This window comes from Schistocerca piceifrons, chromosome 7 (genome assembly GCF_021461385.2).
Source record: "Schistocerca piceifrons isolate TAMUIC-IGC-003096 chromosome 7, iqSchPice1.1, whole genome shotgun sequence".
In the NCBI taxonomy this organism is placed as follows: domain Eukaryota; kingdom Metazoa; phylum Arthropoda; class Insecta; order Orthoptera; family Acrididae; genus Schistocerca; species Schistocerca piceifrons.
Window position 1 is genome coordinate 85015114 of NC_060144.1, and position 72089 is coordinate 85087202.

The following is a 72089-nucleotide window of genomic DNA, read 5'->3' on the forward strand; positions in this document are numbered from 1 at the left end:
CATTCCGTTCAACTGTTCTTCCAAGTCCTTTGCTATCTCTGACAGAATTACAATATCATCGGCGAACCTCAAAGTTTTTATTTGTTCTCCATGTATTTTAATACCTACTCCGAATTTTTCTATTGTTTCCTTCACTGCTTGCTCAATATACAGATTGAATAACATCGGGGAGAGACTACAACCCTGTCTCACTCCCTTCCCAACCACTGCTTCCCTTTCATGTCTCTCGACTCTTATAACTGCTATCTGGTTTCTGTACAAATTGTAAATAGCCTTTCGCTCCCTGTATTTTACCCCTGCCGCCTTCAGAATTTGAAAGAGAGTATTCCAGTCAACATTATCAAAAGCTTTCTCTAAGTCTACAAATGCTAGAAACGTAGGTTTACCTTTCCTTAATCATTCTTATAAGATAAGTCGTAAGGTCAGTATTGCCTCACGTGTTCCAATAATTCTACAGAATCCAAACTGATCTTCCCCAAGGTTGGCTTCTACTAGTTTTTCCAGTCGTCTGTAAAGAATTCGCGTTAGTATTTTGCAGCTGTGACTTACTAAACTGATAGTTCGGTAATTTTCACATCTGTCGACACCTGCTTTCTTTGGGATTGGAATTATTATATTCTTCAAGTCTGAGGGAATTTCGCCTGTCTCACCAGATGGTAGAGTTTTGTCAGGACTGCCTCTCCCAAGGCTGACAGTAGTTCCAATGGAATGTTGTCTACTCCGGTGGCTTTGTTTCGACTCAGGTCTTTCAGTGCTCTGTCAAACTCTTCGCACATTATCGTATCTCCCATTTCATTTTTATCTACATCCTCTTCCATTTCCATAATATTGTCCTCAAGTACATCGCCCTTGTATAGACCCTCTATATACTCCTTCCACATTTCTGCTTTCCCTTCTTTGCTTAGAACTGGGTTTCCATCTGAGCTCTTTATGTTCATGCAAGTGGTTCTCTTATCTCCAAAGGTCTCTTTAATTCTCCTGTAGGCAGTATCTGTCATACCCCTAGTGAGATAAGCCTCTACATCCTTACATTTGTCCTCTAGCCATCCCTGCTTAGCCATTTTGCACTTCCTATCGATCTCATTTTTCAGACGTTTGTATTCCTTTTTGCCTACTTCATTTATTGCATTTTTATATTTACTCCGTTCACCAATTAAATTCAATATTTCTTCTGTTACCCAAGGATTTGTACTAGTCCTCGTCTTTTTACCTAGTTGATCCTCTGCTGCCTTCACTACTTCATCCCTCAAAGCTACCCATTCTTCTTCTACTGTATTTTTTCCCCCCATTCCTGTCAATTGTTCCCTTATGCTCTCCCTGAAACTCTGTACAACCTCTGGTTCTTTCAGTTTATCCAGGTCCCATCTCCTTAAATTCCCACCTTTTTGCAGTTTCTTCAGTTTTAATCTACAGGTCATAACCAATAGATTGTGGTCAGCGTCCACATCTGCCCCTGGAAATGTCTTACAATTTAATACCTGGTTCCTAAATCTCTGTCTTATCATTATGTAATCTATCTGATACCTTCTAGTATTTCCAGGATTCTTCCATGTGTACAACCTTCTCTTATGATTCTTGAATCAAGTGTTAGCTACGATTAAGTTATGCTCTGTGCAAAATTCTACCAGACGGCTTCCTCTTCCATTTCTTTCCCCCCAATCCATATTCACCTACTATGTTTCCTTCTCTCCCTTTTCCTACTCTTGAATTCCAGTCACTCATGACTACTAAATTTTCGTCACCCTTCACTATCTGAATAATTTCTTTTATTTCATCATACATTTGTTCAATTTCTTCGTCATCTGCAGAGCTAGTTGGCATATAAACTTGTACTACTGTAGTAGGTGTGGGCTTCGTATCTATCTTGGCCACAATAATGCGTTCACTATGCTGTTAGTAGTAGGTTACCCGCACTCCTATTTTTTTTATTCATTACTAAAACTACTCCTGCATTACCCCTATTTGATTTTGTGTTTATAACCCTGTAGTCACCTGACCAAAAGTCTTGTTCCTCCTGCCACCGAACTTCACTGATTCCCACTATATTTAACTTTAACCTATCCATTTCCCTTTTTAAATTTTCTAACTGACCTGCCCAATTAAGGGATCTGACATTCCACGCTCCGATCCGTAGAACGCCAGTTTTCTTTCTCCTGATAACGACATCCTCTTGAGTAGTCCCCGCCCGGAGATCCGAATGGGGGACTATTTTACCTCCGGAATATTTTACCCAAGAGGACGCCATCATCATCTAATCATACAGTAAAGCTGCATGCCCTCGGGAAAAATTACGGCCGTAGTTTCCCCTTGCTTTCAGCCGTTCGCAGTACCAGCACAGCAAGGCCGTTTTGGTTATTTTTACAAGGCCAGATCAGTCAATCATCCAGACTGTTGCCCTTGCAACTACTAAAAAGGCTGCTGCCCCTCTTCAGGAACCACACGTTTGTCTGGCCTCTCAACAGATACCCCTCTGTTGTGGTTGCACCTACGGTACGGCCATCTGTATCGCTGAGGCACGCAAGCCTCCCGACCAAGGCAAGGTCCATGGTTCATGGGGGGAAAGGTGATTTAAACCAGCAAACCGCCCACCAGAGCGTTGTTTCACCATGTATCAGCATTATCCTTATTTTATGAGCATGAGTGTGTAAGTAGGCTGTTTAGGTTTTTATGGTGATAACATCTCGTAGTGCTCTGTATGAAAATCACTGACTGTGCTGTGTGCAGTCTGTGGATGGTTTGCATTGTTGGAATATTCGCTATTGTAGTGTTGCGCAGCTGGATGTGAACAGCGCATAGCGTTGCGCAGTTGGAGGTGAGCCGCCAGCAGTGGTGGATGTGGGGAGAGAGATGGCAGAATTTTAAGAGCGGACAATCTGTACGTTTGTCCATCAGAGACAGTAAATTTGTAATACTGGATACCATGAAGTAATATATATATATATATATATATATATATATATATATATATATATATATATATAATGACTTTTGAACACTATTAAGGTAAATACATTGTTTGTTCTCTATCAAAATCTTTCATTTGCTAACTATGCCTATCAGTAGTTAGTGCCTCCAGTGGTTAGAATCTTTTATTTAGCTGGCAGTATTGGCGATCGCTGTATTGCAGTAGTTCGAGTAACGAAGATCTTTGTGAGGCAAGTGATTCATGAAATGTATAGATTGTTGTTAGTCAGGGCCATTTTTTTTGTAGGGATTTTTGAAAGTCAGATTGCGTTGCGCTAAAAATATTGTGTGTCAGTTTAGTGTTGATCAGGATAAGTAAAGAGCGAAATGTCTGAGTACGTTCAGTTCTGCTCAGCTGTTTGAAAATCAAATAATGTAGAGGTTTATCAGTACAGTAATTCATTAACTTTTCTAAGGGGACGTTTCATATCCTTAATTTATGAGCATGAGTGTAGAATAGCTACCGTCCGCCTGCCGAACAGAGTGGTAAGTTGCTTGCCACCCATACAGCGGGCTCAGGTTCGGTCCCCGAGTGGGTTAGAAATTTTCTCCGCCCGTGGACTGGGTGTTGTGTTGCCATCATCATCATAATCATCGACGCGCAAGTCGCCCATTGCTGCCTCACATGTAATAAGACTTGCAATAAGGCGGCCGAACTTCCCGGGGCCTCCCGCCCAACAATGCCATACGATCATTTTATTTCAGCTACTATTCACATAAAGAGAACAGCTAGCGCGATTAAAATAGAATGCCAACGAGATTTTATATATGTATTTTACATAAACATACACCGAGGCGACAGAAGTCATGGTATACGACCTAACATCATGTCGGACCACCTTTTGTCTGGCGTACTGCAGCGGCTCGACGTGGTATGGGCTCAAAAAGTCTCCTGCGGAAACATTGAACCATGCAGCCTTTATAGCCGCCTCTAATCGCGAAAATGTTGCCAGTGCAGGACTTCGTGCATGAACTGAGCTCTCGATTACATTCCATAAAAGTTCGATGGAATTCATGTCGCCCGATCTGGGTGGCCAAATCATTCGCTCGAACTGTCCAGAACTCTCTTCAGACAATTCGCAAACAATTGTGGCCCAGTGAGATGGTGCATTGTCATTCATAAAAATTCCATCATTGTTTGGGAACATGAAGTCAATGAATGATTGCAAATGGTCTCCAAGTAGCCGAACATCCAGGGAACCCACTCCATTCCATGTAAACACAGTCTACACCGTTATGGAGCCAGTACCAGCTTACACAGTGCCATGTTGACAACTTGGGTCCATGGCTTCGTGGGGTCTGCTTTACTCTCGAACCCTACCATCAGCTCTTACCAACGGAAATCGAGATTCATGTGACCAGGCCACGGTTTTACAGTCGTCTATGGTCCAACCGATGTGGTCACGAGCCCAGACTGGCACCGCAGACGATGTTGTACTGTTAGCTAAGGCACTCGCGTCCGTAGTCTGCCATGGCCCATTAACGCCAGATTTCGCCGCACTGTCCTAATGGCTACGTTCATAGTACGCTCCATATTGATTTCTGCGATTATTTCACGCTGTTTTGCTCATCTATTACCACTGACAACTCTACGCAATCGCCGCTGCTCTCGGTCGTTAAGTGAAGGACGTCGGCAGTTCCGTTGTCCATGGTGAGAGGTAATGCCTGAAATTTGGTATTCTCGGCGCACTTATGACATTTTGGATATCGGAATACTGGATTCGCTAACGATTTCCGCGTTCAAAGTCTGTTAATTCCCGTCTTGCTACCATAACCACGTCGGAAACCTATTCACCCGAATCACCTCGGTAGAAATGACGGCTTATTTATTTTTATTTATTTATTTATTGTTCCGTGGGACCAAATTAAGGAGAAGTCTCCATGGTCATGGAACGAGTCAATGCATGAAATTATACCACGATATTAGAAACAGATAAAATGAAATATAAAAAAAACATATTCAGGTGACAAGTCGTAAGTTTAAATGAAGAAAATCAACAATGCAACACTGGAATTTGCTTAATTTTTTAGCTCTTCCAGGACCTCCTCGACAGAATAGAAGGAGTGAGCCATGAGGAAACTCTTCAGTTTAGACTTAAAAGAGTTTGGGCTACTGCTAAGATTTTTGAGTTCTTGTGGTAGCTTATTGAAAATGGAGGCAGCAGGATACTGCACTCCTTTCTGCACAAGAGTCAAGGAAGTGCATTCTACATGCAGATTTGATTTCTGCCTAGTATTAACTGAGTGAAAGCTGCTAACTCTTGGAATAGGCTAATATTGCTAACAACAAACGACATTAAAGAAAATATATACTGCGAGGGCAATGTCAGAATTCCCAGACTTTTGAATAGGGGTCGACAAGAGGTTCTCCAACTTACACCACATATAGCTCGAACAACACGTTTTTGAGCCAAAAATACCCTTTTTGAATCAGAAGAACTACCCCAAAAAATAATACCATACGACATATGCGTATGAAAATATGCGAAGTAGACTACTTTTCGTGTTGAAGTGTCACTTATTTCAGATACTATTCTAATGGTAAATAAAGCAGCATTTAGCTTCTGAACATGATCCTGGACATGGGCTTTCCACAACAGCTTACTACTGGACATGGGCTTTCCACAACAGCTTACTATCTATCCGAACGCCTAGGAACTTGAACTGTTCCGTCTCGCTTATAATATGCCTATTCTGTCTGATCAAAATATCAGTTCTTGTTGAATTGCGAGTTAGAAACTGTAAAAACTGAGTCTTACTGTGATTTAGCATCAAATTGTTTTCCACAAGCTACGAACTTATTTCATGAACTACATTATTTGTTACTGTTTCAATATTACACACAAGATCCTTCACTATCAAGCTGGTGTCATCAGCAAACAGAAATATTTTATTCCTATAGGTGCTCCACCAATGCACTGCTCTTTTATCCCTTGTGTACGCTATACTACGGCCATCTGTGTTTGTGCATATAGCTATTGTGGTGTCACCGCCAGACACCACACTTGCTAGGTGGTAACCTTTAAATCGGCCGCGGTCCGTTAGTATACGTCGGACCTGCGTGTCGCCACTATCAGTGATTGCAGACCGAGCGCCACCACACGGCAGGTCTAGTCTAGAGAGACTGCCTAGCACTCGCCCCAGCCGACTTTGCTAGCGATGGTTCACTGTCTACATACGCTCTCATTTGCAGAGACGACAGTTTAGCGTAGCCTTCAGCTACGTCATTTGCTACGACCTAGCAAGGCGCCATATTCAATTCCTGTAATTACTTCAAGAATGTATTCTGAGCAGATAATATTGAGAATCATGTACTGTCAAGAGCGACGTTCATCATTAATGGATTAAAGTTAAGTATCAAACTAATTACGTCCGCTTTCTGAATTCTCATTCCTTGTCATGTTCCATATCTCACGTCAGTATAGTTCTTCTCTCCTCGCGCTAACCTGCGTGAGCTAAAACGCGTGCATTTCGGCCTCCACTAGTAACATGGTGTTGGCTATTCTGCCAACACAAAAGCTATCACATGATTTTTTTGTCACGTCAGTGTAGTCATGTTTGCAAGAAGTGTGAACACATAGGGTGGAACATATCGTGGGTTACAACGCTATACTCAGTATAGGACCTGAAAGCGGTACCGCCACGTTATTCAAGGGCAGAATTATACCTAGAACTGTTAAAAAATTGAAGAGTGGATGAGAAACTTCTGTCGAAACAGACAGCTCAGCACATCAATGTCTACGCTGCATCCGGTCAGCAAGCCAGACTGGATAGAACTACCTTCTTTCAGAAAAGTATAGCCGAGTCAGTCAATTCCGCGAAAGAGATCACCATCCTTGGTGGTGATTTCAAATTTGTTCTTTCCACCGCCAGTCTTAACATATGTCTGGACCTGGGATACTTAGTGAAAGAACTGCGCCTCGTCGACACCTGGAACAGCCACGCAAAGGGAATTCAGATTTCACTTACATTACTAGCCATTCCATGAGTAGGACAGACCAAATCTATGACTCTAATAGCCTGAAAAACTGCGTTCTCAGCGCCGAAACTTGTCCACTCAGTTTTTCTGACCATATGACCAGGTGTGGGTAACGTTAACACACCAAGGCAAAGGACATTTAGCTGTAGGGGTGTCTGGAAATTCAATATCTCACATCTGATGGAGATCGAGCAGATGTTACAGCGATGTTAAGAAATGTGCTTTAGGAACATACGGTGCTACAGACCTAAGCTGGAAGGGTGGGTCACACTCATAAAAACAAAAACACGATAGAATTATCGTTCTCCAGCTAGATGTCAGATGTCGTTGTGAAAACTCCACAATACTTCTTCGGCGTAAATGACAGACATCTTCAGGTGCGGCGAACACACTGCCTATGATCTTTGTTACAGGCCTACGCTTCTAAAAAGAAACAGTGGGAAAGACATACAATGGAATTCTACTTCCACTGTTCGAGAGAACAATACACAGATACCGCCAATGTGTCGCAGCATAAAAATAAAATGGATCAAGCCAAAAATAACTGCTCTGAAATACCAGTAAACAGAATGAGTTAAAATAAGATCGACAGACAACAGCGGCGTTGAGGATAAAGAGTACGCCGACTGCACATAGGTTCTCTCTGAAATGATGATGGTAGACAACTTATCCACTAACAGGACATCATGAGGTTTTCACATGATTATTTCACGCGACTATATGTTGAAGGGAGCACATGTGAGACATTTTTAAATTCCATTGAACCGACTGTGACAAACAGAAAATGCAGAACTTGAAACTCAAATCACTGACAAGGAACTGTTCGAAGAGTTGGAAGGAAGTCCGAAGAATAAATTGCTTGGATCTGATTGGTTGCCAGTAGAGTTTTACTTTAAGTGTTGGAATTTAAGGGGCTCCGGAAAGGCTCAAAATCATGAAAAGTTCAATTTTTACTTTTTTGCGTTTTCTGAATCTGCAGACTATTACCTTTTAATAGATATATAATTTATTCAATTCCGAAGACTATAACTATTTTTAAATTTTTTTGAAATGTGTTCTACATGGGCGTGACCCACTGTGGCGCTGTTAAACTGCTGTCAAATGGTGTTATTATTAAAGTCCGTGTTCATCAGGTACATTTTAGTGATGTGAGATAAGGTATGTGTTGTGGCTAACCTGTGATGGTTCAATATATATCGCTGGTGTGATTGTCGATTGTTTCATGTTTATTTACTCTGTCGTTATCTCGAAAATATTCGTAATTTATTCTGTTTCTTGGGTCTCTGTTTTGTTGAAGTATAATAATGAGTAAAAGTAAAGTTATTAGAAATCCTCTGAAGGCTTTTAAGAAAAGGAGAAATGTTGGAAAGCCAAAGGTATGTGTTATTACTGTAAACAATAAAGACGATAACCAAGTGAGTGAACCTAACCTCTCAAGTACACCTGCCCATAGCAGTCAAAGTGGGAAAGAAAATACTTCACAGAAGAAGCTTGGTTCAATGAGTGAAAACTATGAATGTTTTATGGGCGAATCGGATGTGAATGAAATATTTGATATGTCGGTTCTCAAAGGAATTTTTTCAAACTGTGTAAGATGTATTCATTGTAGTGAAGTTGGTCTGGAACTCTCCATAATAAAGCACGTAGGACTTGCTAGTGAAATACAACTGAAATGTGATAAGTGTTCATACATGACCACCTTATGGAACAGTGTTGCAGTAACTGCAACTGAAGAAAATGGTAGCAAAATCTACGAACACAACATTAGATTTGTTTATTCCTTGCGTTCAGTTGGTAAGGGTGCTACTGCAGGTGCAATTTTCTGTAGCATCATGAATCTTCCAAATCCCCCAACCAAGTTTACGACCTATAATAAATTAATAGGGTCTAAAGTAAAAAAATGGAAATGTCGTGTGGTTAGGGCCTCCCGTCGGGTAGACCGTTCGCCTGGTGCAGGTCTTTCGATTTGACGCCACTTCGGCGACCTGCGCGTCGATGGGGATGAAATGATGATGATTAGGACAACACAACACCCAGTCCCTGAGCGGAGAAAATTTCCGACCCAGCCGGGAATCGAACCCGGGCCCTTAGGATTGACAGTCTGTCACGCTGACCGCTCAGCTACCGGGGCGGGTCTAAAGTAGAAGATGTCTGTATAGAATCTATGAAGAACGCTGTGGAAGAGGCAGTAATGGAAAATAATGGTAACAGAGATTTGACTGCAGCGTTCGATGGTACCTGGCATAAACGGGGACACACATCTCTTCATGGTGTAGTATCTGCCACCAGTATGTATACAGGGAAAGTTTTAGATGTAGCAGTAATATCAAAGTATTGTAGATGTCCACAAAAATATAAAGGTACACATGAAAATAATTGCAAAGCTAACTATAGTGGCAGTAGTGGAGGAATGGAAGTGGCTGGTGTTGTCAGTATATTCCAGCGTTCTGAGGCGTGTGATAAAGTGCGATATGTTAATTACCTTGGTGACGGTGATTCTAAAAGTTTCAAACATGTTCGAGGACTGAAGCCCTATGGTGATGATGTTGTAGTGCAGAAATTTAAGTGTATTGGACACGTACAGAAGCGAATGGGAATGAGACTTCGGCGACTGAAAGCTTCGTACAAAAAACAAAAACTCAGACAACACAACACCCAGTCCCTGAGCGGAGAAAATTTCCGACCCAGCCGGGAATCGAACCCGGGCCCTTAGGATTGACAGTCTGTCACGCTGACCACTCAGCTACCGGGGCGGGTCTAAAGTAGAAGATGTCTGTATAGAATCTATGAAGAACGCTGTGGAAGAGGCAGTAATGGAAAATAATGGTAACAGAGATTTGACTGCAGCGTTCGATGGTACCTGGCATAAACGGGGACACACATCTCTTCATGGTGTAGTATCTGCCACCAGTATGTATACAGGGAAAGTTTTAGATGTAGCAGTAATATCAAAGTATTGTAGATGTCCACAAAAATATAAAGGTACACATGAAAATAATTGCAAAGCTAACTATAGTGGCAGTAGTGGAGGAATGGAAGTGGCTGGTGTTGTCAGTATATTCCAGCGTTCTGAGGCGTGTGATAAAGTGCGATATGTTAATTACCTTGGTGACGGTGATTCTAAAAGTTTCAAACATGTTCGAGGAATGAAGCCCTATGGTGATGATGTTGTAGTGCAGAAATTTAAGTGTATTGGACACGTACAGAAGCGAATGGGAATGAGACTTCGGCGACTGAAAGCTTCGTACAAAAAACAAAAACTCAGTGATGGTAAAGGGTTGGATGGGAAGGGAAGGTTAACTGACAGTGTAATTGACAAAATACAGCACTATTATGGAATGGCTATTAGGCAAAATACACAAAGTGTCGACGAAATGAAGAAGGCTGTTTGAGCTCTTTTTTTTTCATACTTCTTCAACCGATGAAAATCCCTAACATAGCTTGTGTCCCAAAGAAGAAGACAGTTGGTGTAAATATAACAAAGGATTGCTAACTGGTGAAGTGTACACTCATAAGCATAGTCTGCCTCATGCAATAATGGAGGTGATAAAACCTATTTTCAGAGACTTAGCAGCACCTGAACTGTTGAAAAAGTGTATTCACGGAAAAACTCAAAACCCCAATGAAAGTGTAAATAGTGTTATATGGTCGAAAATCCCCAAGACTGTATTTGTTGGAATAGAAACACTTCACTTTGGTGTGTATGATGCTGTTGCGACTTTCAATGATGGCAACATTGTAAGGTGCAAGGTATTTCGAAGTATGGGAATGAAGATAGGTTCTAACATGGTACGAGCAATGCTTGCTTTAGACAACGAACGCCTTCGGGCTGCAGACAGGGCTGTAAAGAGTCTAGAAATACAAGCAAGAGTAAACAGGAGGAGGAACAAGAGGAAGCTGGAGGAGGAGTTTGCAGAGGATGAAGATAATCCATCCTATGGACCTGGAATGCACTAAAAAGTTAATCCAATCTTTGTCGCTCGATTCCCAAAACTTTTATTTTCTCATACTAATTACATGTTTTCTAAGGATCTTCCAAACATATTTGTTTCAAACTTTCAGTAAATGTTACACAGTACCTTCTGCATGATTTAACACAGCCTTTTTCCAAAAAAACTGTATATTTTTGAATATATAAATAAAAAATTGCAAAAAAATGTTGTGAATTTTCATTACAATTGAAAAAAAATCATCTTTAATAACTGAACTAAAATTCTGTAAAATCCCTGTGTTAAGTTGTAGCCCATATACCAATAAATAATCTGCAAAAAGTTCAACTTCCTACCTCAAATACTTTGTGAGGAAAGATGTAATTTATAAGCGTTATTTTAACATTGCAAGTATAGGGCGTTCCGGAGCCCCTTAATAGGCAGTGCGTTGACCGCAGTGTTCGACGAAATACGTAAGTCTGCCAATACCACCTGTGAGTTTTTAGAAGAGCCCATAGAGTTGGTTCCTAAAAACGGCTGCAGTAATGATTTGCAAAACAAGCATCCTGTGTCGCTTTTCAACGTTTCTACAAGCTATTTGCTAGGGTATTGCTTCAACGGCTGAACACCATTGCTGATCGCCTCACCGGCCAAAATCAGACGTGTACCGCCCTAGGAGGACAATACAGCAAGCGCTGGAGGAATACCAGGATGTGACGGCTATCGCTTCGATATCCAATGCGGGGTGGTCATTATACCGTTAGACATGAATAAAGCATTTGACAGTGTCCGTTATAACTATCTGCTACGTCTTATGTCGAAAATGGGAATGAAGCCACTTTTTGTAAATATTATCGGGAGATTATACACTCATGTAACTTGAATAGTTCTTGCTATGGACAATGTACAGCGAGAATTCCAATCCTAGCGTCGATACGATAAGGTTACCCCTCTCGATGTGCTATTCTCGATACCAATCTAGCCTTTTCTAAGATCACTATTTGTCAAGCTCCCTGGAATTGAAATCGGAGGCAAAAAATACGTATGCAGATGTTACGCTGATGACCTGTCCGTGTACGTGACTGATCCAACCGATCTAAAATCAGTGTAAGTAAATTTAGCATTTTGCATTTGGGCGGAGGGATAGGATTTGTCGGTTCTAGGCGCGCAGTCCGGAATCGCGCGACTGCTACGGTCGCAGGTTCGAATCCTGCCTCGGGCATGGATGTGTGTGATGTCCTTAGGTTAGTTAGGTTTAACTAGTTCTAAGTTCTAGGGGACTGATGACCACAGTAGTTAAGTCCCATAGTGCTCAGAGCCATTTTTTTGATAGGATTTGTGGGAACTGGTCGAGTAGCGCCAGCAGACAACATCAAAATTCTGGCTATACGTTATAGCATACGCCCTACCAAGACAACAGCCTGGAACTGGAAAATGAAGCTAAACAGTCCCCGACCGGTAGTAAGAGAGATTTCCACTCGTTCTCTAGATGTAATACAAAAAGTCATTCTGATAGCTCTTGCTGTACTTCCTAACGTGCACTACATCGCAAGTATTTTCCTCTTGCCACCAACAATAGGGATGCGCACTGAATCTGCTTTTGTGTGGTTTGAGGCGTAATATGCGTTATTTGCGAGAATGACCTATGAAGAAGCATTGAGTACGCACACGCCGGCGAAAGATGGTCGTGTCGTTAGTAAACATTCTAACTAGTGGAAAAAAATCTACTCTGCACATTCCGATCTGTGTTGTGTGTAGATGTTGCGTATGCAGTGACGAACAGAGCAGGGGCAATTGCCAGCGTGGTGAGAGTGGTAGCACCTCTGGACGTGGGCGTTTGTGCCTTGGTGACGCCCCTTGAAGGTCTCATGAACACCTCAGAGAAAACGGAAATACTACAGTGTAAATGCTCAAGATTAATGAAGATTGTATATTTTAGACCTTAACGTCGAATTCAGCGTTGTCAGACGTATTGATCGACGTGTTTGAGTTTATGAGATACTGATATTTGGATCTGTCTCCACAAATGAAGGTTATGGTTGAAGACGTGTTCGTCATTCAGTAGTGTGTTAGACACTCTGTTACAGCGTCATCGCGCCTGTATACGAAGTGGAGTCGGAGCGCACACGGTCGTGGTACGGAGTAGACGGACCACGAGAACAAAACTAAAAGACGACCCTGTTGGAAGAAGAGCAATCAAAGGTTACTGAGACCGCGTCACACTGACAGATCTCCCACGCAGTGTTCCCTGCTCATGGTGTTACAGCCAAGCCGGTACGCGCACAAAGGAGGAAACACGACGTTTGGCGAACCTACTGAAGAAGGAGAAAAATGTGGTGCTGGACATGATTGTTTCGGTAAACGTTTTTGGAATCATTTCGATGAAATACTTGGTTGCCTGGGGCAACTCAAGAATCGATATCGGCACTCACAAGAGTGAGCAATCTAACGAAAACAAGTTCATAATATTCTACATGACAAAAATAGAAGAAGAAATTTTCTCAACTAGAAGACAAATGATCGCGGTTGTCTACCTGAGATAACTGTTGTGTGTGTTTTGAAAGCATTATTCATTACGTACCGACTACGGCACGGGAGAGTAACGACGGCATAGCAGCAGGCAGACCTGTGACAGCGATTCAGAACAACGCACCGACTACGGCGGAGCGAAGTCTTTGCGGTACGTGACTTCAGCGGTTCATCGGTAGAGCAGCAGCCGCCCGCCACAGACTCTCAACACGACTCAACAGCTTCGCATGTGCAGTCGACGGCAGCCTCATCAGTTAGCAGTTCTACGCATCGGGTGAGCTGTGATTCTGCGCGTTTAGCACGGTTCTTTTATTTTTGTATTGTTGTGTGTGCGGAAACTTCAGGGGTTAGTTATCGACGTTAGCGAGTGGAGAAACTCGTTGAACACTTAATTTAACTAATTAGTTGGGAATATAATTAGAAGTGCGTGCTTGTGCGGCCTAGAAAAATGTCAGCGGAAGCACCGGTATGGTCTTTGTGAAACAGTACAGTGAAGCTGTGCAGGAAAACAGTAAGGCATTTTACAAGAAATCAGAAGAAACGTTAAGAAACTGACAGGAAGCCCTTTTGAAAGTACTTGGTGATGATTTTAAATGTAGTAGTGTACAGCTCTGAAATTGAGATTTGCTATTTGGGGAGCAAAATAGCTGATGATGGTCGAAGTAGAGAGGATATAAAATGTAGACTGGCAATGGCAAGAAAAGCGTTTGTGAAGAAGAGAAATTTGTTAACATCGAGTATAGATTTAAGTGTCAGGAAGTCGTTTCTGAAAATATTTCTATGGAGTGTATCCATGTATAGAAGTGAAACGTGGACGATAAATAGTTTAGACAAGAACAGAGTAGAATGTTTCGAAATGTGGTGCTACAGGAGAATGCTGAAGATTAGATGGGTAGATCACATAACTAATGAGGAGGTATTGAACAGAATTGGAGAGAAGCGAAATTTGTGGCCCAACTTGGCTAGAAGCAGGGATCGTTGATAGGGCATATTCTGAGGCATCAAGGGATCACCAATTTGGTATTGGAGTACAGCGGGAGGGGGGAGGGGGGTAAAAATCGTAGAGGGAGACCAAGAGATGAATACACTAAACAGATTCAGAAGGATGTAGGTTGCAGTATGTACTGGGAGATGAAAAAGCTTGCACAGGATAGGGTAGCATGGAGAGCTGCATCAAACCAGTCTCTGGACTGAAGACCACAACAACAACAATAGGATAAGGTGCTACACAGTTAGCCGAATGCACATATTACACAAATATTTTGAGATGTTTTCAGTTATTCATAAATGCATTCATTCATTATTTCTACAGTCTCGGATTATGCACTACAATGTTATGGCCTCTTCTGTTAGGCCAGCTATGTTACAACAATGACCATACTTACGTTGTCCGCCTGTGTTTTCATCGTCGCTGTCTGAAGATTCGGAACACTAATCAGTTTCGGCATTCTCCATAACTGCTGCATGAGCACAGCTTCAGAATCAATATCATCACGAGAGTCACTTACGTCACTTTCACGGTAGAGTTGTTCTGCAAATGTTTCCCGTATACTATGTTCTGTTATTTTTGGATAAATGTGGTTCACCTTGAGCGACCGAACAGTTACACAGTGAGTACTCCAGGGTCAGAGTGACCCTTCAAAGAAACGTTTTCTGTCAAACTAATTAAACAACAAAGTCTCACAATTTTGAACGTCCATTCTCTACTAGGTCTCACTCAATGTTGAATTCGCATTGGTGTCAACGGGCTCTGTCACACTGACCCTGGTGTACCCTTGTAGGGTCAAAACAGGATCGGAAGCTATTATTAAGGTTCAAGGGCATGATACTTTTAAGAAGTTAGAAGAAAGTATCAACTTAAAATTAGAAGCTACCTCTTCCAAATTGGTAGCGATTAAATCACTGGTAGAAACGTTTGAAGAGAAGTAAGTTAATATCTATAATTAACGCATAGGGAAATATAATTACTGTTAAGGAGAAAGAATTAAATGACTTCTCTAGCAAAGTACAAACCGAAATTAATGCACTGTGTGGTTTAGTGCGGAATGAAGTATGTGGTCATTTGAAAGGTGTTCGTAACAAAGTACGTACAAATCTTACACAGCCAAATCTCAGGTACAAAGGAGCGGGTCGGAATGTTAGAACTGGGAAAATTATTAAATGAAATTTTGAGTCCCCTAGCAACCTTGGCTTGTTTGGAAGAGGTTCAGGAGTTGTACATCAAGAAGTATAGGATATGGTGTAATCTACTAGTTTTAAACCCAGATACTGCAGGCCACAGAATGGAAAAACAGAAATTGGGGAAGTTTTAAAAAATGGAAAACAGAATTTAGAATTAATAAGACTAATAATAATGTTCGTGTACCTCGTGAGAATATTTAAAAGAGAAAAGGAATAAAATTTTCTAAACAGTTTGCAAAGTTCAAACCGGATGGGGAGGTGCATCTAGTACATTTTTAAGGATGTTCTCGTGATTTAGGGTAGAAGAGTCAATACTAAAATTCTTTAGATGCCAGCAGTAATAGACAGTGGGATGAGAAGCAAGTTACAAAAGTTAGCCCGGAGCAGACCATGTAAGTTTGATAATAGGGCAGATGTACCTATATTAAGCGTAGATGGCTTTGTCTTAGTAAACGATGTCCATCATAGTTCTAACATAAAGAAAGAGACGAATAAGTTCGTTCCACGGTATTGTGAACTTTTTAAGGTGGCTGGAATATCACTGTCTAAGGCACTATTCCTGGATGACTCAGATACAGGCCATGAGTATGCAATGTAGATACGGTTAAGAAATAAGACTACCATGAGAATTTGCACACTTTGCAAATTCGACGGAACAGCGCCCTTTGGAAGTCCGAGTTAATGCCTCCGGTATTTCTTCTTTTATGTCTTCAAAGCCAATTCCTTCCCCTTACAATGTGCTGTATTTTGTACCTCTTACTATCGTACCTAATGTAATAACTAAATTTTATCTCTGTTTGTGAAAGCAAGAATGTAGCATTAAAATTTGCTTTGCGGTGAACTGGAATCATCAATTTTTTTAAAAGAATTAATAATATATAGTACGTTTCTTCTATGGAAAGATACATACGTATGTTATTTATGAATACTGCTATGTGCAGCCGGCCGTGGTGGCCGAGCGGTTCCAGGCGCTTCAGTCCGGAATCGCACGACTGCTACGGTCGCAGGTTCGAATTCTGCCTCGGGCATGGATGTGTGTGATGTCCTTAGGTTAGTTAGGTTTAAGTAGTTCTAAGTTATAGAGGACTGATGACCCCAGATGTTAAGTTCCATAGTGCTCAGAGCCATTTGAACCATTTGCTACGTGTAACTTAAACGGTGGGTTCTCTGTGGATAGTTGCTAGAGAGGACTATAGACAGAATGACTTGTGACGACATGACTTGGGCAAATGGACGTAATTTTCGCGCCATACACGTTTTGTGTATGACGTCAGAACGCTGTATGTTAGGAATGTCATACGTCGTGGGGGAAGATAACGGGGGAAGTTCGAGCGTGCAGCGGAGCAGTCTGAAATATGATGTGCTGACATGAGCGTAGTGAGTAGAAGATAGCAGTGTCATCTAGCGAGAAATCGATTAACTGATAGTGCAGATGAGCGAACAATAATGCAAGATTAATTTTATCAGATTTAAATAGAGAGAAGGTGCTGTACCAGCAACGGTAGCAGCTGACACGAAAATTACGTTATGTCTAAATGTTCAAATGTGTGTGAAATCTTATGGAGCTTAATTGCTAGGGTCATCAGTCCCTAAGCTTACACACTACTTAAACGTAAGTTATCCTAAGGACAAACACACACACCCATGCCCAAGGGAGGACTGGCAAAGTGAGGGGGATGAAGTGATAAGGGACGTAGACTGCACGACTTCCTCCCTGACATAAGGGAGCGGTTGAGAATGAGACATATCGATCTTAGCCGCGGTATGGTACATTTCCTAACCGGGCACGGACCTTATCCCACGCACTTAAACCGCGTGAGTCTGAGGCAGACACCTACATGCACATGCGGGGGAGAAGGTTCCCCAGAACACACTGTCTTTTTCTGCGGGCAATACACGAACAATAGACATACACTACACTTAGATTACACAGATACAGACATAGATATATACACAGCAATAAGAGACGAAGAACAATGGGCGCAATTAAACACACTGACAAACATACTGACAAACACACTGACAATCAGTATTTCAAAAACAACACATGAAGAGTATATGCGGACACGACATCACAGACATGCCTATGTGCAGCGTAACAGAAATCTCCAGAGGATGGACAGCGATACCCACAGTGACAACGAAAATAGTGACAATGAGGAGGAACAGGAGGAGGAAGCTGAGATGTGACAGTAAATAAGCAAATTGCTGGCAATCTAGCCAAGAAAACACCAAATGCTGTACATGGATGGGCACCTAAAGTAGTTAATACATAGGATTAGTAACAAATAGGATAAGCAACATTATTTCTCTACTAATAACTATTTGTGTGGGTGTGTTTGTGTGTGTGTGTGTGTGTGTGTGTGTGTGTGACTGGCGGTCAACGGCTCGAAGAAAGCATTCCGAGGTATTCACCGTGTCACACTCGGTGATGGTACTAACAAATCTCTCATCTATCCTATCTTCTTTTTATATTCTTCTTAAAAAACAACAAAATTTTATTTATATTTCAACCTTAAATTATTGTTATTTTGAAAAGTATCATTCTATGTAAATGTTGTAGATAAATCAAAAGGAAAGAAAACTGTAAAAAGATGAAAAACGAAAATTGTAAGACGTACGACCTGTTTTAAACATCAGGTAACAGGTCTATAATTTGGCAATAAATAAATAAACAAATAAATAAATAAATCTTCGAAAAGACAAACTTGAGCCCGTTACTAGGCTGCGACTGTTTCCATTCAGCGATGGTATTTTTTTGGTTGGAACAAAGTTGGTAAAGCACTTCCACGCGAGGCAAAGGACCCGAGTTCGAGTATCGGTCCGACACACGTTTTAATCTGCGAGGAACGTTTCATATCGGCGCACACTCCTTTGCAGGGTAAAAATTTCATTCTGCAAATATTCCCCATGCTGTGGCTAAGCCATGTCTCAGCAATACCCTTTCTTCCAGGACTGTTAGTTCCGCAAGTTTGACAGGAGAAATTCTGTGAAGTCTGGAAGGTAGGAGACGAGTTACTGGCGGAAGTAAAGCTGTGAGGACGGTTCGTGAGTCTATGCTCAACTTTGGCGTCGGTACTTAATCTCCTTTAGCTATAACGCAGTTGAACTCGCCTCCAAACAGTTAAGTTGTCCTGGTTTTCAGTGATCAGCCTACAGACGTCTTGTCTGTAAAACATGGCTCTTGCTGGTTTATTTTCGTTACTGAATGTTTACAAAACGCTGAATTATTCTAGATATTCTTCGTCCTTTTGCCAGTCTTTCCTCGTTTCCAAACTAATTTTGTCTTTAATTAAAATGGGTAGCCGCATTTAACTTCTAATTCGATGTTTAATATCACGTTATTTCCGGAAATTTCTTCTATACTTGTCGTTACGACTACTTGTAATAAAACTATGTCATCTTTGTTGTAACGAAGGAATTCCGCTAGTGAATTTATTTTTGTGACCGACGTAGTTTTATTGACATTAAGGCCAATTCACGCTGTCACGTCACGGCACCGTCGCGTTTAGGTGTGTTGAACCTGTCCATCGCGACAAGGCAAGTCAAGTCCGTCCAAATCATGTGATCTCAACTCGCATGGTTGTCCTCAGCTGTCTTTTTGCGGGAATCGCGATCTTTTTGCAAAATGATTTTCAACTGTTTTTACGCGTGCAGTGCTCACAGACAACGCGGTAGCTTCTATACGTGGATTCTGGGGTCCACAGTTGCACAAAAATGACATTTATTGGACTCAAATGCTTTGCAACTTGCAGGGAGAGCTTGTATATTAGAGACGGAAGACAAAACTGCAGATCAACACATCAGTGTGGGCCGAAAAATGTCATTACCTGTACAGAAGGGGAATTTAACACACTATACAAGGAGCTTGAGGACGAAGACACTGCATTTTATAAGTATTTTAGAAAATCGAAGCAACAGTTTTCTTCATTTGTTACATCAAATTGCTCCTAGAATTACTAGAAAGAACACGGTGTTACACGTCGCCGTCTCATCCCGTGAAAAACTGATGTGTGTAAGGTTAAGTTTAATTGTCCGCCCAGTGCAAATTTTTATGCAATAGTCATACCAGATTATGCTTATCCATTACGGATATTTTAGAACCGTGACTGTATATTGATTGTAAATAAGTTATGCACAACTGCAACCAGTCACTTTTTTTCTTTAATAATACTTTATTACATGAACCGGTTTTCGAACCTTTTCAGGTTCATCTTCATATGGTTTCTGGAGGATCCGGGAAGTTACATCATTACTGGCAGTAGCATAATGCTGGGTGCTGGTTCTATGGCAGAAAGGTGGGTCACACTTTAATGTATCGCCATGACTATAGCTTATTTACATCCATATCGACAGATAAGCTATAGTCACGGCGATACATTAAAGTGTGACCCATCTTTCTGCCATAGAACCAGCACCCAGCATTATGCTACTACCAGTAATGATGTAACTTCCCGGATCCTCCCGAAACCATATGATGATGAACCTGAAAAGGTTCGAAAACCGGTTCATGTAATAAAGCATTATTAAAGAAAAAAGTGACTGGTTGTAGTTGTGTATAACTTATTTACAAATAGTCATACCTCCCTCAAGATTCATATATTTTCTTTACATCTTGTATTTGGCTTTTAATAGTTCAGGAGCTTATGTGCACTGGGCTTAGTTAGTGAAACCACATGTTTGCAAAACTGTTTCATACACAATCCAGAGAGCTAATTAACAATAAATAAGCCTGCCATAAACACATATTTAAACAAACAACTCTAATACATTACTTGATCTATGCTTCACACAAAAATGCAGTGTCCATTTCTATATGAAACATTACAAATGCCTGAAAACATACAAATAAATTCCACTTACTAATCAATCTGATTCTACCCACAGTACTTTTTTCACTTCAAGTTCAGCAATACTGCAATCCATTGCATTGCACATTATTATATCTGGTACAGGTATGTATGAAAATCCACTTTATAAATGTTGCATGTGTGTGGTAAGCTCTTGTCATTCAGTTCAGATTGCTGCCTCACTGTTACAATTAAATTTTTCCTGAGTTATTACAAAGTTACAAATTTTAACAAAAGAATCAGCGAAACGAAACAGTTTGTAACAAATAACGAACAACAAACAACTGATATCAGCCACGAAAACCACGATCAAATGAAGCACGGAGATGTGCGCATGGCCGTTTATTGGTAGGAAATGAGATCGGGCGTCACGTGATCAACAACGGACGGATGACGTCAGCCGTCAAAACTTTCTTCCGAGTGAACTTAACACTGGCGTGATGTGGCGGAACGTGACGGAACTGGCAGTAGCTTGGTTAGTCATCGGAGCTGCGTCCACCGCCCATGGGATGACAACATGGCCCGTCAAGCAAGTTCTGTTTTTTCCGCTTCCGGTTGCTTGTTGTGAGAGGGGGGAGTCGTTTCTCCTCTTCTCACTCCTGTTTCTATTTCTGTTTGCGTCGTTCCTTCTGCGTCGTTTTGTGCCATCTTCTTTTCTGTGTGGGTCTGTTACGTTTTTGTTTGTTTCACGACTTCTCCTTCCAGGAGTTTTTCCGGCCACGTCATCTTCTTCAAATTCTTCATTATTGTGGCCATATTGTCCGTAGTTGCTTTACAAGCCCTGAGGGTACTTTTGTTCCGTCGTTACAACTACAACAAAATGCGTGTTTTTTCTCACCAGACATGTTTCACTTTACTAAAATAAAACATCGTTAGTGGTGGTTATTTGTGCTTTTTTGCCTACATCGGCAGATGGCGTCTAATAGCACGTCTTTGGTTTCTTTCTGCATTAGACACTCCTACTTGTGGTCTCATTTTTCGCTGCTTTGCAGAACTATCCATTTTTTTACGTTTTACACAGCATACTTTTCCGTATACCACTGTTTACTGTTTATTTATCTTGTTGTTTTTTCCCCCTTTATATTCTGCACGCAGGGCATCTCTGTTGTTTGAATTTTCCATGTCTGTTGTCTGACATTCCGTCTCGTCTTCGACTGGTCTAGTTCGTTGACTGCATCGGCACTCGTGCCGGTCTCAGGTGAAGGTCATTTTTCTGTCCTCTCTATTCCGCCTGTTGTCACTCGCAGGGGCGGCGACGGCTTTTGCCCACAAACGAAAGGCCAGTTAAAGAAAAGAGACCGAAATTTCGAACAACAGTAAAAGGTGCAGCAAAAGGTGCAAGCATCGGTGCGGGTGCGGCTGTGGTGCGCCCGTCCTCATACAACGGTCTTACCTGCGCAGATATCTGCGCAAATGTCCGTGCTTGCAATGGATCGCTGCCAACGTGGTATTTTCACACGGTACAAGTTCTAATCTACTGTTCGCCCGTCATATGTCGCAGCAGAAAAGAAATTTCAGTGGCAAGCGACTACACTGCTGTACAGTTAACCTCGAAATTTATTTCATTTATTCGGAAAATCGAGGAAACTATATTACAGTCTGTGTTCGCAACTTGTGTTGCTGACGAAATGCAAACAATGTGCGAGAAACAGAAAGACTCATCAAAATGTACTACACAGTGTCTGCTTAAACGAAGGCGTTTTCGCACGTGAATTTATTTCACGAGTTGCAGGGCGGACGCGACGACTGGCGTGATTATTTGAGGATTTTTTTTTTCTTTATTGAGTTTCGATTCCCCCCGAAGGGGGCGGACTGGAAGCAGCTTAGTATGCCGCTCTTCAGCCTACAGAATTTGTTTTCAAAAGATGAAGATAGTAACTAATAAAAACAACCGATAAAATCGGAGACTTAAATTGTAACATGGCGGATAATCGTGGAACTTAAAACATAGAGCAAAGGGTTGATGATGTTAATAAAATACATATGAAGCAGATAGGTAAAATAATAGACAGACAATTAAAAAACACGGCGACAGTCTGGTTTCTGTTCGCAAGAGACATAAAATTGACACCCAGCGACAGCAACACCTTGGAAAGACGAACAACACTGAACATTCACTTGAACACTGCACTAAAAAGTTGGCACAAATATGGCATACCACAGCCGAGGGCAGACGGGGGAAATTATTTGAGGATGGCTTCAGAAACTTTTAACTCCTAATATATAAAACTTATATTACGAGAACAATTTCGCCACGTGAGTGACGTTAAGATTCCTGGTGATAGGAGCTATAAGAGTTTACAATTTGCTACTGCAATTTCTAATACAAGCAATGAGCGAAAACATACCCACCATACGTAAAGCTATTTATACTGAGGTGAAAAAAGTTGTGAGATAGCGATATGCACATATGCAGATGGCGGTAGTATCGAGTACACAATAGTAAAACTGCGGTACGTAGCTGGGGCTGTCATTTGAACTCAGGTGATTCAAGTGAAAATGTTTCCGATGTGATTATGGCTGCACGACGGAAATTAACAAAACTTTCAGCGTGGAATGGTTGTTGGAATCATACACCTGAGACATTCCATTCGGGAAATCGTTAGTAAATTCAGTATTCCACAGTGTCAAGAGAATACCAAATTTCAGGCATCATCTCTCATGGGTGCAGCCCCGAATCCTCCCGCAGTCAGAAAAATGTTACCGAATCCTCCCAAGCCCGCAAGGGTCTGAGAAACGATGGGACCGAATCCTCCCGTTTGAAGCAGGTAGCACTTCTAAACGTAATGAATACTCAAAGCAGGCAAGGGAAAGCATATTAAGTCACAGCAGATGTAAATTTTTTTCGAGTGTATTGTGAATTCAATAAAGAGAAGACCAATGGAATGGAATGGCCATTAACTTGCGAGGTGCCGGGGCTAGCAGTGTATTTAACACTAAATTCTTCTAGAATCTTCATATATAAATGATGCCCTAAGCCCCCCCCCCTGTTCTAACTCCGACTTTTGCTGTTGCACATGGATGAAAAAGAAACGCAAACTGACTGTGATCGACCCTGCAAGCGGAGTAGAAAAGAGTTTGGCACCTGCAATAATTTAACTTGATAAATAAGTTAAGTAAAGGAAAGTCTCATTAACCTAGTGAGAAATGAAAGGGTTGCTCTACCGATTAACAGAATGAAAGTTCTGCCCAAAATAACAATATGATTCATTATGACTAAACTCAAAATAATAAACAAAACACATGAAACATTTACAATACATCAAATTGGCTCAAATTGGATACTCAAATAAATGCTGTGAAGGTGAAGTTGTCCCTAAAGTAGATTGTTACATTTATGGCGAAGTGGTATGTGGGACCAATTCCTTGAAACTCAAATCTTAAGAGAAACACACAGCCAACCCAACATTAATTGCTGCTACAGTAGTGAGAACTTAGACAATGAACACCCATGACAGAACAAAGTTAGAAAAAGACGAACAGGCGCACTCTGCTGAGCTCTGATTATCACCTAGGAAAATCCCTAATCTGCCGGTGCTGCGGACATACATTACCAAGCTGTCTTCTTAACTGCAAGAACACGATCTGGCGTACTGGAGGCGATGGCTGGATGCTTCGATGTCCCGTCGTGGTGATGATAATGTCGTGAGTATAACCCGAAACAAATTATCCTGGTCTGGTTGTTCCAGACTAAAGAATTCTAGCAATACAAATGCGCCTCTGACGGAGACGAAGAAGGCTCCCCACACAATCAATGACAGTACAGTGATTGATTTTAACAAGTTAAGTCACACAGTAACTCCGATACAGTCAACTTCAGCCAAAACTGCTTAAGACAGACAACATAGGCCGCTTGTATGCAGAACGCTCAATTGCCAACTGTACTCGGAAAGTTACATTGAAGTCGAAACTTCAGCAACTTCGCCAAACAGTTACAATTAAATAAAAGTATATTAAACACCCAACGGAAGGCAGGCTGTCCAGAGCAGTGAGAGCTCAGTCTTGTAACCTACTCCGACCGAAAGGCGAGAGCCGATCCTGAAGAGCACCCGTACAAACCGAACACAGAACATTCCCGCCCCCACGACAGTGGCCGTGGTTAAACGTTCCAATCAGCAACTCGAAAACCGGCGGAAAATTCCACTCTATTTCCGAAGCACTACCATTCCACCAACGGAGATTCTTGGCGCCAATTTCTGCGCCGATTTTGCTACGTCACGGAGCTATGCCCTGAGCAAGCCAATCACAGTTACGATTTTGCAGAAAACGCGGGAATTTGCCTGCCAAGACTGCCTGGGAACACAAGTCATTCCTACGCCTTGCTAATAGCCCGCCAGAAAGTGTTTTCGCTAAGTTTCTGCGAAGTAACGTAATCTCTAGCCCAGCTGCTCCTTCAGGTCCCTGCAGGCGTGTCGCCACCGCTCTTATGACAATGTCGGCGTCTGGAAAGCATCCACTAGACTCCCTCACACCTTTCGGCTTAACCCTTTCAAGCTCAGCAGAGCCCGCCTGTCACTGGACCACCTGGGTGACGAGAGACGCTGTGTGGGAAGTTCACGTGTGAAGGAATAGCAACTTTTCACCGGCTGTGGTTTCCACATTCCGTGTGTTGATAATGTCATGAACATATGCAGCATTCGTAGGCAGTTTTGGCAGAATTTTGCGCCTAGTTTTGTAAATAGATTTACGAAAATTGTTGACATCTCTCGTAGTTATGTCTTGTGAATATTCTCCTTTTAACTTCTGGTAAATTATTTTTGACAGTCTCTCACAAATATCTTCTATGGCTTTTCTGTTTAGGACAGAAATGATTTCTTGCCTCTGAATTTTGTTATGAGGTATTTCTTCATGATTGTGCTCTTTGTGACACTCCACGACATCCAGCTCCTCAATAGAAATAGTTTTAATAAAACTTCTGCAGCCATTAATGTTGCACGTCCATCGCGCTAGACCACCTATCAGCAGTTGTTGAAAACTGAAGGTGTTACCTTTCAAAACCAACATTTTCCTTCCCTTCCTACTTACTGAAACTGTAAGCTCGTCTGAGGAGACGTTCACTCTACAACAGCGAACTGCGAAGTGGCTGCAGGAGCTGTGGTCATTAGCGCGCACAATGCTCTGTCGCATTGGCAGTATTCGGTCCTGTTACCTGCTTACCTACCTGGTTTCGGGAGGATTTGGGGCTGCACCCTCTCTCACCACGGATAATGCAGAGGCCTCCACTTAACGACCGAGAGCAGCGGCGTTTATGTAGAGTTGTCTGTGCTAACAAACAAGCAACAGTCTATGAAATAACCGCAGAAACCAACTTGGGACGTGTGACGAATGTCTCCGTTATAACGGTGTGGCGAAATTTGTCGTTGCTATGGCAGCATATCCGCCGCCGAGTGCCTTTGCTAACAGCACGACATCGCCAGCAGTGCCTCTTCTGGGCTGGTGACCATATGTGTTGGACCCTACACGACTGGAAAAACCGTGGCCTGGTCAAAATGTTCAATTCCTAAGGGACCAAACTGCTGAGGTCATCGGTCCCTAGACTTCACACTACTTAAACTAGCTTATGTTAAGAACAACACACACCCATGCCCGAGGGAGGACTCGAACCTCCGGCGGGAGGGACTGCGCAATCGGTGATATGGTGCCTCTAACCGCGCGGCCACTCCGCGCGGCGTGTCCTGGTCCAGTGTGTCCCGATTTCATTTGGTAAGAGCTGATGCTAGGGTTTGTTTGTGACGCAGGCGGCGCGAAGCCGGGGACCCACGTTGTCAACAAGGCCCTGTGCAAGCTGGTGGTGGCTCCATAATGGTGTGGGCTGTGTTTACTCGGAATGGACTGGGTCCTCTGATCCAACGGCACCAATCATTCACTGGAAAAGGTTATGTTCGGCTACTTGGAGACCGTTTGCAGCCATTCATGGACTTCATGTTGCCAAACAACGACGGAATTTTTTGGATGACAGTGTCTCATGTCACTGGGCCACAACTATTCGCGACTGGTTTGAAGAACAGTCTGGACTATTCGAGCGAATAATTTGGCCATCCAGAGCGACTGATATGAATCCCATTGAACATTTATGGGTCGTCATCGAGAGGTCAGTTCGTTCACAAAATCCTGCACCGGCAACACTTTTGCAATTGTTATGAACGGCTATAGAGGCAACATGTCTCATTATCTTTGTAGGCGAGTTCCAACGACTTGTTGGGTCTATACCATGTCGAGCTGCCGTACTACATCAGGCAAAAGAAGGTCCAACAAGATATTAGGAGGTATCCCATCTGCCAAGTTACAGAGAATATTTTTTATAAATTAGACGTTTTTGAGACGCAGCATATTCTTAGAAGATATATACGTAGCCAATGAGTTATTGTTCAGTTTCAAAATTGTTAAGGCTTTCGTGGCCACTTGTTGACAAACTGCCTATTGGCTTCTGTCTCGGGTTCTTCGGCCGACGTTCATCTAATAATTTTACGTTTCGCCAACACGAGTGGCTGGCATTCTCAAAGCTTCACCCTACATTGCCGGTGGTGAAGGTGGAGCAGAGCTCGCGGCCGCAGACTATAATTATGTACCTGGCACGCCAACGTCCGAGGGCTTCTCTGCGGTCATTTCCGGTGCGGTTGTCCTCTTGCTACCTGCGACGGTCGTTCGCTGCAGTACGGGAAGCCAGGATCCGTTTACCTGAAAGCTTTCCTCTTTCTTGTTGAAACTGTTCGCATGTTTTTGTATTTCTGCAGCTTCTCTGAACAAGCGCGTGTGATCGTACTTCTCTACAGCCAGAACTTGTGTTGGCGAATTTTATTACATGGTCGGTCTCACTCAGCGCGTGCTCTGCCACGGCCGATTTCTCCACCTGCCCCAACCTGCAATGTGGCTTGTGTTGTTTGATACTGGTGTTGATCGATCGTCCAGTCATTCCGACATAAACTTTTCCTCATGTGCATGGTATACGGTATATTCCCGACATTGCAAGTGGGTCCCTTTTTTCCTTTGCCGATCTAAGACACTCTTTGATCTTCCTTGTCGGTTTGAAAATCGCCTTTACGCCATGTTTGCGCAATATACGGCCGATTCTGTCCGTCACTCTGGGAATGTATGGCAGAAAGGCCGTACCCGACATCTCTTTTTCCGATTCCTTACTTCGCCGAGTGTTTGGGTCTGATACACTTCTAATATAATTTGTGGAACACCCACTGCCTCTCAGAATACTTTCCAGGTGTTGCATTTAGCGTCTGAGGTGCTGCGGCTCATATATTCGTCCTGCTCGCGTTACGAGCGTATTAACCATGCCTGTTTTCTGGCTCGGATTGATGGTTTGATAGTTTGTGCAGGTATCGGTCCGTGTGTGTCGGTTTTCGATACACGCTGTGTCCCAGATTTTCGCCATCCCTTGTGACCAGAACATCTAGAAATGGCAGTTTTTTGTCCTTTTCTACTTCCATGGTAAATTTTATTTTGGCATGGAGGCTGTTCAAGTGTCTTACGAAGTCACCGAGCTGTTCTTCACCATGGCTCTATACAACGAAAGTGTCATCGACGTACCTGTACCACACCTTAGGTTTGCAAGTCGCCGAGTCCAGTGCCTGTGCTTCGAATTGTTCCATGAAGAAGTTGGCCACCACTGGACTAAGAGGACTACCCATGGTGACGCCTTCCAGCTGTTCGTAGAAATCGCCATTCCACGTGAAACAGCCCGTGGTGAGACATGCAAGGAAGAGCTTTTCGGTGTCTTGCGGGAAAATGGAACCGATGAGCTCCAGAGCGCCACTGAGTAGCACTTTCGTAAACAAAGAAACAAAATCGAAGCTGACCAGGATGTCGTTTCGTGCAAGTGTCAGTTTCTTCAGCTTCTCAATGAAATGTCCTGCGTCCTTTATGTATGTGTCGGTCTTCCCCATATGTGGCTGGAGCAGAGAGGCCAAGTGTTTTGCCAGTTTTTACGTCGGTGAGCCAAGAGCGCTAACAATCGGTCTTAGTGGAACGTTGTTCTTATGGATCTTGGGTAATCCATGCAGCCGAGGTGGTAGGGCTTCTGTGTTGTGCAGGTTTCTCTGTATGTCCACCGGCAGAGTAGACGCCTTGATTAATCGACTCGTATTCCGTGTGATCCGCGTCTTCTCTGCCGGCGGACATACAGAGAATTGTACAATTCATTCATAGTTTACAATACAAAGAGGAAGTAGGTGATCTGCTGCCTATGTCTACAAAATATACATTCACCTGGTTGTGGCCCTTGGAAACTGACAAACTAACACGAAAAACAGCGTTATTCAACCTCAGTTTTCTCCCTTTAACACTGACTATTCGTAAACTCAGGGAGCCAAAATTTTTCAATCTTTGTTCGATTTCCTTGTTTATTACAAGAAAAAATAGGTACAAAAAACCGAAAACTGACGGTTACTTTGAGTGGTTTTGACAGTCAGGTTGAAATAGCACTGAAAGAAATCGATATAACCAAAACCGGTTGTTTTAGCGAGAACCATCACCCCTATTGTACGCTTTTACATTCCTGATGCCGCATCGTGAATGCTGAATCGTCACGTTGCTGACTGACCCGTCTCTGTTTCGAAATTTCCCTGCACCATTATTCGGTTTTGCTGATCTCTCAATTTCATCGGCGGTGTCTACTTTTATGAACAGTGATTAAATCACGAAATCGAGTTGAAATCCGTTTATGTGCTCCAGAGAACTTTTATATCATCGACGAGTGCCCTTTCAGAAGACCTGTTGTTGCGCATGTGCGTCCGTTACGACGGCTTGATCAAGTTGAAATTCATGTCAGCTGTGAGAAAGACATCAGGCGTGGCGGTCATGTACGTCATTGCGTGGCTGTGTCGTGAGTAATTCAGTTTTAACATGGAAGCTGAAACCGACTCAGGTCGGCTTACACGTAGTGACCGTCGTTCCTACATTAAAATCGAATCCGTATGTAGAAAAAACACAATGGAAATTTACAATAATTTGAGAGAGTTTTGTTGCTATAGCGTAGTTGATAGTAGAACAATATCACGGTGGTCTGTTCGTTTTCCTGAAGGTCCAGTAAGTAGTGAGACCAGCCCAGACAATGGAAGATCGTCAAGTGCAACAAATTGCACCTCTCAGGTTATTGTTAATAACGTATTGAGGGAAGATCGACGAAACACATGTGAGCAAATCGCATATGAGGCCCGAATGTCTGACACTTTACTTTACAGAATCATAACTGAAAAGGTAAAGACGAGAAAAGTTTCAGCCAGATGGATTCTGCATGATCTCACTGAAGAGCTGAAAGCAAATCCCAAAAGAATCGCAAAAGAACAGCTTCGGCGTTATCGAACAGGTGGTGAACATTTCTGAAAAAGATTCTTGCACTTGATGAAACCTGGATACGAAATTTGTCGGAACTCACGTCTCAGCCGTCACAATGGAAAAGTTACAATTATCCACGCCAGGAAATGTTCCGCTGCCAGCAATCAAAGGTGAAACTAACGGTGATCTTCGCGTATGATACGATGATACGAATGGCGTCGTACTTACAAATAGCGTACCCCAGGAACGTCTGTAAAGCGCGCGTATTACAGGCTGTTGCTGCAAAATGTTTTGCGCCAGAAAATTAGTCAAGGATGGCTTGCAGCCGGTGTCCTCATTTTGCACAGTAATACAAGACCGCATATTGCCCTACCAATGAAAGAAACGCTCGACAGATATGGATGGAAACACTTTCCTGCCCACCATACAGTCCTGATATAAACCCACCAGACTTTGATTTGTTTTCCAAATTGAAGGAACAGCTCCGTGCAAAAGGTTTTGATCAGTTGATGAAGCGTCCACTGACGTGACCCTAGTAATCAGACAGATCAACAATAAAAGTGTCCTATACGGAATACAGAAGTTACCAAAAAGTTTGGAAGCTGTCATAAGCGGGCATGCAGATTATATCGGAGGCCTGTAAAAGCATTTCGTAAAAAAGATTATTCTCTTAAATTCTATCTTGCAGTATGTAGACCTTTTGAAGTCACCCTCTTATTATCCGCTTATCAGTTTCGAATGCGGCTGGTCTTTCGAGGTTCCGGTGAAACGTACATTCCACCATGTTAGATCGATTATGTGAAGCCATGAGATAAAAAAAAGGAAAAGAAAAAGCGGCAAGGAAACTGGTATAGACATAGTATCCAAATACAAAGATGTGTAAACAGGGAGAATATGGCGCTACGGTCGGCAACGTTTACATAAGACAAGTGTCTGGCGCACTTGTTCGATAGATTACTGCTGCTAAAGTGGCAGGTTATCAAGATGCAAGTGAGTTTCGACTTGGCGTTATAGTCGGTGCATGAGCGATGGGATACAGCATATTCGAGGTAGCGATAAAGTGGGGATTTTCCCGTACGACCGCTTCACGAGTGTACCGTGAATATCAGGAATCCAGTAAAACATCGAATGTCCGACATCGCTGCGTCCGGAAAAGGATCCTGCGGGAACGGAACCAACGACGACTGAAGATAATCGTTCAACGCAACGAAAGTGCAACGCTTCTGGAAATTGCTGCAGATATCAGTGCTGGGCTGTCAACAAGTGTCAGCGTGCGAACCATTCAACGGAACATCATCGATATGGACTTTCGGAACCGAAGGCCCACTCGTGTACCCTCGATGGCTGTACAACGTAAAGCTTTACGCCTCGCCTGGACCCGTCAACACCGACATTAGACATGTCGCCTGGTCGGACGAGTCTCGTTTCAAATTGCATCGACCGGTTGGACGTGTGCGGGTATAGAGACAACCTCATAAATCCATGGACCATGCATGTCAGTACGGGACTGTTCAAAATGGTGGAGGCTCTGTAATGGTATGGGGCGTGTGCAATCGGAAAGATATGGGAGACCTAATACGTCTAGATACGACTCTGGCAGGTGACACGTACGTAAGCATCCTATCTGCTCACCTGCATCAGTTCATGTCCATTTTGCATTCCGCGGACTTGGGCAATTCCAGTAGGACAATGCGACACCCCACACGTCAAAAATTGCTACAGAGTGGCTCCAGGGACACTCTTCTGAGTTTAAACACTTCCGCTGGCTAGCCAACTCCCCAGACATGAACATTATTGAGCGTATCTGGGATGCCTTGCAACATGCTGTTTAGAAGAGGTATCCACCTCCTCGAACTCCTACAGATTTATGGACAGATCTGCAGGATTCATAGCGTCAGTTCCCTCCAGCACCACTTCAGACATTAGTCTAGTCCTTGGCACGTTGTGTTTCGGCCCACTCGTGTGCTCGCGGGGGCCCTACACGATATTAGGCAGGTGCACCAGTTTCCTTGGCTCCTCAGTGTAGATTTTAGTACTCACCAGGCGACGTCAGCGGCAGCTCACATGCATAGCAGCATGGCCCACACAGCAGCTGACAGCGGCGTGAGGGTTGTCGGCCGGCGACAGCGGGATATGCTCTCTACCCGTGACACACACTGAGCAACGGCGCGCGCTCTTTGTTTTCAGGCGGCCGGCTACCCACTCGCCTCCTGCGCCGTTGCAACAGCTATTGCTCGAAACTGTCGAACCCTACGTGTGGACGACTGATTGCTTCGTAGGTCGCACGTGTGTAAGCAAATCGCAGCGATCGGTCGCTGACCGCTGATGGCATGAAAATCGCTATCGAACGGATGGATGGCATGCGATTCGTGCATGCAGTATGGTTGCATGGTTGGTTAGTAGCGGGGGTCGAGTAGACTTCACACTACTTTTTGCAGTCTTGATGTCACCAGTGGGCTTTCGCCTATCGACGTGTGCGAGCGAGTATGGACAACCGCTGCGTGAACTGTGTGCATTTAACTTGTTCAACTACCTAGTATTGTGGGTGCCGTACGTAGCATGCTGTTTCAAAGCAATAGTGCAATGAAATGATTAAGCATTAGTGTAATGGATAATGAAGTGGTTTACTGAGCAACAGCATGTAGATTTGCAACCCACTGCATGCTAATTTTGTTTTACCCCAAAGAAAGCACGTGCTGACAGATGTGAAAATTACCGAACTATCAGTTTAATAAGTCACAGCTGCAAAATACTAACGCGAATTCTTTACAGACGACTGGAAAAACTGGTAGAAGCCGATCTCGGGGAAGATCAGTTTGGATTCCGTAGAAATGTTGAAACACGTGAGGTAATACTGACCTTAGGACTTATCTTAGAAGAAACATTAAGAAAAGGCAAACCTACGTTTCTAGCATTTGTAGACTTAGAGAAAGATTTTGACAATGTTGACTTGAATACTCTCTTTCAAATTCTGAAGGTGGCACGGGTAAAATACAAGGAGCGAAAGGATATTTACAATTTGTACAGAAACCACATGGCAGTTATAAGAGTCGAGGGACATGAAAGGGAAGCAGTGGTTGGGAAGGGAGTGGGACTGGGTTGTAGCCTATCCCCGATGTTATTCAATCTGTATATTGAGCAAGCAGTAAAGGAAACAAAAGAAAAATTCGGAGTAGATATTAAAATCCATGGAGAAGAAATAAAAACTTTGAGGTTCGCCGATGACATTGTAATTCTGTCATAGACAACAAAGGACTTGGAAGAGCAGTTGAGCGGAATGGACAGTGTCTTGAAAGGAGGATATAAGATGAACATCAAGAAAAGCAAAACGAGGATAATGGAATGTAGTCGAATTAAGCCGGGTGATGTTGAGGGAATTAGATTAGGAAATGAGACACTTGAAGTAGTAAATGAGTTTTGCTATTTGGGGAGCAAAATAACTGATGATGGTCGAAGTAGAGAGGATATAAAATGTTGACTGGCAATGGCAAGGAAAGCGTTTCTGAACAAGAGAAGTTAGTTAACATCGAGTATAGATTTGTCAGGAAGTCGTTTCTGAAAGTATTTGTATGGAGTGTAGCCATGTATGGAAGTGAAACATGAACGATAAATAGTTTGGACAAGAAGAGAATAGAAGATTTCGAAGTGTGGTGCTACAGAAGAACGCTGAAGATTAGATGGGTAGATCACATAACTAATGAGGAGGTATTGACTAGAATTGGGAAGGAGTTTGTGGCACAACTTGACAAGAAGAAGGGACCGGTTGGTAGGACATGTTCTGAGGCATCAAGGGATCACAAATTTAGCATTGGAGGGCAGCGTGGAGGGTAAAAATCGTAGAGGGAGACCAAGAGATGAATACACTAAGCAGATTCAGAAGAATGTAGGTTGCAGTAAGTACTGGGAGATGAAGGAGCTTGTACAGGATAGAGTAGCATGGAGAGCTGCATCAAACCAGTCTCAGGACTGAAGACCACAACAACAACAACAACAACAACAGTATTAACACAATCTGGGACTTTGTTATGAATGTAATACAAATGTGTTCTTTTTTTTTTTAACAGTTCTGTCTGATTAGAGATCAAAGGATGAAATAAATTTTGGGATGTTTATTTCCGAAGTATGTAGCGAATTCAGAGAGTGCGGTTAGGCAGGAACCTAAGAGAGTAGCTTAAACTGCTGCGAGTGAAATGATGAGCAATAACATTCATATTCTTTGTTGTCACAAATATTTCACACGTTGCGCAATCACAAACAAATTGCTGTGAAGAGTTCTCGCGACAAAGGTGAGATTCTCGCACTGACACACCCAGAAACATATGGCGATCGACAAATCGATAGCTTCGTTTCTGGCCGCCTTCACAGCACCACTGCGTCACGGTAAGGCCAGCTCCTACAATAAGTAGTGTGAAACATATTCAGCTCTTATCAGCGGAGTGTGGCAATATTGCTGCGACCAGTTTCTTTCTTCATTACTCGTAATTGTGCAGTCTTGTTTCGTTGAGGAAGAAATTTACGTTCGTATTTATAGTTATCCAGGGACCACAAGGTACTATGGGAAGAGAAATGGAAACCAGAGTTACCATTTATCTTAAGAAGTAATACCAAATACGTTCTCCAATATTGCAGTGGTCAGCTTTATGAAGCTTTTGAAATAGAAGTACCATTAGTGGAGAGTTCATAGTAATACTCGCAATACAATGCGCTCTATTTTATGATTCAGAGTTATTTACGAAATAATTATACGCATTCGCGGTTTGAGGCGCCATGTCAAGGATTGCGCGGTCCCCCTCGCTGTAGGGTTGAGTCCTCCCTCGAGCATGTGTGTGTGTGTGTGTGTGTGTGTGTGTGTGTGTGTATGTGTGTGTGTGTGTGTGTGTTCTTAGCAAAAATTAGTTTAAGTTAGTTTAAGTAGTGTGTAGGTCTAGGGACCGCTGCGATTTCTAGAGAACGTTTCAGCTTTTCCTGTGGCCCACTTGGGCGAAATATTGTAGGAACTTAGAATCTCCTCGTATTTACATAGTTTGAGCCAAATCGGTGAACACCGTCCCTCGCCCCCCTCTTTTTAGATTTGTATGTCTGGTTGGTGTTTAATCATCGCGTGTTTCACAGTTCAGATTTTCGCCGGTGCTTTCGTCTGCAACAGTCAAATATATCAACAATAAATGTCCAGTTTCATTAAGTCTGGAACAATTGTTGACAAAATTGGATGATACTTAACAGTTCTGCCAAATAAAAGCTTGAAAATGAACATTCAAGTAGACATTGCGTACACTTTGTAAATGTAAGCTATCAAGCCAACAAAACAGTAATATTTGTGCTTTAAATAAAAAGCTCCTTTTCTTACTGCACTCTATTTTAGCACATGCTGGAGATCGCACTATGAGAGGAAACGCAGATGCCAACGAAAACCGTGAAAAACTGTAAGTAATCAGATATTCACATAAAAAACGAGACATGAACGGTTTTATAATCCACTAGTAACATATATGAAAACAAAACTACATCATTCTGCCGGCCGGAGTGGCCGTGCGGTTCTGGGCGCTACAGTCTGGAACCGAGCGACCGCTACGGTCGCAGGTTCGAATCCTGCCTCGGGCATCGATGTGTGTGATGTCCTTAGGTTAGTTAGGTTTAATTAGTTCTAAGTTCTAGGCGACTGATGAACTCAGAAGTTAAGTCGCATAGTACTCAGAGCCATTTAGAGAGCCAAACTGCATCATTCTAGGCCCCACTGATGATGTCTTAAAGAAAAAAGGTGAAACGCATCTGGGAGAAATAAAATATAGTGCAGCAAGAAAAGGCGGTTTTTGTTTACAAAATAAATATTTCTGAGCTTGTTGCGGAGAATGGCCACACATACAAACTTGTTCAACAAAACGGTGTTTGCGAACCAAAACGAACACAAAACAGAAATTTAAAAACGCTGACATTTCGATATGACAGTCATAATTTTCTATTGCAGAACCACTTGGGAACGAAAAAATTTTGTGGTAAGGTATTACAGGAAAATAAGCTTTCATAATAGATTGTCCCGTATAATCGCTTTTTTTACGACCATCTATAATCTTTTCCCTTATGAGGACAGTAATTGGAACTAAACTAAAATTAATTAATTTTACGTTTATAAATTGGTATTTTCAACTGTATTCAAATTTTATAATCGATTGTTTAACACTGTTAGCAACAAAATAAAATGAAAAAATTATGGTAGCAGTGGGGATCGAACCTGGGTCAACGAATTACCAGGTTTTTTAGCAGTTAATAATTTCATATAATAACATTTTAGAACAGAAAACAAACACATTTTAAAAATATTTATGCAGGGTGATTCACGAAGATACAAAAATATTTTAATATGTTATTCCTCATGTAAAACTAAAGAAAAAAGTTCATGTAAACACAGGTCCGCAAATGTTTAATTACAGAGTTAAGGCTAATAAAAGATTTTGCCTGAAATTTAGCAACATCGCTAATATGAAGCCATCGCAAAACTGTACGATGTGTGTAAGTTAAGCACGATTTCCATTTACAGAGATTGTATTTCGTACGCAAGAACCGACAAATCAAAGGAAGTAGCTATTTTATTAACAGGCTTTAAAAATGCTTTCGATAGGGTCAGTTACAAATATCTGGAAAGAGCCATGGTTAAAATGGCATATGGAACAAAGTTCACGAATGGTAGAAGTAAAGCTGTGAGTACCGGACGCGAGTCGTGCTTCGGTAGCTCAGCTGGGAAAGCATTTGCCCGCGAAAGGCAAAGGTCCCGAGTTCGAGTCTCGGTCGGGCACACAGTTTTAATCTGCCAGGAAGTTTCATATCAGCGAACACTCCGCTGCAGAGTGAAAATTTCATTCTGGAAACATCCCTCAGACTGTGGCTAAGCCATGTCTCGGCAATATCCTCTCTTTCAGGAGTGCTAGTTCTGCAAGGTTCGCAGGAGAGCTGTAAAGTTTGGAAGGTAGGAGACGAGATACTGGCAGAAGTAAAGCTGTGAGTACCGGACGTGAGTCGTGCTTGGGTAGCTCAGTTGGGAGAGCACTTGCCCGCGAAAGGCAAAGATCCCGAGTTCGAGTCTCGGTCGGGCACACAGTTTTAATCTGCCAGGAAGTTTCAAGAGAAAATTAGTCGTAGTCCTAAATATTGGATTCCGTACGCGAGTTTTCTCAAGGGTCCAATATCTACAGCTCATGATAATATTTTGACATAAAACCTTACGTACAAAAAAAAAAAAAAAAAAATACAAAAATGTAATGTCAATTCTACAAAAGTATTATCTAAGAAATTAACTCAATGGGCAATTTGTTGCAGATTTCCGTACCAAAGATTGAAATGTGGTTGCGTAGTACAGAGAGTGAGTCACGAAGATATGCAAATATTTTAATACATTATTCTACAAGTAAAACTAAAGAAAAAAGTTCATATAAACATAGGTCCGCGAATGTTTAGTTACGGAATTACGGCTAGTAAAAGATTTCGCTTGAAATTTAGCAACTTCGCTAATATGAAGCCCTTGCAAAACTGTACGAGGTTAAAGTAAAGCATGATTTGCATTTGTTTTGTTGTGATTGAGCTGGTGAATCTAATAAAACATGTCCCAGACGTGTATCTCTTAAATTCCAGAAACCGTATGAATGTGTCAGATAATCTACTTCTATTAATACCACAGACACGTGAATTCATGTTAAACCGGAAAAAACAAAGCTCAGTGTTAAGGCAGTTGCACAGTGTACATGCAATTTCACAATACCTTTACAATATTCGTTAACTATCACATTTGGCATAAATAAACACCATATCGGCGTATTCCTCTGTCGTAAATTTGAAAGGCATCCCTATTTCATAAACAATGTACAAACTACAACAGTTGCTATCCGGTTTCACTTAAATACACTGTTGTTATTATGTTCTTTCACTGAACGATACAGAAAACTAACTCGTTTCAAGGTTAGGAAACGACTGAAACAACTCACTGCTGACTGGGTGATGTCATTTTCTTTGAATAGGATTGTAAAGTGAGTGGTGATGTCGATTTTGATTTCATTCTCTTCGATGGTTTTCTGACCGTTATGTTTTTTTTCATTCTCTTAAAAAGCAGTTCCTGCCTCTTTTCTGTTCGCATTGCCACCTACCGGTTGACGCCTTATAAGGGAACATTCAGTTTTCTTTCGGAGGTCACATTGAGAGTTTTGCCTTGATTTGTCTCAACTTCGGTAGTAAGTTCGGTTGAAACTGTTATTTTACTATCGAGGTCTCGCAGGCAAACTGTGATAGAATTGTGAGATTGATCAAAGCCGGTGGGCTTTCTCGGAACTGTAGTTGACGAACGAATTTCTAACAGCAGGCTTAGCATGCATGCCCCATCATTTCAACATGCTTTTAGCATGGCACTGCTTTTTGAGTACCTCTTGCCATATGGCTAATAGATGACCATTCGATCCTCCAAATGACTAATATTAAGCTTCCAAATGCCTTTCTTACGGCGAAAATGTATTTTCGGAAATTTCATTTGGCAGATGTAATTGCAGTGATCCAAGAATATCACCGGTTTTGTTATAGTTTTAGCTGTTTGAGCTAAAATTGAGGATGAGACATATATCCTATCAAATCTGCTATGTCCATTAGTACAAAAATAAGTGTACTCTGTGTTGTCGGTGATTCAAAATTCACCAAGTGTCTTCAAAATGGTAACGGTCAACCAGTGCTTTAAGTTCACTACATTTCTTTGGAAGAGGTTTCTCATCATCATTACTAATTACACAACTAAAATTGGTACCGATAACAGGTTTATTATTATTTGTACGGAATCACTGGCAAAGTTCTTGAGCAAAGAAACGGCTTCTGCCAGCTTTGTTTTCACTACAGGCTGGAGCATAAACGTTAACAAGAGTTACATCTTAACAAGAGTTACATCATGAATGGAGCGAGGTATTCCACATCTACCTGGTAAATATTCTGCATTCACTATTTCACCGTCACGTTGTATTACGATGATGGTACCAGTTTGAGTCTCTGATTCGGTTCAGAAATCACTGTGAAGTCGATAATTTGATTAACCGCTTCACTTCATGCACTAAAGCTGTATCACATTTAACCTTGCTAAGAAGTTGTTAAGGGCAACTATCTTAGTAATACTGGATACCTTATTTATGTTAGAGGGAGAATTTTCCAGAGGGTATGACGTGCGCCATTCATTGTCTTTTGACATCTACATGATCTGTCCACTCCATTGGTTTTATACTGCCTTCCTCACTGTAAGCGTATGACTGAATAGCGTCGATATCAGATGCTTTGTAACGTGATCATGTCATTTTCATTTTTATGTGTTATCAATGTGCACGTCAGAGAGAGAGCAAGTTATGCTACTCTTAAACAAGCTTTACTCTTGTTGTGGCACAATCTTTGCCTCAGTGGAGTCTGATACAGTCTTAGTTGAAGTGTGGTATGTGATGGACGTATTCATGCTAGATGGAGAAAGATTTATTGTAAAGGACACCAAGGATGAATGTGATGTATATATTGAAAGGCGGACAATAATACAAACTTTGAGTAATTATTTAAAAAAGAAGTTTGAGGCAAGACTGCAGCATGGCCCAGCTAGTTTGTCGGACTGATTATTGTCAACTAGTTAACCTGTATATACACTCCTGGAAATGGAAAAAAGAACACATTGACACCGGTGTGTCAGACCCACCATACTTGCTCCGGACACTGCGAGAGGGCTGTACAAGCAATGATCACACGCACGGCACAGCGGACACACCAGGAACCGCGGTGTTGGCCGTCGAATGGCGCTAGCTGCGCAGCATTTGTGCACCGCCGCCGTCAGTGTCAGCCAGTTTGCCGTGGCATACGGAGCTCCATCGCAGTCTTTAACACTGGTAGCATGCCGCGACAGCGTGGACGTGAACCGTATGTGCAGTTGACGGACTTTGAGCGAGGGCGTATAGTGGGCATGCGGGAGGCCGGGTGGACGTACCGCCGAATTGCTCAACACGTGGGGCGTGAGGTCACCACAGTACATCGATGTTGTCGCCAGTGGTCGGCGGAAGGTGCACGTGCCCGTCGACCTGGGACCGGACCGCAGCGACGCACGGATGCACGCTAAGACCGTAGGATCCTACGCAGTGCCGTAGGGGACCGCACCGCCACTTCCCAGCAAATTAGGGACACTGTTGCTCCTGGGGTATCGGCGTGGACCATTCGCAACCGTCTCCATGAAGCTGGGCTACGGTCCCGCACATCGTTAGGCCGTCTTCCGCTCACGCCCCAACATCGTGCAGCCCGCCTCCAGTGGTGTCGCGACAGGCGTGAATGGAGGGACGAATGGAGACGTGTCGTCTTCAGCGATGAGAGTCGCTTCTGCCTTGGTGCCAATGATGGTCGTATGCGTGTTTGGCGCCGTGCAGGTGAGCGCCACAATCAGGACTGCATACGACCGAGGCACACAGGGCCAACACCCGGCATCATGGTGTGGGGAGCGATCTCCTACACTGGCCGTACACCACTGGTGATCGTCGAGGGGACACTGAATAGTGCACGGTACATCCAAACCGTCATCGAACCCATCGTTCTACCATTCCTAGACCGGCAAGGGAACTTGCTGTTCCAACAGGACAATGCACGTCCGCATGTATCCCGTGCCACCCAACGTGCTCTAGAAGGTGTAAGTCAACCACCCTGGCCAGCAAGATCTCCGGATCTGTCCCCCATTGAGCATGTTTGGGACTGGATGAAGCGTCGTCTCACGCGGTCTGCACGTCCAGCACGAACGCTGGTCCAACTGAGGCGCCAGGTGGAAATGGCATGGCAAGCCGTTCCACAGGACTACATCCAGCATCTCTACGATCGTCTCCATGGGAGAATAGCAGCTTGCATTGCTGCGAAAGGTGGATATACACTGTACTAGTGCTGACATTGTGCATGCTCTGTTGCCTGTGTCTATGTGCCTGTGGTTCTGTCAGTGTGATCATGTGATGTATCTGACCCCAGGAATGTGTCAATAAAGTTTCCCCTTCCTGGGACAATGAATTCACGGTGTTCTTATTTCAATTTCCAGGTGTGTATGTATGTATTGAACCAGGGACCTAGAAACGAAGAGAGGCTTCGTTCCACCGTAGCCCTCTGTGATTCACAACCCCACAACAGGCCACAGCAGTCCACCCACCCCACCGCCGCCCCACACCGAACCCAGGATTTTTGTGCGTTTCGGCCCCCAGAGGAAACCCGCCCCCCCCCCCCCCCCCTCCACCGTGGAACGTCTCATACCAGACGAGTGTAACCCCAAATGTTTGCCTGGTAGAATAATTATGGTGTATGCATACGTGGAAACGATGTTTGCTCAGCAATAGCTGACACAGTGTAACTGAGGCGGAATAAGGGTAACCAGCCCGCATTCGTCGAGGTAGATGGAAAACCGCCTTAGAAATCATCCACAGGCTGGCCGGCACGCCGGACCACGACACTAATCCGTCGGGTGGATTCGTGCCAGGGCCGGCACGCCATCCCGCTGCGGAAGCGAAGCGTTAGACCGCGCTGCTTAACTTTGTTCACTTGCTCAGAGCTGAGAGAAACACCACCCTACTCCTCTAAGTAATGCATTAACATATCAACTGATTAAGCCATTTGGTTTTTATAGAAATTCTCTGTTAACATTGTCCCCTTTTAAAATCATTGTTCACTTTATTAAGCAAGGTACTGTCCAGACCAATGTTATGTGTGAAGATCAAGTGAAATTTTACTCCGTCTTTTTGAATACCTACTTCATTCCAAAATCATTATCGTGAAATATCACTTCATATGAATAGTTACTCTCGTCATCCCACTCTTTAGAGAAGTTCTATCATTATGCATTAATACAATGCACCATGTGCTAAGCAGCGGTTTGAATATTGCTTGAAAATTTTATCTAAAAATAGAAATGTAGGTTAGCCGCTGCCTGCTTGCTGTCTTCTGTTGTGCTTTCGAGAAATCTGCAACAATGTTGTCAATATGCGAGGTGAATGGAAAATTAGGGACAGATAATTGTTTTACTCCAGTTGCACGTTTAATATAAAGACAAGCTGTATTCAGAACAGTTAAAATTCAGTTTAAATTAGTTTCTGTTTAGTCAAAGGCCAGCATACGAGTTTAAGTCGAATAACAGTTTATGGGTACTAGTTTTGGTATAACATAGACTTTTAATAGAGCAGGAGTTAAATTTGGGCTAAACTTCATGTAGAAACACATAGTGGGGAACTTACAGCTTGTGCAGGTTTTGTAGCATATCAGCCTTCAGATTTGTTTTTCCTTTAACCTGATGGAGATCTTGATTCTTTCGTTTGCCTGATCACGTGCTTTCTTTTGTTGATGTGCAAATAAATCTGCGAAAACATGTTTTGTAGTGCTTTCTCTGCGATAACTAGAAACCAGTCCTGAGTGCTGAAATGATTGTCAGCTGCACAACGGTCAACCGAGCGAAGGGAAGCAGCCATCTGTTTTTGACTGCACATGCTCTGGCGTGACGTCATCGCTTCCGGCACCGCCGGTCCTACGCTGCTCACAGCACCAGGGAGCAAATTTTTTTCTCGAAAATTGCTTGTAGCGTACAGTGCAAGCATAGAGTAAGAGGGGTTTCACAGCTACTGAAGGGTGGCAAATCACTCTCTCACTTTAACTACTCTTTTGGTCGGATTAATATTCATATTTCACGTTATGATATTCGTGTTGCCCAATACTACATTTGGTATGTCTGGTTTATGACTTTTTACTGCATGTGTAGCCTGTAGAGAACTTGTACCCGAGGGGCCTTAGTGGAGGTGATGGAGAACATGGAGAAAGATGGATTGTGAGTCATAAATGTTGTGTCCAGGCACCTGGCTGTGCGAATGATTCGGGGAAGCAGCACTCTGTGAACTGTGCCTGCAGAGAGACCTCGGGCTGTGGCAATCCACTCTTCCCACTTAGGGTCGGAGCACGAGCGCGCCGGCTCGCAAAACATTTTTCCGGACTAGGCGACAGTCCGTTGCGAAGGCAGCCAGATGACTGAAAGTGGGTGGATGGAGTCGTCTAAGAGAGACGACTGTAATCTGAGCTTTTGAGCAAATGATGGGGTGGTCATAAAATTATAAGGATTCTCATATTAGAAGTTGGCAGGATATGATCAGAGTGGCTGGTGCACGTGTTTAGTGGAGGCAAGACTGTAACTCCCCTGACGCCAGGAAGTCACCAGGTTCTTTTAGCGAGCGGAAAAAAAGGATATATTTCACAGGCACCTCTTTCTGGGAAGCTTAACAGCCTTATTTCAGAAACTGGAAATCGTTAGCCTGGAAAGATTAGATCTCTGTGTAAATGGACTGCGGTGCCATCTAGTTGAACGTTTTTGCCGAAAAAACCGCTCGGGGTTTTAACATCTGAGGTCATCAGTCCCCTAGAACTTACAACTACTTAAACCTAACTAACTTTAGGACATCACACACATCCATGCCCGAGGCAGGATTCGAACCTGCGACCTAGCGGTCGTGCGGTTCCGGACTGAGGCGCCTAGAACTGCTCGGCCACACCGGCCGGCACGTTTTTGCCGAAAGATGGCCATGCTTACCGTGAGAACGACGCCTAACTAGTCTAGACTCTTCTTTTTTTCAGACAAGAGCGATTTTGATTTGCTCATTGGCTCCCTTCAGGATATGCAAAGCAGAGGCTTGCTCCTCCAGCGTGGGAACCCCGGTGCTGTGTCAGTATTGGCTACCAGGCCAGCTGAACAGTCAAGAGGGGAGATTCAATGAATGGAGGATAATTCAATTAGTTTGTACAACGTGGAGGCGGGTTTTTGCTGCTAATTCGACTCCTGTACGTGGCTTGGTGGAAAGTGATAGTGATCCTTCGCGTCCTTCGTCTTCTGGTCCTCTCCTCGTGGAGAACTTCAGGTCTTTCCATAGTGAGTAAGACTTTTGGTATGCAACTTGCGGTGGACTGAGAGCCAACTGTACCGACTGAGTGACTGCTTATCACCTCGGACGTATCGTGAGTCACGAGGGTGAACTAATTCGTCCTGAGTCAGCTGCCTGACGCTTGAAAACTGGAGCACGCACCGTCGTGCTTGTGAGTCAGACTGGATGGCCAGACCAGAATGCAAATTATCTGACTTCAATCTTTGTGACCCTGTCTTTCTAACGTCAAAGCGCATTAAAACTTAGAATTTCTCGAAAACAATTTCTCCTTACTGCATCAAAGGAGACTGGTGGCCTCCACTTTTTAGACCACAGTTCAACAAGTGCAGTGCTTTTGGCTCCAAGAACACCACGAACGCACAGTTTTTCCAAATTGATCCACCAGCGGAAAGACACCGTCCACTCGTGCACTGTCGTCAGAAACATACCGCTTGGAATATGGTGTAGGCCCTGAATTCTCTTTAATAAGTTATGACAAGCCAAACTCTGCTACGGTTCACTCCTTGACGCTATCCGTACCTAGTAACATATTACTTGGTCCTGGGAGGCTTGTGATGATGTGGCGCCTCTGATATCTTGCTTTACGTATTACATTTTCTGGTGCTGTAATAGAACAATAGAAAACTTCTAATTATAAGCATACGTTCAGAATAACTGCAATCTAAATAAAGGAATTTTATACCATAGCTGAATGTTGACATGAAAATATCGTATATCACTATTATAACGAAAGTGGCTGAACACATCTGAACCATCAGTGTCATCTGAATTACTGCTTTCAGTATGGTCGTTTGGATAGCAGTAATCTTCGTCCGCAGCTTCTTCTTCTAGTTCCTCTACATCTAGGTCACATTCTGATCCAGACATATCATCTGGAACTTCATCCAACAGAGCGAACAATTCCACATCAGTAAGCGACGCTGATCTGTCAGCCGTGATTACTGCGCTGTGACAAGTTGACAAATGATAACACTATTGGAGACGCAGAGGAAAACAAAGGACGAAAATAAACTACAGGAGTTTTTTGTTGCGAATACTACTGCAGTTTAAAGAAAAACTGTAAAAGAAGCACGTGTTGTAACAAACGTTATTATAATAAACAATACAGCTTCGGCAGTTCTAGATGTACTGGTTAAATATACTGGTTAACAACGTCCTACCGAATTTAAAAAAAATTACATTTAGCATTTGTAGACTTAGAGAAAACTTTTGACAATGTTGACTGGAATACTCTCTTTCAAATTCTAAAGGTGGCAAGGGTAAAATACAGGGAGCGAAAGGCTATTTACAATTTGTACAGAAACCAGATGGCAGTTATAAGAGTCGAGGGACATGAAAGGGAAGCAGTGGTTGGGAAGGGAGTAAGACAGGGTTGTAGCCTCTCCCCGATGTTGTTCAATCTGTATATTGAGCAAGCAGTAAAGGAAACAAAAGAAAAATTCGGGGTAGGTATTAAAATTCATGGAGAAGAAATAAAAACTGAGGTTCGCCGATGACATTGTAATTCTGTCAGAGACAGCAAAGGACTTGGAAGAGCAGTTGAATGGAATGGACAGTGTCTTGAAAGGAGGATATAAGATGAACATCAACAAAAGCAAAACAAGGATAATGGAATGTAGTCTAATTAAGTCGGGTGATGCTGAGGGAATTAGATTAGGAAATGAGGCACTTAAAGTAGTAAAGGAGTTTTGCTATTTGGGGAGCAAAATAACTGATGATGGTCGAAGTAGAGAGGATATAAAATGTAGGCTGGCAATGGCAAGGAAAGCGTTTCTGAAGAAGAGAAATTTGTTAACATCCAGTATTGATTTAAGTGTCAGGAAGTCATTTCTGAAAGTATTCGTATGGAGTGTAGCCATGTATGGAAGTGAAACATGGACGATAAATAGTTTGGACAAGAAGAGAATAGAAGCTTTCGAAATGTGGTGCTACAGAAGAATGCTGAAGATTAGATGGGTAGATCACATAACTAATGAGGAAGTATTGAATAGGATTGGGGAGAAGAGAAGTTTGTGGCACAACTTGACCAGAAGAAGGGATCGGTTGGTAGGACATGTTCTGAGGCATCAAGGGATCACCAATTTAGTATTGGAGGGCAGCGTGGAGGGTAAAAATCGTAGAGGGAGACCAAGAGATGAATACACTAAGCAGATTCAGAAGGATGTAGGTTGCAGTAGGTACTGGGAGATGAAAAAGCTTGCACAGGATAGAGTGGCATGGAGAGCTGCATCAAACCAGTCTCAGGACTGAAGACCACAACAACAACAACGGAAGATTGTGACAGGTAATCTGGAAGAGTCACTGAAGCTCATAACAATACAACAAAAACTGTAGTCAATATAATGTTTTGAAAATGCCTAGCGGTCATTTTGAATTCACTGGCGGTTCTAATGTTAAACTTGATGAACACAGAATTCTGAATGAAATCCGCTTGAAAACCTAATATATCATATTCTACAACTCCGAGTTCTTCGGTGATTCACTTGTGAATTTCAAAAATACACTGTTCGGTATTTACTCTGTTGCTCATAGTTGTCTTCAAAAGTTTTAAAGAAACTGAAAGTGCGATCGGCTGCCTGCGGGGACCCGCATTGCTGCTGGTAGTAGGCCCCTACTTGCTTGCTGTGCAGGAACGTGTTTGATGCTGCAAATACATGGCCACACAATTTAGAGTGGAACTGATACTAAATTATCCATATTTTTCCGATGTGATCTGAACCTCACTTGTACTTCTGTTAGCACGTGTAAATTGCGTAGTGCCTCCTATCTCTTCAATTAAACGACTGTAAATTCGCGAATCTTTATAAGTTGCACATAAGCAACGGTAGGGAACTGAGAGATAGTGCTGGAAGGTGCATACCAATAATATCATCTACAGAAATTCTAACCTTCTCAACAACAAGTCTATGAAATTCAAGTGCACCACGCTTCGCGCGACCTCGATCAAAACTAAACTTCAAAGTGTCTCTTCCTGAAATCGATGACATCTACAAATAATATACCTTAATAAAATCAACTGTGCAGAAGCCAAATACTAAGCGACCAGTAGAACAAACTTGTCTTACCTTCTGCAGTGCACACTTAAGCGTCAACACGACCATTCGCGAGGAGGCTTCGCGCCAGACAACTACAGGACTCGATCCTTCTACACCGAAAGCTGAGAAGCTGACTGTTCGGTTACGGAAGCTGTCATCGATATCTGAAGTGTGGTATTTCAGTAAGGGTTTCTTTATTGCCCAGGTGAAATATTGCGCAGCGTTTGATTGCAGCGATAGATGCTTGAGAACAAGTAATATTTTGTTCCACAGGTGAAGTTGTTTCAAGAATATAAAAAAAAAAACCTGTTTTGGAAGTTCGAAATTTTGATGCTCGTTGGTCCTCAGATCTAAAACTCGATGAACCACAAAGGTTTTGAAATGACAGAGTATTAATATCTAACTCACCACAGTAGTTTTTAATATAATAAACCTTTTCAAATATACGTGTTATGCTTCTCATGTTGACATTGTTTTGGTATTTTTACCTGATTAATCACAAGTAAAAAATATAAAATCTTGCTTTTTGCAAGAACCAGACATTATGGACAGAATTGGATGTCATTTATTATAAAAGCTAATAAAATATTTCATGCTTATTGCTGAGGAATTGTCAGAAAACTAAATATCGTCAAATGCAAAAACGGTAACCATCTCATAACTATGAGAAATTTCGTAGAAACTGATTAATTGCACTACTCCTTGTGCAATACTCAGTGCCTGATTTGTAAAAAACAAGGATCCGATACAGTATTTTTGTAATTTAGATTTCTTAAGAGGTTATTTTATCACTTTTCTGAGCATTTAAAAAGTGTGAATGACGTCTACTGGTAAAAAATAGAACTCCCATGTGTACCGTCAGTTATAACATGTTTTATTAATTAAGTTAAATAGTATTTGTCAGTTTATGATTTGTTACAAAAGTGAAATTACACTACTGTGAACAGACGGAAATTTGATAAATAAAATACTGAAAAAGGGAAAAACCATACATGTTTCAGTTTATAAAACTATCCGAAGCCCTGAAAGGTTTTTGTTATACGTCCCTCGCTTCTCTCTTTCCTTGCTGCTGGTGTCTAAAGCGGTGTGCGGTCTACGAAGCAGCAAGATTCCATGTACTTTGAAGGGTCAAAACGAAACAGTAGTGGGTTGGTCAGCTACAGAAAAAGTAGTGAAGAGCAGATTTTATTAACGGAGACGCTCTACCTTCAGTAATGATCTTATTCATTGGGCAAAACTCTCTCTCACATACACTGTATGACGCTGGAAATGTCTCTATGGTAGTTGTCAACCGAAGCAAATTTGTGGGATTCTTTGTTTTACTTTCATAATTTCCACCAAAATTCTCACAATTGTCAAAACATACTCATGTTTGTTCAACCGAAACCGAATGGCATGTGATTTAACCTCCTTTTCCTCAAAGGTACTGTCTTTAATGTCTTTGGGCCACGTGCTTTTGTTAACTATAAGGGCTGAATTGGCCAAAACTGCATCTTCCCCATTAGCATTATCTCTTCAATCGCTTGTGAAAGGTCGTCATAAAAGTCAACATGATTAATGGGCAAGTCTTTAGTTTTTTCAAACAGATTGATTTCCATAAATCTTCTGTTGTTGACACATGTCACAGCGTGCTCATAAAAAGTCGCTGGACTACCTTTCCGAGTAATAAATGTGTTAACAAACATCTTAAGTTTATTAGCCCGAACTGAGTGTGCATCTCGGTGTTGCAGTTCTTCGCTAACTTCCGAGAGTTCTTGAAGTGCATCACACAGCAACGCCAATTCTAAAACAAAGCATGTCGGTGGTAGTTACCAGAGTAGGGCTTCACTCTTGTATCTGTCCGAAGCATCACGAGTTCGGTTCCTATAGCTGCTACAAAATGGTGTGCAAGAACCTCGTACTTCACCGAGACTGGACGAAACCTATTTTGTGTCTAACACCCTTCCAATTGTCAACAGCCGAACACCAAGTCTACAAACAAATGCAACTCTCGGCTGTTCTTTGGTGAGGCGTGGTATATAACAATGTTTTTAAATGATTACTTTCGTCTACTACTTATTATCTTCTTTCCTATGTCACTTAGAAAAGCTCAAGCCTATGATTACAGCAGTGCCAAATAGGAATAAACGGAAACTTGTCTTTAAAAAGAGCCCAACTCCAGATTTTCGCCCAGTCATCGCTACAGCTCCGTCACACGCCACAAAAATTAGTCTACCTCTTAAAATTTTTTTCATCTAATTTGTAGCCTTCAAGACACTGAAACACAGGATGAAAAATTCCAAGAGTGTCACACTTAGGAATTCAACTTGGTCCAAAAATAAATTTACGTAGGATTCCATATTCAATGTTGTTAGGCGAACTCTACTGTGCAAACTTGTCGTCCGTTTGTTCTAATTCCTCTACAATAAGTTTTTTATTTCTGTCTGATATCGTTAATGATATTCACACACGCCTTATTCTAATGTAGAATTGGCCCACATATAGTCCATTGAGCTCTTGAACATCTATTTCTGATTGAAAGTTGTTAAAAGTTTGGTTCTCTTTTGCGAACATAAAGGTAGTGTGAAAGATTCTTGCTGCAACTTCTTTCGGTTTTGGTGTGGTTTCCAAGCAAACGTTTTCTGGTGTTTCTTATTGGGGCTCTGCTAAAATTTTCACAGCTGTTCCGTGCGCAGCACTATCCTTATGATCAATTTTTTTTTCAACGCTGTTTGTTGCTAGGTTCGAGTTTTCTCAAGAGTAGTAATATGTTATCCAGTCCATTGCTCAGATATTTTCATACCAGTTTTTTTCGAACGCTTAGAGATCCAATTTTTTGGTGAACCTCAACCCATCATGTATTTAAAAAAAAAGCGCTTTTTTGTTCAACAGCACAACAAAGGGGTCTTTGTTTATCACCTTTGACGCCGTCAAAAGAAGAAGAAGAAGTGACGCTGGATGAAGCAGGCAATGGTGACACCGTTTGAATTGTTTCCATTGGCTGCGAGCATTTTTCAGCTTTTCGTCGAGTTTTTGTTTTTTTAGATTTTTTACCGAAATGTTTTTGTTGGTGTTGTCTTCAGTCCTGAGACTAGTTTGATGCAGCTCTTCATGCTACTCTATCCTGTGCAAGCTTCTTCATCTCCCAGTACCTACTGCAACCTACATCCTTCTGAATCTGTTTAGTGTATTCATCTCTTGGTCTCCCTCAACGGCTTTTACCCTCCACGCTGCCCTCCAATACTAAACTGGTGATCCCTTGATGTTTCAGAATATGTCCTACCAACCTATCCCTTCTTCTAGTCTAGTTGTGCCACAAATTTCTCTTCTCTCCAATTCTATTCAATACCTCCATCGTAGTTATGTGATCCACTCATCTAATCTTCAGCATTCTTCTGTAGCACCACATTTCGAAAGCTTCTATTCTCTTCTTGTCTAAACTATTTATCGTCCACGTTTCACTTCCATACATGGCTACACTCCAAACAAATACTTTCAGAAAAGACTTCCTGACATTTAAATCTATACTCGATGTTAACAAATTTCTCTTTTTCAGAAACGCTTTCCTTGCCATTGCCAGTCTACATTTTATATCCTCTCTACTTCGACCATCATGAATTATTTTACTCCCCAAATAGCAAAACTCATTTACTACTTTAAGCGTCTCATTTCCTAACCCAACTCCCGCAGCACCACCCGATTTCATTCGATTACATTCCATTATCCTCGTTTTGCTTTTGTTGATGTTCATCTTATATTCTCCTTTCAAGACATTATCCATTCCGTTCAGCTGCTCTTACAGATCCTTTCCTGTCTCTGACAGAATTACAATGTCATAGACGAACCTAAAAGTTTTTATTTCTTCTCCATGGATTTTAATACCTACTCCAAATTTTTCTTTTGTTTCCTTTACTGCTTGCTCAATATACAGACTGAATAACATCGGGGATAGGCTACAACCCTCACTTCCTTCCCAACCATTTTTTCCCTTTCATGTCCCTCGACTCTTATAACTGCCATCTGGTTTCTGTACAAACTGTATATAGCCTTTCGCTCCCTGTATTTTACCCCTGCCACCTTCAGAATTTGAAAGAGAGTATTCCAGTCAACATTGTCAAAAGCTTTCTCTAAGTCTACAAATGCTAGAAACGTAGGTTTACCTTTCCTTAATCTTTCTTCTAAGATAAGTCGTAAGGTCAGTATTGCCTCACGTGTTCCAGTGTTTCTACGGAATCCAAACTGATCTTCCCCGAGGTCGGCTTCTACCAGATTTTCCATTCGTCTGTGAAGAATTCGTGCTAGTATTTTGCAGCCGTGGCTTATTAAACTGAGAGTTCGGTAATTTTCACATCTGTCAACACCTGGTTTCTTTGGGATTGGAATTATTATATTCTTCTTGAAGTCTGAGGGTATTTCGCCTGTTTCATACATCTTGCTCACCAGATGGTAGAGTTTTGTCAGGACTGGCTCTCCCACGGCCGTCAGTAGTTCCAATGGAATATTGTCTACTCCGGGGGCCTTGTTTCGACTCAGGTCTTTCAGTGCTCTGTCAAACTCCAGGCTTCTTCCATGTATAGGACCTTCTTTTATGATTCTTGAACCAAGTGTTAGCTATAATTAAGTTATGCTCTGTGCAAAATTCTTCCTCTTTCATTCCTTAACCCCATTCTATATTCACCTACTACGTTTCCTTCTCTTCCTTTTCCTACTATCGAATTTCAGTCACCCATGAGTATTAAATTTTCGTCTCCCTTCACCATCTGAATAATTTCTTTTATCTCATCATACATTTTATCAATCTCTTCGTCATCTGCGGAGCTAGTTGGCATATAATGTTGTACTACTGTGGTAGGCATGGGCTTCGTATCTATCTTGGCCACAATAATGCGTTCACTATGCTGTTTGTAGTAGCTTACCCGCATTCCTATTTTCCTATTCATTATTAAACCTACTCCTGCATTACCCCTATTTGATTTTGTGTTTATAACCCTGTAGTTACCTGACCAGAAGTCTTGTTCCTCCTGCCACCGAACTTCACTAATTCCCACTATATCTAACTTCAACCTATCCATTTCCCTTTTTAAATTTTCTAACCTACCTGCCCGATTAAGGGATCTGACATTCCACACTCCGATCCGTAGAACGCCAGTTTTCTTTCTCCTGATAACGACATCCTCTAGAGTAGTCCCCGCCCGGAGATCCGAATGGGGGACTATTTTACCTCCGGAATATTTTACCCAAGAGGACGCCATCATCATGTAATCATACAGTAAAGCTGCATGCCCTCGGGAAAAATTACGGCTGTAGTTTCCCCTTGCTTTCAGCCGTTCGCAGTACCAGCACAGCAAGGCCGTTTTGGTTATTGTTACAAGGCCAGATCAGTCAATCACGCAGACTGTTGCCCTTGCAACTACTGAAAAGGCTGCTGCCCCACTTCAGGAACCACACGTTTGTCTGGCCTCTCAACAGATACCCCTCCGTTGTGGTAGCACCTACGGTACGGCTATCTGTATCGCTGAGGCACGCAAGCCTCCCCACCAACGGCAAGGTCCATGGTTCATGGGGGGGACAATGAATATTAATGACCATGTATTTAAATTAACAATAAAATGTTGTTTTGACTGATGACCTCAGATGTTATGTCCCATACTGCTTAGAGCCAAATGTTGTTTTTCACGTCCGGTAAGAATTATTTTAAAAACTGCGAATAGAGATTTGAATATTTGTGCAGGTGTAAGTATCATTTAGACAGAACACAACAGTATACATACAAGAACCAGATTGGCGTATTACAGCCACGTATAAGGACATATCAGTATTCTGACACATACATATATAAGGTACATAGTGATGTATATTTACAGGCTGAAGGAACTGCAAAAAGTTGAGAATTTAAGGAGATGGGACCTGGATAAACTGACTACACCAGAGGTTCTACACAGTTTCAGGGAGAGCATTAGGGAACAATTGACAGGAATGGGGGAAAGAAATACAGTAGAAGAAGAATGGGTAGAATTGAGAGATGAAGTAGTGAAGGTAGCAGAGGATCTAGTAGGTAAAATGACGAGGGCTAGTAGAAATCCTTGGGTAACAGAAGAAATATTGAATTTAATTGATGAAAGGAAAAAATACAATAGTGCACCAAATGAAGCAGGCAAAAAGGAATACAAACGTCTCAAAAATGAGATCGACAGGAAGTGCAAAATAGCTAAGCGGGGATGGCTAGACGACAAATGTAAGGATGTAGAGGCTTATCTCACTAGGGGTAAGATAGATACTGCCTACAGGAAAATTAAAGAGACCTTTGGAGAAAAGAGAACCACATGTATGAGTATCAAGAGCTCAGATGGAAACCCAGTTCTAAGCAAAGAAGGGAAAGCAGAAAGATGGAAGGAGTATGTAGAGGGTCTATACAAGGGCGATGTACTTGAGGAGAATATTATGGAAATGGAAGAGGATGTAGATGAAGATGAAATGGGAGATACGATACTGCGTGAGGAGTTTGACAGAGCACTGAAAGGCCCGAGTCGAAACAAGGCCCCGGGTGTAGACAACATTCCATTAGAACTACTGACGGCCTTGGGAGAGCCAGTCCTGACAAAACTCTACCATCTGGTGAGCAAGATGTTTGAGACAGGCGAAATACCCTCGACTTCAAGAAGAATATAATAATTCCAATCCCAAAGAAAGCAGGTGTTGACAGATGTGAAAATTACCGAACAATCGGTTTAATAAGCCACAGCTGCAAAATACTAACGCGAATTCTTTACAGACGAATGGAAAATCTAGTAGAAGCCAACCTTGGGGAAGATCAGTTTTGATTCCGTAGAAATATTGGAACACGTGAATTTTAGAAGAAAGATTAAGGAAAGGTAAACCTACGTTTCTAGCATTTGTAGACTTAGAAAAGCTTTTGACAATGTTGACTGGAATACTCTCTTTCAAATTCTAAAGGTGGCAGGGGTAAAATACAGGGAGCGAAAGGCTATTTACAATTTGTACAGAAACCAGATGGCAGTTATAAGAGTCGAGGGGCATGAAAGGGAAGCAGCGGTTGGGAAGGGAGTGAGACAGGGTTGTAGCCTCTCCCCAATGTTATTCAATCTGTATATTGAGCAAGCAGTGAAGGAAACAAAAGAGAAATTCGGAGTAGGTATTAAAATTCATGGAGAAGAAATGAAAACTTTGAGGTTCGCAGATGACATTGCAATTCTGTCAGAGACAGCAAAGGACTTAGAAGAGCAGTTAACAGAATGGATAGTGTCTTGAATGGAGGATATAAGATGAACAGCAACAAAAGCAAAACGAGGATAATGGAATGTAGTCGAATTAAATTGGGTGATGCTGAGGGAATTAGATTAGGAAAAGAGACACTTAAAGCAGTAAAGGAGTTTTGCTATTTGATGGTCGAAGTAGAGAAGATATAAAATGTAGACTGGCAATGGCAAGGAAAGCGTTTCTAAAGAAGAGAAATTTGTTAACATCGAGTATAGATTTAAGTGTCAGGAAGTCGTTTCTGAAAGTATTTGTATGGAGCGTAGCCATGTATGGAATTGAAACGTGGACGATAACTAGTTTAGACAAGAAGAGAATAGAAGCTTTCGAAATGTGGTGCTACAGAAGAATGCTGAAGATTAGATGGGTAGATCATATAACTAATGAGGAGGTATTGAATAGGATTGGGAAGAAGAGACGTTTGTGGCACAATTTGACTAGAAGAAGGGATCGGTTGATAGCACATGATCTGAGGCATCAAGGGATCACAAATTTAGTGTTGGAGGGCAGCGTGGAAGGAGACCAAGAGATAAATACACAAAACAGATTCAGAAGGATGTAGGTTGCAGTAGGTACTGGGAGATGAAGAAGCTTGCACAGGATAGAGTGGCATGGAGAGCTGCATCAATCCAGTCTCAGGACTGAAGACCACAACAACAACATTTAGAGGCTGAGCGTTCCATATTCTGCTGGGTAGCACGTATCAGTTAATTCATCATTAGTCGTTCCCTGGCATTTTAATTACCAAGAGCATTAGAATAGATGCACTGAGAGCTATATTTTGATGTTGGCGCTGTTGACAAACTCGTACAGTAATTTATATGTTGCTATATTGTTGGGTCCCCCCCCCCCCCCCATGAACCATGGACCTTGCCGTTGGTGGGGAGGCTTGCGTGCCTCAGCGATACAGACAGCCGTACCGTAGGTGCAACCACAACGGAGGGGTATCTGCTCAGAGGCCAGACAAACGTGTGGTTCCTGAAGAGGGGCAGCAGCCTTTTCAGTAGTTGCAAGGGCAACAGTCTGCATGATTGACTGATCTGGCCTTGTAACAATAACCAAAACGGCCTTGCTGTGCTGGTACTGCGAACGGCTGAAAGCAAGGGGAAACTACAGCCGTAATTTTTCCCGAGGGCATGCAGCTTTACTGTATGATTACATGATGATGGCGTCCTCTTGGGTAAAATATTCCGGAGGTAAAATAGTCCCCCATTCGGATCTCCGGGCGGGGACTACTCTAGAGGATGTCGTTATCAGGAGAAAGAAAACTGGCGTTCTACGGATCGGAGTGTGGAATGTCAGATCCCTTAATCGGGCAGGTGGGTTAGAAAATTTAAAAAGGGAAATGGATAGGTTGAAGTTAGATATAGTGGGAATTAGTGAAGTTCGGTGGCAGGAGGAACAAGACTTCTGGTCAGGTAACTACAGGGTTATAAACACAAAATCAAATAGGGGTAATGCAGGAGTAGGTTTAATAATGAATAGGAAAATAGGAATGCGGGTAAGCTACTACAAACAGCATAGTGAACGCATTATTGTGGCCAAGATAGATACGAAGCCCACGCCTACTACAGTAGTACAAGTTTATATGCCAACTAGCTCTGCAGATGACGAAGAAATTGAAGAAATGTATGATGAAATAAAAGAAATTATTCAGATTGTGAAGGGAGACGAAAATTTAATAGTCATGGGTGACTGGAATTCGAGTGTAGGAAAAGGGAGAGAAGGTAACATAGTAGGTGAATATGGATTGGGGGACAGAAATGAAAGAGGAAGCCGCCTGGTCGAATTTTGCACAGAGCACAACATAATCATAACTAACACTTGGTTTAAGAATCATGAAAGAAGGTTGTATACATGGAAGAACCAGGAGATACTAAAAGGTATCAGATAGATTACATAATGGTAAGACAAAGATTTAGGAACCACGTTTTAAATTGCAAGACATTTCCAGGGGCAGATGTGGACTCTGACCACAATCTATTGGTTATGACCTGTAGATTAAAACTGAAGAAACTGCAAAAAGGTGGGAATTTAAGGAGATGGGACCTGGATAAACTAAAAGAACCAGAGGTGGTACAGAGATTCAGGGAGGGCATAAGGGAGCAATTGACAGGAATGGGGGAAATAAATACAGTAGAAGAAGAATGGGTAGCTTTGAGGGATGAAGTAGTGAAGGCAGCAGAGGATCAAGTAGGTAAAAAGACGAGGGCTAGTAGAAATCCTTGGGTAACAGAAGAAATATTGAATTTAATTGATGAAAGGAGTAAATATAAAAATGGAGTAAATGAAGTAGGCAAAAAGCAATACAAACATCTGGTAAATGAGATCGACAGGAAGTGCAAAATGGCTAAGCAGGGATGGCTAGAGGACAAATGTAAGGATGTAGAGGCCTATCTCACTAGGGGTAAGATAGATACCGCCTACAGGAAAATTAAAGAGACCTTTGGAGATAAGAGAACGACTTGTATGAATATCAAGAGCTCAGATGGAAACCCAGTTCTAAGCAAAGAAGGGAAAGCAGAAAGGTGGAAGGAGTATATAGAGGGTCTATACAAGGGCGATGTACTTGAGGACAATATTATGGAAATGGAAGAGGATGTAGATGAAGATGAAATGGGAGATATGATACTGCGTGAAGAGTTTGACAGAGCACTGAAAGACCTGAGTCGAAACAAGGCCCCCGGAGTAGACAATATTCCATTGGAACTACTGACGGCCGTGGGAGAGCCAGTCCTGACAAAACTCTACCATCTGGTGAGCAAGATGTATGAAACAGGCGAAATACCCTCAGACTTCAAGAAGAATATAATAATTCCAATCCCAAAGAAACCAGGTGTTGACAGATGTGAAAATTACCGAACTATCAGCTTAATAAGTCACAGCTGCAAAATACTAACACGAATTCTTTACAGACGAATGGAAAAACTAGTAGAAGCCAACCTCGGGGAAGATCAGTTTGGATTCCGTAGAAACACTGGAACACGTGAGGCAATACTGACCTTACGACTTATCTTAGAAGAAAGATTAAGGAAAGGCAAACCTACGTTTCTAGCATTTGTAGACTTAGAGAAAGCTTTTGACAATGTTGACTGGAATACTCTCTTTCAAATTCTAAATGTGGCAGGGGTAAAATACAGGGAGCGAAAGGCTATTTACAATTTGTACAGAAACCAGATGGCAGTTATAAGAGTCGAGGGACATGAAAGGGAAGCAGTGGCTGGGAAGGGAGTAAGACAGGGTTGTAGCCTCTCCCCGATGTTGTTCAATCTGTATATTGAGCAAGCAGTAAAGGAAACAAAAGAAAAATTCGGAGTAGGTATTAAAATTCATGGAGAAGAAATAAAAACTTTGAGGTTCGCCGATGACATTGTAATTCTGTCGGAGACAGCAAAGGACTTGGAAGAGCAGTTGAATGGAATGGACAGTGTCTAGAAAGGAATATATAAGATGAACATCAACAAAAGCAAAACAAGGATAATGGAATGTAGTCTAATTAAGTCGGGTGATGCTGAGGGAATTAGATTAGGAAATGAGGCACTTAAAGTAGTAAAGGAGTTTTGCTATTTGGGGAGCAAAATAACTGATGATGGTCGAAAGTAGAGAGGATATAAAATGTAGGCTGGCAATGGCAAGGAAAGCGTTTCTGAAGAAGAGAAATTTGTTAACATCCAGTATTGATTTAAGTGTCAGGAAGTCATTTCTGAAAGTATTCGTATGGAGTGTAGTCATGTATGGAAGTGAAACATGGACGATAAATAGTTTGGACAAGAAGAGAATAGAAGCTTTCGAAATGTGGTGCTACAGAAGAATGCTGAAGATTAGATGGGTAGATCACATAACTAATGAGGAAGTATTGAATAGGATTGGGGAGAATAGAAGTGTGTGGCTCAACTTGACCAGAAGAAGGGATCGGTTGGTAGGACATGTTCTGAGGCATCAAGGGATCACCAATTTAGTATTGGAGGGCAGCGTGGAGGGTAAAAATCGTAGAGGGAGACGAAGAGATGAATACACTAAGCAGATTCAGAAGGATGTGGGTTGCAGTAGGTACTGGGAGATGAAAAGGCTTGCACAGGATAGAGTAGCATGGAGGGCTGCATCAAACCAGTCTCAGGACTGAAGACCACAACAACAACATATTGTTGGGTGCTAACAACGTTTGTAAGCTGCTTGGGAAGTGATGACCAAGAGCTCGAATATTACTTGCGGGAACGTTAATGTGAAGCATGTTCCGAGGACATTGTAGGAATGTATGGTTAGGATCTTCTCTCTCTCCGCAAAAACATGGAGGGGTGGCGCTGAGTTTGAGCAGATGGAGGTGTTTGTTGAACTTCCAATGATTAAATTTCAGCCATGCTTAATTGTCAGGAAGCTTTTTGATGTTTGTGTCTTATTATACCATGGTACTCTTGGAATCGTGGGATTGCACAGTGACTACGTTTGGTTTTAGAAGTTCTCGACCATTCCTCTTGCTAGTCCGATGACAACCACTTTCTGAGCATGGGTACCATACATGTGAGAAGGAGTTTATCGTATTTAAGAGCTCCATGTAGAGATGCTTGTTTTAGTATGAACCTAATGTTCATTTCCAGGTATCGCAGAGTGGCTTTCCATACATATCGTCGGTATTGTGATAGTTCCGCTGCATCCGAAACACAATGTCGACAATTGCTGCCTCTGTGGGGTTGGTACAAACAACTATTATGATGGTGTCGAACCAGTTGTAGGGCTGACATACTATCAGGGACTCTGATTGGCTGGTTGATTCGTGGGAAGGGACCAAACGGCGAGGTCATCGGTCCCGTTGGGTTAGGGAAGGATGGGGAAGGAAGTCGGCCGGGCCTTTTCAAAGGAACCACCCCAGCATTTGCCTGAAGCGATTTAGAGAAATCACGGAAAACCTAAATCAGGGACTATGGTTACTGAGTCTGCTGTGGTCGTCTGTACGGGTAGCAGAGCTTCCAAAATGGCAATCAGCTCAGGCGTAATACGATACTATTTAGTGGAGTGTGGAACTAGCTTGTATAGGCCCTGTCATTTGCTTCGGGGTAGCCAATAGGAACTGTCAGTGCTGTTAGTAGACTTAAACCCCTCCGTATGCACGATGCACTCATCGTGATAATGAGACAGGAATTCCACTGCCGTTGCATTACTTGGGTCCTGGTTTTGAAACATGGTCCTGGCATCAATCTGCAGAGTGGAAATTTCGTATCGCGTGTTGTAATGTGATTTAAGTCGAACAAAAACCACAACCCCACTAATATCGAAACTGATCTACACATCTTAAAACACAGCAACAGTTTATACCGAAAACTAACAACAGAAGAAAATTATTATACGTATACAAAGGGCTTTAGTGGAAGGAGAAAACGTAATAAACGAAAACACAACACTCTTTGCCGCTGTTTAAGACAATTGACACAGGACACACATAAATAAGGAACTGAAATCATCAAAATTCCCGCTACAGTTTTCATAACCTTTTCGGAATATGCGATACATTTCTCGCGGCACGCGCGAACAGCAAGATGGCTTAATGTTGTTTTGGATCACGAACAATGTGCGACAGTTATCTTTTTCTGTGTCTAAAAGTAGCTGCAAGCGGTCCAACGAACGTGAGTAAATAACAGACTACGTAACAACATAGTAAAAATCGAAACTGTATCCATAGCACTACCGCAATCGCATTATATAACGCTGACATAAGTAAGGACACGTTTCTGTAATTTTTTTTTTTTTTTTTTGTTAACAGCCACTCATACAGTTGCAGATGACATGTTGTGTACCGAGAAAAATGGGAAAAAATTAATGCAGAAAAGTAGCTGGAAACAGCGGCAACAATCATAATACCCTGCTGTGGCGTATAGTAAATAAGGTTTTATGAAATAATCCACAGAAAACAATATTTGGAACCAAGCAGCTACGCATGTAATAATGTTTTACATGTTTTATAAGCATGCTATTTCTGCATGTTTTAGAATCAAAGCACTCACTGATGATAGCGATATTTGTCGCTGAAACTAGTTTGGGATTAAATAAAAAATAACAAAAATGTCTTGCTTCAAGGCGGACCCACAGTCCCATATTGTTGTTTTTCCACAACTTGTGCCTTAATGCCTGCGTCTTCGTATATTCTGCATATTTATCCAGCATTGTCCTCTCACACAGTGGAAATGTTAATTGCCGGATTTTTTTTTCGTCAAGAGGCCCATTTCGTCGAGAAAGAGTGGCAGGAAGAATTTCTTGCAGAGAAATGCACGTGGTCCATTCGCATCAACCAGTGAGGCGTTGGTTTAAAACTGAGTGCTGTTTAAACATTTCCGATAGGAGTAGGATATGAACAATTGTGTCTTCATTTCTGAAAAAATTCCAGCACTGCCGTCTCATACGCTTGTCCGCAAGCCGTTGTTGTCGATAGCGCCACGTTTGCCTCCCACTCCGAGTCTGATAGCAGCCAGAGAACCGTGCTGCTGTTACCGCTGGTCTAGACCTCTGACCTCTTCAGGACACTAAACGCATTCTGCTGACTCACTCTCATGAAGCGAAGTGCGGGATAGCAGTTCAGATTTCCACCCCTGGCGCATTGTTGTTAATGACGGCACAGTCAGCTCCACAGGACCTAAGTTAAAATGGCGGGAATATTTGGAAATGCAAGGTGGAAACGTCCTAGTCCATACTGCATCTATAGATGCGTAATCCTGCAGACCAGTGTAACTGTCACTTTTCAGTGCGAGCACTTTTCTCTTGAAATCTTTTATATGTCTTTGTTTCGACGCGAAACTTGATGATTTTAATGCCAAATTTACTGATTTGCTGTAAGTATGCACTACAGGGTATGTCCACTTCCTCTATGACTGTTTTAGACAGTTGTCCTTCTTCATTTCGGTTGATCTCCATCCTGATGTTTGCATACCTTCATCCTGAATCTTTCTGCCTCACTTTTCGCTGTGCTAAACTTGCATTTTGAGAACACTGTGTGCTCATTGTAAGCATCAGGATAGTCTTAGGCGCATTCGTCTATTCCCTGATAGTTCCCTAAATATTCAGTTTATACACACTTTCCTATAGGTGGTTTCACAATCCTTTTTCTATTTCGCTTGTGTTTTCTCAGTGACAAAGCGAATAAAGTGATTTTTGTTTTTTTCTTAGCGAAGTTGACTTAGCATGTGTTTTCTGTACAAACGATCCCACTTTGTTTATATTACTTGAACAACTGACTTTGATGTCTTTTTAAACTATTCCGCCGAGGTGTGTTCGTCTCTGTTTCGCTGTAAGTTTCTAACGACAACACGTCCCTATATACAGCTATGTCTTCTGCTAACAGCCGCATAATGACAGAGACGTTTCCCTTCCCTGCTAGCATTCTCATTTGAGTTATCAGAGCGTTCCTGTTACACTTTCCTGTGGGTGTGACGACCTGCTATGATCCTCGAAACCTGTCTCTAAATTTGTTCAAAAAATGCTATCAGTCCTACTCGATAACGACACCAAATCTGCGGATGAGTATTCCAGAAATGGACGTAACATTTTGTCGTTTTCTGAGAGCTTTTATTGCAGAAACATTAACGAGTCGTTATATCACTGCACTGCTCTGAAATTTTTCTGGGGTCATTATTGTTATACGTTTGTAGGTAACTATTTAGAGTAATAACACGCCAGGGCATCTAAAGGGATGCATGTATTTACCTATGTAATAACACTGCTAGTTTCTGAGAGAAGTACTGTTGCCACATTCTAGCGGGTCGACAGGGGACGTGGGCGAGGCTGGCATAGGGCAGTAGTACGGTGCACTGGCAAGAGAGCCACTATGTGTATTGCACGTCCTTGTGAATCGCTAGACCACTGGATCCCTCCCAGCTTCGGCATACCTCTTCCATCTGGCAAATGGGATTGCATTTTGCCACTGAACTGTACTATCTATAAAGAACTTTGCCGAAAATGCAGCGATTTATTTTCGTCTGGCTTGTCAACTATTTGTAACTTCCAGAGGAGTGTCATGAGTGGCGAATTTTGAGTAAACCTACACATTTCTCTCGTTGCTATGTTAAAATTGCTTGTTTTGCCAAAACACAGCGTAGTTTACACAGTCTCCCTAACACGTTATGCAACTGCAGTTGCAGAAGAAATTGTATTACGTAGGTTGGAACTTAAATAATGGCAACACTGCTGTGGAGACACTATGCAATGGCATCTAATATTGTCGCTGATAGCGCACATTGTTGACATACCTACCTTACCTCCGAGCAAATGGACTCGCCCGTCCCACGTCACCAGCGTGCGCACAATCGTGGAAAACACAGTGACTTGGCGCTGCAGTCATGGACTGTGCGGCTGGTCCCGGCGGAGGATCGAGACCTCCCTAGGGCATGGGTGTGTGTGTTTTTCCTTAGGATAATTTAGGTTAGGTAGTGTGTAAGCTTAGGGACTGATGACCTTAGCAGTTAAGTCACATAAGATTTCACACACATCTGAACATTTTTCAACAGTCACTTGTGAGCGGTGGGTCTAACGCAACAGTGTTACTATGGTTCAAATGGCTCTGAGCACTATGGGACTTAAATTCTGAGGTCATCAGCCCCTTAGAACTTAGAACTACGTAAACCTAACTAACCTAGGGACAGCACACACTTCCATGCCGGAGGCAGGATTCGAACCTGCGAGCGTAGCGGTCGCGCCGTTCCAGACTGCGGCGCCTGGGACCACTCGACCACCCCGGCCGGCCGGTGTCACTATGTTCTCGAAACAGGAACAACGGAGTTGGATGAGGATTGAATGTGCCAGAGGTGGTACAGCACGACAGTGTCGGCAAGGCCTTCAAGAGGCGTGCGGGGAATCGGCATTGCCGTGCAGAACAGTGGCATATTGGGTAAAAGCTTTCAACGAAGGTCGGCAAACTGTGGCAGACATCCATCGGGCAGGTCATCCTTGCGTTTCTGAAGAAGAAGTGCATGCTGTTGCTGCATTAGTGGACAATGATCGACGCCATTCGATTCGTGAGCTCGCCCACGAAACCGGATTAGCGCATACGACTGTGCTTCGCATCCTGAAGGAAGGCCTGGGCATGCGAAAAATTGCATCACGATGGGTTCCACATGACTTGACGGAAATGCAGAAACGAATGAGTTACGACGGTGATCAGACGCACTTGGAGCGCTATGAGCGCGAAGGAGAGGCTTTCTTACGCCAATATCGTAACACTGGATGAGACATGGGCCACATCGTACGAGCCCAAACTGAAACGCCAATCCAACGAATGGCGTCAGTATGGATCGCCGCGAAAGTCGAAAGTGCGACAGAGCCCCAGTATGGTGGAAGTTATGGTGATTTTTGCGTACGACTGTGATGGTGTTATCCTAACGCATTACGTTGCTCCACGGTAGGTAGTCAATGCACCGTATTACTATTCGTTTTTGGAGCGTCACCTGCGACCAGCTTTGCGAAAGAAGCGGCGACACTCTGCGCAACCCACCCCATCATTTGGAAGACAATGCGCGGGCGCATACAGCGCAAGCTGTGGCTGCTCTGTTCGGTCGATGGGACTGGTAGGTACTGTACCATCCACCATACTCCCCGGACTTAGGTCCTTGTGACTTTGATTTGATTCCGAAGATGAAGGAACCACTTTGGCATTCGCTTCAGAACTGTTCCAGAGATTCGACATGCAGCAGACAGCTCCATTCGCACCATCAGCAGAACAGGCTCTGCTAACAGTATACTACGCCTTCCACATCTCTGGCAATGGGTTCTACACAACGCTGGTGACTACTTTGAAGGACAGTAACAGGTGCAAACATGTAACTCCTTTGTGTCGGTTGTGAATAAATAGTTGTCATTATTTAAGTTCCAACACTCGTAAGTGAAGAACTGAGGAAAAGTAACTTCAATAGCTTATGAAAAAGCACATTCTCGGTAGAAAATAAACGTAGAATGACTTCTATTATGTTGTTCCAAGACCCACAGCATTTCTAATTTCACCACCTATCAATGGCCCTTAAAAATTGCATTCTTTCATCGAAAAAGACTGCAGTTAGTGGAATAACAAGGCAGATAATGACGTGTTGCATAACCACCATATCGCAAAATACTATCGTCTTTGCTTGCTGTCATTTGCCAAAATCTCATTTCAGTTTCTCAAGCCGTTTATGAAATATAAAGGATGTTGTATATATTTCACTCTGACTTTATCGCTGGCGCGGCACGATCGTAAATGAGTTGCTGTGTTAGACCAATTTTTTCGAGATTGGCGGCAGATAGAGACATTTACCCCAGTCTAAAGAAAAACTCAATATGTTGGAACAAATTATGCAATATGCACCAAACGCAAAATCATAGCGACCTCTATTTTTCATTGCTAACGTTTTAGAATTTCACGCAGTGTCTTACTTCCACGTAAATATCACAATAACAATGACCATTAACGAAATGAAGGGCTCGTCATCATGAACCGGACATATAAAGCTATGAGTAAAACAAAAATGAGTTTCTGTTACCGAATAGCTTCTGTCAAATCGCTTGAGAAAGATTGCACGGCGTGCGACTCGACCCTATTGTCGCCAAACGGCCGAAAGGTTTCAGACGCTGCCGGCCTCCCCTTCAGAACAAACTAACGAATTCGCCCAGCGCTGTGGACGAAAACTGGGCACTGAGCATCAGCGACCGTATCCTGTGAGGGCTATGCAACATTTTGGATTTTTATTAGTAGGCCAATTATGATGTCCGCCATCTTGGGTTTTAGAATACCCCATCATTTTAGACAGCCCAGTTGGGCTATTTTGAATTTCCCACCATTATTTTGAAACTCTTCCCATTTTATACACAGGACAATTGGCCTACCCTTCTCCGACGTCTCTTATGTTGCCATCGATGATGTCATGCTAGGTAAGGCAATTGACTCATCTACACAACACTTCAGCGTGGGCCTGGGGTCGTTATAAGTACATCTTTTCTAATTAGTTTTAGCTTCGTTGGAAAACACTTTACTGCTGATAAAAAGGTTTGTATCCGCATTTGCATTTTTATTTTTATTTTATTCATGTCTTTTAATTGTTGGTTTAGTCACATGAAGAAAATTCGTGCACAATAAATAATTTAGGATGAAGAGCGCATTAAAAAATTCACCACATCATTTGTAAACATTATGTTGCATTAACAATGGTAAACACATTTTGCAAAGCTCACTATATAAACAAGTCTCTTACATTGTACAGGTGCAATATCGTAAACTTATAGCGGTATTTTACAGGCAATGTACCCATTTTCTCTTTTTCACTTTTCCTACAAACAAACCGCAACGAATCCAGATTCATGTCTGTCTGAAAACCAAGGTTTTTTCGTATATTTTCACTCCATAAATAAAAGATTATGTTGCTGCTTACCATATAACGGTATTCTGTTCAAAATGCACACAAAAAATTTGACAAAAACTACAACAAATATCAACCAGTCTTCTGTTCCATAACACATGGAACTTACAGCTGGCAACATGACTGTAAGAAAAGTTTAGTTCACACTGACCTCATTAAATATTTTATAGTACAAGACTTGCGAATTGTATAGTAGCTGTACAAATTCGGTAGCGGCACAAAATAGGCATGCAAGCCGTATGTGACACCCTCTGTACATTATTGGACATAGTTAGCTTGTCTTCTGCAGTTAAATGATGTTACTGTGAACTTAATAGGCCTAATTTCGTTAAAATAACTGTTACTTAAAACGGCCCTTCCCGCCGGAGGTTCGAGTCCTCCCTCGGGCATGGGTGTGTGTGTTGTTCTTAGTATAAGTTAGTTTAAGTAGTGTGTAAGTCTAGGGACCGATGACCTAATCAGGTTGGTCCCTTAGGAATTCACACACATAGGAACATATGTTACTTGAAATATGTTTACATTTTAAAGAACTGAAGTACCCACTAATGATCATACAAAAGTCCTGAAACATAGTTTACATTAAAAAACCAGTTGTTTGCATAACAGGTGGACATGAAATCCAGTAACTGATTCTACAAACACGGCTGCTGCAAGAGCTTTAAAAGCAAACGGCGAATACTAAGGCAGAGACTTAGGTGGTACACTGGGACACTTCTTTGCAGGCATGCATTGCGGCAGTGCTGTCTATGTATACGTTTGTAGCCCCATAGCACTGGTGTTTCCTGCACCCAAGTAATTAGTTCCCCTGTGTCAATTTAAATGAAAAAAGCGCCTTACACTCAATGAAGAGCACAAGCAGCGGCGCAGCGAGTTGTTTGAGAACTGCTCGCATTGCGTGAACACCACCATTCACTCTCACAGGCCACTACAAAAATTACTTTAGGTTTGAACAATGGATAGAAACCTTAGGATGGAATAATGAAAATATTATGAAAAGCATAAATTGCTACTTACCATATAGAGGAGATGTTACTCGCGATAGGTAGAAGGAAAATAGTGTTGAACAAGTAAGCTTTCAGCCAAAAGGCCTTTTCTGAAGTAGACAACACACACACACACACACACACACACACACACACACACACACACACACACACACACACATTGATGCAAACGCTGCTCACACACACGTTTGACCACTGTCTGTGGCTGCCAGGGCCAGACTCAACATCTCTCATAATATTGTCATTACATTTGGGTTCACACTTCGGCAGGGACACGAGGTGGCACGTACCAGAGTTACCACCTCTCGCCCAGAACACTTGCGTAATTTCAACATCTCATTTAACTCGCTCAAACTCAAGAATTATGCATTGTACAAAAAAGTCGAAACGGATGTCAGTGTCTTCCGGAAGGCCTGCGCCATGTTTCCATCCTAGTTTCATTTGCGGTAGCAAATTTTTGAGACGACATACGAAAAGTTTACGAAAATGCTTTTCCTGGCGACGTTACGGAATTTTTGTTGTTGTTCAATTTAGGTGAAATCATTATGCAAGCGAAATCTTAATAATAGATCATATTTTCATCTACCCCAAACCGGAACTCTGTCGGAGATCTCTAGGCTGCGATCACTGCGGTCGTTTCTGAAGTAGTTGAAAACAAATAAGTCACCAGGTCCGGATGAAAACTTAGTTCGGTTTTTCAAAGAGTACTGTACGGCATTGGCCCCTTACCTAGATTGCATTTATCGCGAATACCTCGCCCAGCGCGAAGTCCCAAGCGATTGGAGAGAAGTATGGGTGACTTCTGTGTATAAGAAGGGCAAAAGAACGGACCCGCAAAATAACAGACCAATATCCCTAACATAGGTTTGCCGCAGAATCCTTGAACACATTCTCAGTTCGAATACAACACATTTTCGTGAGACCGAGAAGCTTATGTCCACGAATCAGCATGGTTTTAGAAAGCATCGATCGTGTGAAACTCAGCTTGCTCTTTTCTCAGATGATACACTGCGAACTATGGATGAAGGGCAACAGGGAGATTCCATATGTCCAGATTTCCGGAAAGAGTTTGACGCAGTATTCCGTTGCAGGCTGTTAAAGAACGTACGCGCCTATGTAATAGGTTCCCAGATCTGTGAGTGGCTCGAAGACTTCTTAAATAATAGAACCCAGTATGTTGTTCTCGACGGTGAGTGTTCGTCAGAGACAAGGGTCTCGTCAGGAGTGCCTCAGGGAAGTGTGATAGAACCGCTGTTCTCTGAGTACATACGAGGTGCGGCTAGAAAAAAACCGGACTGATGCTGGAAAAAACATTTATTTACAATTATTTACAATTTCATGTTATCTCCTTCAATGTACTCTCCTCCTCGGTCTCTACACCGCTCCATACGAATTTTCCACTGTTCATAGCAATGCTGCAGATCATTTTCGGTAAGTCCATACATTACTTCCGTCGCTTTTTCTTTTACTGCTTCAACAGTCTCAAATCTAGTTCCTTTCAAAGCTGACTTGACTTTAGGGAAAAGAAAAAAGTCACAGGGGGCCAAATCAGGTGAGTAGGGTGGATGATCTAAGATGGGAATGTTGTGTTTTGCCAAAAACGTCTTCACTGACAACGCACTGTGAGCTGGGGCATTGTCTTGGTGAAGGATCCATGACTTTTTTCTCCACAAATCGTTCCGTTTTCTCCGTACTCGCTCACGTAGGGTAGCCAGGACGCTAATGTAGTAATACTGATTCACTGTTTGTCCCTCTGGTACCCAATCAATGTGCACAATCCCTTTGATGTCAAAAAAAACAATCATCATTGCCTTGAATTTCGATTTTGACATTCGTGCTTTTTTTTGTCGTGGAGAACCAGGAGCTTTCCAATGCATCGATTGGCGTTTAGTTTCGGGATCGTAAGTAAAAAACCACGATTGATCGCAAGTAATAACATTTTGTAAGAAGGTGGGATCACTTTCAATGTTTCCAGGATGTCAGAACAAATCATTCTCCGGCGTTCCTTCTGTTCAATTGTGAGACACTTTGGAACCATTTTTGAACACACTTTGTTCATGTTGAAACTTTCATGAAGAATCTGCCTAACACTTTCCTTGTCAACTCCTGTTAACTCAGACACTGCTCTGATTGTTAAACGGCGATCTTGTCGAACAAGTTTACCGATTTTTTCAATGTTTGCATCAGTTTTTGCTGACAATGGTCTGCCAGTGCGAGTGTCATCACTGGTGTCTTCGCGGCCATCTTTAAATCGTTTAAACCACTCAAACACTTGTGTTCGCGATAAACAATCATCGCCGTACACTTGTTGTAACATTACAAACGTTTCACTTGCAGATTTTCCTAGTTTGAAACAAAATTTGATGTTAACACGCTGTTCTTTCTGTACACTCAACATTTTCCGACGCACAGACAAAACGTCAACTACTTAAAACAGACGCCACGGGCAGACTGAGTGCAGGAGGCAGATGAAACTCGAGCAGTAGGCGGAGCGAGAGTCACGTGACAGGCCACGCGACTTTCAGCCTTATTGCATTCGTTTTATTGTTTCACCAGTACTAGTCCGGTTTTTTTCTAGCCACACCTCGTAAATGATTCGGTAGACAGGATTGGCAGCAATCTGCGATTGTTCGCTGATGATGCTGTCGTGCACGGTAAAGTGGCGAAGTTGAAGTACTGTAGGAACATACATTACGACTTAGTTGGTGTAATGAAAGGCAGCTAGCCCTAAATGTGGGAATATGTAAATTAATGCGGATGAGTAGGAAGATCAAACCTGTAATGTTCGGATACAGTATTACTAGTGTCCTGCTTGACAGAGTCAAGTCTTTTAAATACCTGGGCATAACGCTGCAAAGCGACACGAGCCAGGACGAGCATGTGGGAACTGTAGTAAGGGAGATAAATGGGCGACTTGGGTCTATTGGGAGAATTTTAGGAAAGAGTGGTTCACCTGTAAAGGAGACCGCATATAGGGCGCTGGTGCGACCCATTCGTGAGTACTGCTCGAGTGTTTGGGATCCGTACCAGGTCGGATTGAAACAAGACATCGAAACTATTCAGAGGCGGGCTGCTAGATTTTTTACCATTAGGTTCGAATAAAACGCAAGTGTTACGGATATGCTTCGGGAAGTCAAATGAGAATCCCTGGAGAGAAGGTGACGTTCTGTTCGATGAACACTACTGAGAAAATTTAGAGAACCGACATTTGACGCTGATTGTAGAACGATTCTGCGGCCTCTAACATACATTGCGCGCAAGGACCACGAAGATACGAGAGATTAGAGCTCATACGGAGGCATATAGATAGTCGCTTTCCCTCGTTCTGTTTGGGAGTGGTGCAGGTAAGGAAATGAATAGTTGTGTTAGGCCGTTAGGGGGTACCAGCTGTCACGCGCCGTACAATGGATTGCGGAATACCGATGTAGATGTAGGTGTAGATGGATTCTACCAACGACCGACATCCGTCAAAGACGGCCGATGTTTTCAAATCAGTACGCAACAATGAGCACAGGCACACTGCAACCGATCTCATCGTCCGAAAGTATAGACTTCGGACAACAATCGGTGAAATTTGAATGTTTGTTTCGTTCGGTCAAATCGGCTGATGTTGTCACATATAGGTTGTGAAAAACTGTTGAGGTTAAACCAATAGAGAGTGAGTTTATGGGTTCCTGAGGATAAAAATATCGTAATTGGGATATAGCTCAGAATCTATGGACTGAAATCGCAGGTTTATTGGAAACCACAAGTGGGAAAAATCTTTATCGGAAATTTTAGGTGTAAATTTAATCTCAAAAAATAATTTGTTACACTGAGAATGATGGCGTATCTTACGCTTAAAGTTTCTGTGGTGGACCTCTTATGGGTTGTGATGGTGGACATCAGCTCTCTGCAGTTATTACTACTTATTGGCGTTTTTATGATAGTAGGACGGTGATTCTGTTACATGAAATGGTTTGTAAATGTGGTGTAATGTGTTTCCACTTTTCAGTGCTTTAAATATTCAGCGTATATTATTCTAAACTTTATGTTAATCTTTAAGACGTACGCTGAATGACAGCCATTGAGGGTTAATTGAGATATGTCTGCACAGCTTCAGATAGCTCGCCGGGGTGGCCGAGCGGTTCTACGCGCTACAGTCTGGAACCGCGCGACCGCTACGGTCACAGGTTCGAATCCTGCCTCGGGCATGGATGTGTGTGATGTCCTTGGGTTAGTTAGGTTTAAGTAGTTCTGAGTTCTAGGGGACATGACCTCAGATGTTAAGTCCCATAGTGCTCAGAGCCACTTGAACCATTTTTCATATACTGAACACTATTTACGATACACTAAATGCTTACGTGAAAGCTAATATCTTCGCTCTTGCACCCCAGTATAATAATATTAAAATTATTCTGTATCGAATTTTGGAGCTATGCTTTGCGGGAGTGCACTAAAAGCCACTGTGATATAGTTGATTTCCTTTATTAAAATCTACACTCAATCTGAAATAATACTGCCAGCAGAAACCTTGTTACTTCCTTTCTCAAACCCACTGGGCAAGTGTTGAAAGAGAATTGAAGGTTTCAGTACTAGAATCTACCTGAAAATACTGCCAGTATTGCATTAATTTTCACAATTTTTAGAATAAAGTGAAACAAATCTACCTTTCATTGATTAAAGAATATCAGTTTGTTCACAAACAAATTTTATCCGTATATCTTATAATAGGAACATCATCGGCTTTCAGCACGTACTTCACCATTATGTGCTTATAACAGCAGTGGCAAAACGTTTACACATGGAAATCGGACGCCCTACTACTGTAGCACGATAAACAATGCTCGGAACAGCGTGTCTTGGAGAGATCCTTGATGCAGCGTTTCATTGAAACTACGTATTTTCGTAATACTCGATATAACATAAAAAACACAACACGTTAGATTCACATCCCCTTCCGACGCTAATCGGTGTTGGGAGAAGGGAAATGGCGCCACAAATTTAAAGTGTTATTAACTTTTCTAGCATGGCGTTTTTCTCTTCATCTCATATATTAGTCAAACTTGTCTAGTGACTCCAATAACTGATGACAGTACTCGCCATGTTATTTTCGAGACAGATATAATTCACTCAAATGCATTCGGCATCTTTTTAATAGAAAACGCCACATTGCAGTACTCGTCTCCAAGCAAAATCTAACATCCTTCACTCATAGAACAGATTCAAACAAAACGTCCTTGAACCATCCACAAACTGACGAAAGAGATCGGGCGCACCGTGAGCAAGCTATCGGCCGATGTTATCGGACGACCTCAGGCGACGGCGTATGGCGACCGTTCCTGGTGCCACTGTGAATGCAGACAACTCCAGATAATATGAGTTACACTGATATGACAAAAATCATAGAATAACTATACTCACATATACAGGCGGCGGTAGTGTCGTATATACAAGGTATAAAAGTACAGTGCATTGTCAGAGCTATCATTTGTACTTAGGTGAGTCAAGTTAAAAGGTTTACGACTTGATTTTGGCCGTCCGACGGGAATTAACAGACTTTGAACACGGAGTTGTAGTTGGACCTAGACACATGTGACATTCCATTTGGGAAATTGGTAGGGAATTCATTAGTCCAAGATCCATGCTGCCAAAAGTGTACCGAGAATATCACATTTCAGGAATTACCTTTCTCCACGAACAACACAGTGGCCGACAGCCTTTACTTAACGACCGAGAGCAGCAGCGTTTGCATAGAGTTGTCAGTGCTAACAGACAAGCAACACTGCATGAAAGAAGCAAGAAA